Source organism: Hypanus sabinus, unplaced genomic scaffold (genome assembly GCF_030144855.1).
Source record: "Hypanus sabinus isolate sHypSab1 unplaced genomic scaffold, sHypSab1.hap1 scaffold_1227, whole genome shotgun sequence".
Lineage (NCBI taxonomy): Eukaryota > Metazoa > Chordata > Chondrichthyes > Myliobatiformes > Dasyatidae > Hypanus > Hypanus sabinus.
Genome location: NW_026779289.1, coordinates 37,021 through 108,921, shown reverse-complemented (window position 1 = coordinate 108,921; position 71,901 = coordinate 37,021).

Here is a 71,901-nt window from a genome sequence, read left to right as displayed (position 1 = left end):
GACCAGGATGCTGCCTGGATTAGAGAGGGTGCAGAGGAGATTGACCAGGACGCTGTCTGGATTAGAGAGGGTGCAGAGGAGATTGACCAGGATGCTGACTGGATTAGAGAGGGTGCAGAGGAGATTGACCAGGACGCTGCCTGGATTAGAGAGGGTGCAGAGGAGATTGACCAGGATGCTGACTGGATTAGAGAGGGTGCAGAGGAGATTGACCAGGATGCTGTCTGGATTAGAGAGGGTGCAGAGGAGATTGACCAGGATGCTGCCTGGATTAGAGAGGGTGCAGAGGAGATTGACCAGGATGCTGCCTGGATTAGCGATGGTGCAGAGGAGATTGACCAGGACGCTGTCTGGTTTAGAGAGGGTGCAGAGGAGATTCACCAGGATGCTGCCTGGATTAGAGAGGGTGCAGAGGAGATTGACCAGGATGCTGCCTGGATTAGCGATGGTGCAGAGGAGATTGACCAGGATGCTGCCTGGATTAGAGAGGGTGCAGAGGAGATTGACCAGGACGCTGTCTGGATTAGCGATGGTGCAGAGGAGATTGACCAGGACGCTGCCTGGATTAGAGAGGGTGCAGAGGAGATTGACCAGGACGCTGCCTGGATTAGAGAGGGTGCAGAGGAGATTGACCAGGATGCTGTCTGGATTAGAGAGGGTGCAGAGGGGATTGACCAGGACGCTGTCTGGATTAGAGAGGGTGCAGAGGAGATTGACCAGGATGCTGCCTGGATTAGAGAGGGTGCAGAGGAGATTCACCAGGATGCTGCCTGGATTAGAGAGGGTGCAGAGGAGATTGACAAGGACACTGCCTGGATTAGAGAGGGTGCAGAGGAGATTGACCAGGATGCTGCCTGGATTAGAGAGGGTGCAGAGGAGATTCACCAGGATGCTGCCTGGATTAGAGAGGGTGCAGAGGAGGTTGACCAGGATGCTGCCTGGATTAGCGATGGTGCAGAGGAGATTGACCAGGACGCTGCCTGGATTAGAGAGGGTGCAGAGGAGATTGACCAGGATGCTGCCTGGATTAGAGAGGGTGCAGAGGAGATTGACCAGGACGCTGCCTGGATTAGAGAGGGTGCAGAGGAGATTGACCAGGACGCTGCCTGGATTAGAGAGGGTGCAGAGGAGGTTGACCAGGATGCTGCCTGGATTAGAGAGGGTGCAGAGGAGATTCACCAGGATGCTGCCTGGATTAGAGAGGGTGCAGAGGAGATTGACCAGGATGCTGCCTGGATTAGAGAGGGTGCAGAGGAGATTGACCAGGATGCTGCCTGGATTAGAGAGGGTGCAGAGGAGATTGACCAGGATGCTGCCTGGATTAGAGAGGGTGCAGAGGAGATTGACCAGGATGCTGCCTGGATTAGAGAGGGTGCAGAGGAGATTGACCAGGATGCTGCCTGGATTAGAGAGGGTGCAGAGGAGATTGACCAGGATGCTGCCTGGATTAGAGAGGGTGCAGAGGAGATTGACCAGGATGCTGCCTGGATTAGAGAGGGTGCAGAGGAGATTGACCAGGATGCTGCCTGGATTAGAGAGGGTGCAGAGGAGATTGACCAGGATGCTGCCTGGATTAGAGAGGGTGCAGAGGAGATTGACCAGGATGCTGCCTGGATTAGAGAGGGTGCAGAGGAGATTGACCAGGATGCTGCCTGGATTAGAGAGGGTGCAGAGGAGATTGACCAGGATGCTGCCTGGATTAGAGAGGGTGCAGAGGAGATTGACCAGGATGCTGCCTGGATTAGAGAGGGTGCAGAGGAGATTCACCAGGATGCTGCCTGGATTAGAGAGGGTGCAGAGGAGGTTGACCAGGATGCTGCCTGGATTAGCGATGGTGCAGAGGAGATTGACCAGGACGCTGCCTGGATTAGAGAGGGTGCAGAGGAGATTGACCAGGATGCTGCCTGGATTAGAGAGGGTGCAGAGGAGATTGACCAGGACGCTGCCTGGATTAGAGAGGGTGCAGAGGAGATTGACCAGGACGCTGCCTGGATTAGAGAGGGTGCAGAGGAGATTGACCAGGACGCTGCCTGGATTAGAGAGGGTGCAGAGGAGATTGACCAGGATGCTGCCTGGATTAGCGATGGTGCAGAGGAGATTGACCAGGACGCTGCCTGGATTAGAGAGGGTGCAGAGGAGATTGACCAGGATGCTGCCTGGATTAGCGATGGTGCAGAGGAGATTGACCAGGACGCTGCCTGGATTAGAGAGGGTGCAGAGGAGATTGACCAGGATGCTGTCTGGATTAGAGAGGGTGCAGAGGAGATTGACCATGATGCTGCCTGGATTAGAGAGGGTGCAGAGGAGATTGACCGGGATGCTGCCTGGATTAGAGAGGGTGCAGAGGAGATTCACCAGGCTGCTGCCTGGATTAGAGAGGGTGCAGAGGAGATTGACCAGGATGCTGCCTGGATTAGCGATGGTGCAGAGGAGATTGACCAGGACGCTGCCTGGATTAGAGAGGGTGCAGAGGAGATTGACCAGGATGCTGCCTGGATTAGAGAGGGTGCAGAGGAGATTGACCAGGATGCTGCCTGGATTAGAGAGGGTGCAGAGGAGATTCACCAGGATGCTGCCTGGATTAGAGAGGGTGCAGAGGAGATTCACCAGGATGCTGCCTGGATTAGAGAGGGTGCAGAGGAGATTCACCAGGACGCTGCCTGGATTAGAGAGGGTGCAGAGGAGATTGACCAGGATGCTGCCTGGATTAGAGAGGGTGCAGAGGAGATTCACCAGGATGCTGCCTGGATTAGAGAGGGTGCAGAGGAGATTGACCAGGATGCTGCCTGGATTAGAGAGGGTGCAGAGGAGATTGACCAGGATGCTGCCTGGATTAGAGAGGGTGCAGAGGAGATTGACCAGGACGCTGCCTGGATTAGAGAGGGTGCAGAGGAGATTGACCAGGATGCTGCCTGGATTAGAGAGGGTGCAGAGGAGATTGACCAGGACGCTGCCTGGATTAGAGAGGGTGCAGAGGAGATTGTCCAGGATGCTGCCTGGATTAGCGATGGTGTAGAGGAGATTGACCAGGACGCTGTCTGGATTAGAGAGGGTGCAGAGGAGATTGACCAGGATGCTGCCTGGATTAGAGAGGGTGCAGAGGAGATTGACCAGGATGCTGCCTGGATTAGCGATGGTGCAGAGGAGATTGACCAGGACGCTGTCTGGATTAGAGAGGGTGCAGAGGAGATTGACCAGGATGCTGCCTGGATTAGAGAGGGTGCAGAGGAGATTCACCAGGATGCTGCCTGGATTAGAGAGGGTGCAGAGGAGATTGACCAGGATGCTGCCTGGATTAGAGAGGGTGCAGAGGAGATTGACCAGGATGCTGTCTGGTTTAGAGAGGGTGCAGAGGAGATTCACCAGGATGCTGCCTGGATTAGAGAGGGTGCAGAGGAGATTGACCAGGACGCTGCCTGGATTAGAGAGGGTGCAGAGGAGATTGACCAGGACGCTGCCTGGATTAGAGAGGGTGCAGAGGAGATTGACCAGGACGCTGCCTGGACTAGAGAGGGTGCAGAGGAGATTGACCAGGATGCTGCCTGGATTAGAGAGGGTGCAGTGGAGATTGACCAGGATGCTGTCTGGACTAGAGAGGGTGCAGAGGAGATTGACCAGGATGCTGCCTGGACTAGAGAGGGTGCAGAGGAGATTGACCAGGATGCTGCCTGGACTAGAGAGGGTGCAGAGGAGATTGACCAGGATGCTGCCTGGATTAGAGAGGGTGCAGAGGAGATTGACCAGGATGCTGTCTGGATTAGAGAGGGTGCAGTGGAGATTGACCAGGATGCTGTCTGGATTAGCGATGGTGCAGAGGAGATTGACCAGGACGCTGTCTGGATTAGAGAGGGTGCAGAGGAGATTCACCAGGATGCTGCCTGGATTAGAGAGGGTACAGAAGAGATTGACCAGGATGCTGCCTGGATTAGCGATGGTGCAGAGGAGATTGACCAGGACGCTGCCTGGATTAGAGAGGGTGCAGAGGAGATTGACCAGGATGCTGCCTGGATTAGCGATGGTGCAGAGGAGATTGACCAGGACGCTGCCTGGATTAGAGAGGGTGCAGAGGAGATTGACCAGGATGCTGCCTGGATTAGCGATGGTGCAGAGGAGATTGACCAGGATGCTGCCTGGATTAGAGAGGGTGCAGAGGAGATTCACCAGGATGCTGCCTGGATTAGAGAGGGTGCAGAGGAGATTCACCAGGACGCTGCCTGGATTAGAGAGGGTGCAGAGGAGATTGACCAGGACGCTGCCTGGATTAGAGAGGGTGCAGAGGAGATTGACCAGGATGCTGTCTGGATTAGAGAGGGTGCAGAGGAGATTGACCATGATGCTGCCTGGATTAGAGAGGGTGCAGAGGAGATTGACCAGGATGCTGTCTGGATTAGAGAGGGTGCAGAGGAGATTGACCGGGATGCTGCCTGGATTAGAGAGGGTGCAGAGGAGATTGACCAGGATGCTGCCTGGATTAGCGATGGTGCAGAGGAGATTGACCAGGACGCTGCCTGGATTAGAGAGGGTGCAGAGGAGATTGACCAGGATGCTGCCTGGATTAGCGATGGTGCAGAGGAGATTGACCAGGATGCTGCCTGGATTAGAGAGGGTGCAGAGGAGATTGACCAGGATGCTGCCTGGATTAGAGAGGGTGCAGAGGAGATTCACCAGGACGCTGCCTGGATTAGAGAGGGTGCAGAGGAGATTGACCAGGATGCTGCCTGGATTAGCGATGGTGCAGAGGAGATTGACCAGGACGCTGCCTGGATTAGAGAGGGTGCAGAGGAGATTGACCAGGACGCTGCCTGGATTAGAGAGGGTGCAGAGGAGATTGACCAGGATGCTGTCTGGATTAGAGAGGGTGCAGAGGAGATTGACCATGATGCTGCCTGGATTAGAGAGGGTGCAGAGGAGATTGACCGGGATGCTGCCTGCAGAGGAGATTGACCAGGATGCTGCCTGGATTAGAGAGGGTGCAGAGGAGATTGACCAGGACGCTGCCTGGATTAGAGAGGGTGCAGAGGAGATTGACCAGGATGCTGCCTGGATTAGAGAGGGTGCAGAGGAGATTGACCAGGACGCTGCCTGGATTAGAGAGGGTGCAGAGGAGATTGACCAGGATGCTGTCTGGATTAGAGAGGGTGCAGAGGAGATTGACCATGATGCTGCCTGGATTAGAGAGGGTGCAGAGGAGATTGACCGGGATGCTGCCTGGATTAGAGAGGGTGCAGAGGAGATTGACCAGGATGCTGCCTGGATTAGAGAGGGTGCAGAGGAGATTGACCAGGACGCTGCCTGGATTAGAGAGGGTGCAGAGGAGATTGACCAGGATGCTGCCTGGATTAGAGAGGGTGCAGAGGAGATTCTCCAGGATGCTGCCTGGATTAGAGAGGGTGCAGAGGAGATTGACCAGGACGCTGCCTGGATTAGAGAGGGTGCAGAGGAGATTGACCAGGACGCTGTCTGGATTAGAGAGGGTGCAGAGGAGATTGACCAGGACGCTGCCTGGATTAGAGAGGGTGCAGAGGAGATTGACCAGGATGCTGCCTGGATTAGCGATGGTGCAGAGGAGATTGACCAGGACGCTGCCTGGATTAGAGAGGGTGCAGAGGAGATTGACCAGGATGCTGTCTGGATTAGAGAGGGTGCAGAGGAGATTGACCATGATGCTGCCTGGATTAGAGAGGGTGCAGAGGAGATTGACCGGGATGCTGCCTGGATTAGAGAGGGTGCAGAGGAGATTGACCAGGATGCTGCCTGGATTAGAGAGGGTGCAGAGGAGATTGACCCGGACGCTGCCTGGATTAGAGAGGGTGCAGAGGAGATTGACCAGGTTGCTGCCTGGATTAGAGAGGGTGCAGAGGAGATTCTCCAGGATGCTGCCTGGATTAGAGAGGGTGCAGAGGAGATTGACCAGGACGCTGCCTGGATTAGAGAGGGTGCAGAGGAGATTGACCAGGACGCTGCCTGGATTAGAGAGGGTGCAGAGGAGATTGACCAGGACGCTGCCTGGATTAGAGAGGGTGCAGAGGAGATTGACCAGGATGCTGTCTGGATTAGAGAGGGTGCAGAGGAGATTGACCAGGATGCTGCCTGGATTAGAGAGGGTGCAGAGGAGATTGACCAGGATGCTGTCTGGATTAGAGAGGGTGCAGAGGAGATTGACCAGGACGCTGCCTGGATTAGAGAGGGTGCAGAGGAGATTGACCAGGATGCTGCCTGGATTAGCGATGGTGCAGAGGAGATTGACCAGGACGCTGCCTGGATTAGAGAGGGTGCAGAGGAGATTGACCAGGATGCTGCCTGGATTAGCGATGGTGCAGAGGAGATTGACCAGGACGCTGTCTGGATTAGAGAGGGTGCAGAGGAGATTGACCAGGATGCTGCCTGGATTAGAGAGGGTGCAGAGGAGATTGACCAGGATGCTGCCTGGATTAGCGATGGTGCAGAGGAGATTGACCAGGACGCTGCCTGGATTAGAGAGGGTGCAGAGGAGATTGACCAGGATGCTGCCTGGATTAGAGAGGGTGCAGAGGAGATTGACCAGGATGCTGCCTGGATTAGAGAGGGTGCAGAGGAGATTGACCAGGATGCTGCCTGGATGAGAGAGGGTGCAGAGGAGATTGACCAGGATGCTGCCTGGATTAGAGAGGGTGCAGAGGAGATTGACCAGGATGCTGCCTGGATTAGAGAGGGTGCAGAGGAGATTGACCAGGATGCTGTCTGGATTAGAGAGGGTGCAGAGGAGATTGACCAGGATGCTGCCTGGATGAGAGAGGGTGCAGAGGAGATTGACCAGGATGCTGCCTGGATTAGAGAGGGTGCAGAGGAGATTGACCAGGATGCTGCCTGGATTAGCGATGGTGCAGAGGAGATTGACCAGGACGCTGCCTGGATTAGAGAGGGTGCAGAGGAGATTGACCAGGACGCTGCCTGGATTAGAGAGGGTGCAGAGGAGATTGACCAGGATGCTGCCTGGATTAGCGATGGTGCAGAGGAGATTGACCAGGACGCTGCCTGGATTAGAGAGGGTGCAGAGGAGATTGACCAGGATGCTGCCTGGATTAGCGATGGTGCAGAGGAGATTGACCAGGACGCTGCCTGGATTAGAGAGGGTGCAGAGGAGATTGACCAGGATGCTGTCTGGATTAGAGAGGGTGCAGAGGAGATTGACCAGGACGCTGCCTGGATTAGAGAGGGTGCAGAGGAGATGGACCAGGACGCTGCCTGGATTAGAGAGGGTGCAGAGGAGATTGACCAGGACGCTGCCTGGATTAGAGAGGGTGCAGAGGAGATTGACCAGGATGCTGTCTGGATTAGAGAGGGTGCAGAGGAGATTGACCATGATGCTGCCTGGATTAGAGAGGGTGCAGAGGAGATTGACCGGGATGCTGCCTGGATTAGAGAGGGTGCAGAGGAGATTGACCAGGATGCTGCCTGGATTAGAGAGGGTGCAGAGGAGATTGACCAGGACGCTGCCTGGATTAGAGAGGGTGCAGAGGAGATTGACCAGGATGCTGCCTGGATTAGAGAGGGTGCAGAGGAGATTCTCCAGGATGCTGCCTGGATTAGAGAGGGTGCAGAGGAGATTGACCAGGACGCTGCCTGGATTAGAGAGGGTGCAGAGGAGATTGACCAGGACGCTGCCTGGATTAGAGAGGGTGCAGAGGAGATTGACCAGGACGCTGCCAGGATTAGAGAGGGTGCAGAGGAGATTGACCAGGATGCTGTCTGGATTAGAGAGGGTGCAGAGGAGATTGACCAGGACGCTGCCTGGATTAGAGAGGGTGCAGAGGAGATTGACCAGGATGCTGCCTGGATTAGCGATGGTGCAGAGGAGATTGACCAGGACGCTGCCTGGATTAGAGAGGGTGCAGAGGAGATTGACCAGGATGCTGCCTGGATTAGCGATGGTGCAGAGGAGATTGACCAGGACGCTGTCTGGATTAGAGAGGGTGCAGAGGAGATTGACCAGGATGCTGCCTGGATTAGAGAGGGTGCAGAGGAGATTGACCAGGATGCTGCCTGGATTAGAGAGGGTGCAGAGGAGATTGACCAGGATGCTGCCTGGATTAGAGAGGGTGCAGAGGAGATTGACCAGGATGCTGCCTGGATGAGAGAGGGTGCAGAGGAGATTGACCAGGATGCTGCCTGGATTAGAGAGGGTGCAGAGGAGATTGACCAGGATGCTGCCTGGATTAGAGAGGGTGCAGAGGAGATTGACCAGGATGCTGTCTGGATTAGAGAGGGTGCAGAGGAGATTGACCAGGATGCTGCCTGGATGAGAGAGGGTGCAGAGGAGATTGACCAGGATGCTGCCTGGATTAGAGAGGGTGCAGAGGAGATTGACCAGGATGCTGCCTGGATTAGCGATGGTGCAGAGGAGATTGACCAGGACGCTGCCTGGATTAGAGAGGGTGCAGAGGAGATTGACCAGGACGCTGCCTGGATTAGAGAGGGTGCAGAGGAGATTGACCAGGATGCTGCCTGGATTAGCGATGGTGCAGAGGAGATTGACCAGGACGCTGCCTGGATTAGAGAGGGTGCAGAGGAGATTGACCAGGATGCTGCCTGGATTAGCGATGGTGCAGAGGAGATTGACCAGGACGCTGCCTGGATTAGAGAGGGTGCAGAGGAGATTGACCAGGATGCTGTCTGGATTAGAGAGGGTGCAGAGGAGATTGACCAGGACGCTGCCTGGATTAGAGAGGGTGCAGAGGAGATGGACCAGGACGCTGCCTGGATTAGAGAGGGTGCAGAGGAGATTGACCAGGACGCTGCCTGGATTAGAGAGGGTGCAGAGGAGATTGACCAGGATGCTGTCTGGATTAGAGAGGGTGCAGAGGAGATTGACCATGATGCTGCCTGGATTAGAGAGGGTGCAGAGGAGATTGACCGGGATGCTGCCTGGATTAGAGAGGGTGCAGAGGAGATTGACCAGGATGCTGCCTGGATTAGAGAGGGTGCAGAGGAGATTGACCAGGACGCTGCCTGGATTAGAGAGGGTGCAGAGGAGATTGACCAGGATGCTGCCTGGATTAGAGAGGGTGCAGAGGAGATTCTCCAGGATGCTGCCTGGATTAGAGAGGGTGCAGAGGAGATTGACCAGGACGCTGCCTGGATTAGAGAGGGTGCAGAGGAGATTGACCAGGACGCTGCCTGGATTAGAGAGGGTGCAGAGGAGATTGACCAGGACGCTGCCAGGATTAGAGAGGGTGCAGAGGAGATTGACCAGGATGCTGTCTGGATTAGAGAGGGTGCAGAGGAGATTGACCATGATGCTGCCTGGATTAGAGAGGGTGCAGAGGAGATTGACCGGGATGCTGCCTGCAGAGGAGATTGACCAGGATGCTGCCTGGATTAGAGAGGGTGCAGAGGAGATTGACCAGGACGCTGCCTGGATTAGAGAGGGTGCAGAGGAGATTGACCAGGATGCTGCCTGGATTAGAGAGGGTGCAGAGGAGATTCTCCAGGATGCTGCCTGGATTAGAGAGGGTGCAGAGGAGATTGACCAGGACGCTGCCTGGATTAGAGAGGGTGCAGAGGAGATTGACCAGGACGCTGCCTGGATTAGAGAGGGTGCAGAGGAGATTGACCAGGACGCTGCCTGGATTAGAGAGGGTGCAGAGGAGATTGACCAGGATGCTGTCTGGATTAGAGAGGGTGCAGAGGAGATTGACCATGATGCTGCCTGGATTAGAGAGGGTGCAGAGGAGATTGACCAGGATGCTGCCTGGATTAGAGAGGGTGCAGAGGAGATTGACCAGGACGCTGCCTGGATTAGAGAGGGTGCAGAGGACATTGACCAGGATGCTGCCTGGATTAGAGAGGGTGCAGAGGAGATTCTCCAGGATGCTGCCTGGATTAGAGAGGGTGCAGAGGAGATTGACCAGGACGCTGCCTGGATTAGAGAGGGTGCAGAGGAGATTGACCAGGACGCTGCCTGGATTAGAGAGGGTGCAGAGGAGATTGACCAGGACGCTGCCTGGATTAGAGAGGGTGCAGAGGAGATTGACCAGGATGCTGTCTGGATTAGAGAGGGTGCAGAGGAGATTGACCATGATGCTGCCTGGATTAGAGAGGGTGCAGAGGAGATTGACCGGGATGCTGCCTGCAGAGGAGATTGACCAGGATGCTGCCTGGATTAGAGAGGGTGCAGAGGAGATTGACCAGGACGCTGCCTGGATTAGAGAGGGTGCAGAGGAGATTGACCAGGATGCTGCCTGGATTAGAGAGGGTGCAGAGGAGATTCTCCAGGACGCTGCCTGGATTAGAGAGGGTGCCGAGGAGATTGACCAGGACGCTGCCTGGATTAGACAGGGTGCAGAGGAGATTGACCAGGACGCTGCCTGGATTAGAGAGGGTGCAGAGGAGATTGACCAGGACGCTGCCTGGATTAGAGAGGGTGCAGAGGAGATTGACCAGGATGCTGTCTGGATTAGAGAGGGTGCAGAGGAGATTGACCATGATGCTGCCTGGATTAGAGAGGGTGCAGAGGAGATTGACCGGGATGCTGCCTGGATTAGAGAGGGTGCAGAGGAGATTGACCAGGATGCTGCCTGGATTAGAGAGGGTGCAGAGGAGATTGACCAGGACGCTGCCTGGATTAGAGAGGGTGCAGAGGAGATTGACCAGGATGCTGCCTGGATTAGAGAGGGTGCAGAGGAGATTCTCCAGGATGCTGCCTGGATTAGAGAGGGTGCAGAGGAGATTGACCAGGATGCTGCCTGGATTAGAGAGGGTGCAGAGGAGATTGACCAGGACGCTGTCTGGATTAGAGAGGGTGCAGAGGAGATTGACCAGGACGCTGCCTGGATTAGAGAGGGTGCAGAGGAGATTGACCAGGACGCTGCCTGGATTAGAGAGGGTGCAGAGGAGATTGACCAGGACGCTGTCTGGATTAGAGAGGGTGCAGAGGAGATTGACCAGGACGCTGTCTGGATTAGAGAGGGTGCAGAGGAGATTGACCAGGATGCTGTCTGGATTAGAGAGGGTGCAGAGGAGATTGACCATGATGCTGCCTGGATTAGAGAGGGTGCAGAGGAGATTGACCGGGATGCTGCCTGGATTAGAGAGGGTGCAGAGGAGATTGACCAGGACGCTGCCTGGATTAGAGAGGGTGCAGAGGAGATTGACCAGGACGCTGCCTGGATTAGAGAGGGTGCAGAGGAGATTGACCAGGATGCTGCCTGGATTAGAGAGGGTGCAGAGGAGATTCTCCAGGACGCTGCCTGGATTAGAGAGGGTGCAGAGGAGATTGACCAGGACGCTGTCTGGATTAGAGAGGGTGCAGAGGAGATTGACCAGGACGCTGCCTGGATTAGAGAGGGTGCAGAGGAGATTGACCATGACGCTGCCTGGATTAGAGAGGGTGCAGAGGAGATTGACCAGGACGCTGCCTGGATTAGAGAGGGTGCAGAGGAGATTGACCAGGACGCTGCCTGGATTAGAGAGGGTGCAGAGGAGATTGACCAGGATGCTCTCTGGATTAGAGAGGGTGCAGAGGAGATTGACCAGGACGCTGCCTGGATTAGAGAGGGTGCAGAGGAGATTGACCGGGATGCTGCCTGGATTAGAGAGGGTGCAGAGGAGATTGACCGGGATGCTGCCTGGATTAGAGAGGGTGCAGAGGAGATTGACCAGGACGCTGCCTGGATTAGAGAGGGTGCAGAGGAGATTGACCAGGATGCTGCCTGGATTAGAGAGGGTGCAGAGGAGATTGACCAGGACGCTGCCTGGATTAGAGAGGGTGCAGAGGAGATTGACCAGGACGCTGCCTGGATTAGAGAGGGTGCAGAGGAGATTGACCAGGATGCTCTCTGGATTAGAGAGGGTGCAGAGGAGATTGACCAGGACGCTGCCTGGATTAGAGAGGGTGCAGAGGAGATTGACCGGGATGCTGCCTGGATTAGAGAGGGTGCAGAGGAGATTGACCGGGATGCTGCTTGGATTAGAGAGGGTGCAGAGGAGATTGACCAGGACGCTGCCTGGATTAGAGAGGGTGCAGAGGAGATTGACCAGGATGCTGCCTGGATTAGAGAGGGTGCAGAGGAGATTCTCCAGGATGCTGCCTGGATTAGAGAGGGTGCAGAGGAGATTGACCAGGACGCTGCCTGGATTAGAGAGGGTGCAGAGGAGATTGACCAGGACGCTGTCTGGATTAGAGAGGGTGCAGAGGAGATTGACCAGTATGCTGCCTGGATTAGAGAGGGTGCAGAGGAGATTGACCAGGACGCTCCCTGGATTAGAGAGGGTGCAGAGGAGATTGACCAGGATGCTGCCTGGATTAGAGAGGGTGCAGAGGAGATTGACCAGGACGCTGCCTGGATTAGAGAGGGTGCAGAGGAGATTGACCAGGATGCTGCCTGGATTAGAGAGGGTGCAGAGGAGATTGACCAGGATGCTGCCTGGATTAGAGAGGGTGCAGAGGAGATTGACCAGGACGCTGCCTGGATTAGAGAGGGTGCAGAGGAGATTGACCAGGACGCTGCCTGGATTAAAGAGGGTGCAGAGGAGATTGACCAGGACGCTGTCTGGATTAGAGAGGGTGCAGAGGAGATTGACCAGGATGCTGCCTGGATTAGAGAGGGTGCAGAGGAGATTGACCAGGAGGCTGCCTGGATTAGAGAGGGTGCAGAGGAGATTGACCAGGACGCTGCCTGGATTAGAGAGGGTGCAGAGGAGATTGACCAGGACGCTGCCTGGATTAGAGAGGGTGCAGAGGAGATTGACCAGGACGCTGCCTGGATTAGAGAGGGTGCAGAGGAGATTGACCAGGATGCTGCCTTGATTAGAGAGGGTGCAGAGGAGATTGACCAGGATGTTGACTGGATTAGAGAGGGTGCAGAGGAGATTGACCAGGACGCTACCTGGATTAGAGAGGGTGCAGAAGAGATTCACCAGGATGCTGCCTGGATTAGAGAGGGTGCAGAGGAGATTGACCAGGATGCTGCCTGGATTAGAGAGGGTGCAGAGGAGATTGACCAGGATGCTGACTGGATTAGAGAGGGTGCAGAGGAGATTGACCAGGACGCTACCTGGATTAGAGAGGGTGCAGAAGAGATTGACCAGGATGCTGCCCGGATTAGAGAGGGTGCAGAGGAGATTGACCAGGATGCTGCCTGGATTAGAGAGGGTCCAGAGGAGATTTACCAGGACGCTACCTGGATTAGAGAGGGTGCAGAGGAGATTCACCAGGATGCTGCCTGGATTAGAGAGGGTGCAGAGGAGATTGACCAGGATGCTGCCTGGATTAGAGAGGGTGCAGAGGAGATTGACCAGGACGCTGCCTGGATTAGAGAGGGTGCAGAGGAGATTGACCAGGACGCTGCCTGGATTAGAGAGGGTGCAGAGGAGATTGACCAGGATGCTGCCTGGATTAGAGAGGGTGCAGAGGAGATTGACCAGGACGCTGCCTGGATTAGAGAGGGTGCAGAGGAGATTGACCAGGATGCTGCCTGGATTAGAGAGGGTGCAGAGGAGATTCTCCAGGATGCTGCCTGGATTAGAGAGGGTGCAGAGGAGATTGACCAGGACGCTGCCTGGATTAGAGAGGGTGCAGAGGAGATTGACCAGGACGCTGCCTGGATTAGAGAGGGTGCAGAGGAGATTGACCAGGATGCTGCCTGGATTAGCGATGGTGCAGAGGAGATTGACCAGGACGCTGCCTGGATTAGAGAGGGTGCAGAGGAGATTGACCAGGACGCTGCCTGGATTAGAGAGGGTGCAGAGGAGATTGACCAGGATGCTGCCTGGATTAGCGATGGTGCAGAGGAGATTGACCAGGACGCTGCCTGGATTAGAGAGGGTGCAGAGGAGATTGACCAGGATGCTGTCTGGATTAGAGAGGGTGCAGAGGAGATTGACCATGATGCTGCCTGGATTAGAGAGGGTGCAGAGGAGATTGACCGGGATGCTGCCTGGATTAGAGAGGGTGCAGAGGAGATTGACCAGGATGCTGCCTGGATTAGAGAGGGTGCAGAGGAGATTGACCAGGACGCTGCCTGGATTAGAGAGGGTGCAGAGGAGATTGACCAGGTTGCTGCCTGGATTAGAGAGGGTGCAGAGGAGATTCTCCAGGATGCTGCCTGGATTAGAGAGGGTGCAGAGGAGATTGACCAGGACGCTGCCTGGATTAGAGAGGGTGCAGAGGAGATTGACCAGGACGCTGCCTGGATTAGAGAGGGTGCAGAGGAGATTGACCAGGACGCTGCCTGGATTAGAGAGGGTGCAGAGGAGATTGACCAGGATGCTGTCTGGATTAGAGAGGGTGCAGAGGAGATTGACCATGATGCTGCCTGGATTAGAGAGGGTGCAGAGGAGATTGACCAGGATGCTGCCTGGATTAGCGATGGTGCAGAGGAGATTGACCAGGACGCTGCCTGGATTAGAGAGGGTGCAGAGGAGATTGACCAGGATGCTGCCTGGATTAGCGATGGTGCAGAGGAGATTGACCAGGACGCTGTCTGGATTAGAGAGGGTGCAGAGGAGATTCACCAGGATGCTGCCTGGATTAGAGAGGGTGCAGAGGAGATTGACCAGGATGCTGCCTGGATTAGCGATGGTGCAGAGGAGATTGACCAGGATGCTGCCTGGATTAGAGAGGGTGCAGAGGAGATTCACCAGAATGCTGTCTGGATTAGAGAGGGTGCAGAGGAGATTGACCAGGATGCTGCCTGGATTAGCGATGGTGCAGAGGAGATTGACCAGGACGCTGCCTGGATTAGAGAGGGTGCAGAGGAGATTGACCAGGATGCTGCCTGGATTAGAGAGGGTGCAGAGGAGATTGACCAGGACTCTGCCTGGATTAGAGAGGGTGCAGAGGAGATTGACCAGGATGCTGCCTGGATTAGAGAGGGTGCAGAGGAGATTGACCAGGATGCTGCCTGGATTAGCGATGGTGCAGAGGAGCTTGACCAGGACGCTGCCTGGATTAGAGAGGGTGCAGAGGAGATTCACCAGGACGCTGCCTGGATTAGCGATGGTGCAGAGGAGCTTGACCAGGACGCTGCCTGGATTAGAGAGGGTGCAGAGGAGATTGACCAGGATGCTGTCTGGATTAGAGAGGGTGCAGAGGAGATTGACCATGATGCTGCCTGGATTAGAGAGGGTGCAGAGGAGATTGACCGGGATGCTGCCTGGATTAGAGAGGGTGCAGAGGAGATTGACCAGGATGCTGCCTGGATTAGAGAGGGTGCAGAGGAGATTGACCAGGACGCTGCCTGGATTAGAGAGGGTGCAGAGGAGATTGACCAGGATGCTGCCTGGATTAGAGAGGGTGCAGAGGAGATTCTCCAGGATGCTGCCTGGATTAGAGAGGGTGCAGAGGAGATTGACCAGGACGCTGCCTGGATTAGAGAGGGTGCAGAGGAGATTGACCAGGACGCTGCCTGGATTAGAGAGGGTGCAGAGGAGATTGACCAGGACGCTGCCAGGATTAGAGAGGGTGCAGAGGAGATTGACCAGGATGCTGTCTGGATTAGAGAGGGTGCAGAGGAGATTGACCATGATGCTGCCTGGATTAGAGAGGGTGCAGAGGAGATTGACCGGGATGCTGCCTGCAGAGGAGATTGACCAGGATGCTGCCTGGATTAGAGAGGGTGCAGAGGAGATTGACCAGGACGCTGCCTGGATTAGAGAGGGTGCAGAGGAGATTGACCAGGATGCTGCCTGGATTAGAGAGGGTGCAGAGGAGATTCTCCAGGATGCTGCCTGGATTAGAGAGGGTGCAGAGGAGATTGACCAGGACGCTGCCTGGATTAGAGAGGGTGCAGAGGAGATTGACCAGGACGCTGCCTGGATTAGAGAGGGTGCAGAGGAGATTGACCAGGACGCTGCCTGGATTAGAGAGGGTGCAGAGGAGATTGACCAGGATGCTGTCTGGATTAGAGAGGGTGCAGAGGAGATTGACCATGATGCTGCCTGGATTAGAGAGGGTGCAGAGGAGATTGACCAGGATGCTGCCTGGATTAGAGAGGGTGCAGAGGAGATTGACCAGGACGCTGCCTGGATTAGAGAGGGTGCAGAGGACATTGACCAGGATGCTGCCTGGATTAGAGAGGGTGCAGAGGAGATTCTCCAGGATGCTGCCTGGATTAGAGAGGGTGCAGAGGAGATTGACCAGGACGCTGCCTGGATTAGAGAGGGTGCAGAGGAGATTGACCAGGACGCTGCCTGGATTAGAGAGGGTGCAGAGGAGATTGACCAGGACGCTGCCTGGATTAGAGAGGGTGCAGAGGAGATTGACCAGGATGCTGTCTGGATTAGAGAGGGTGCAGAGGAGATTGACCATGATGCTGCCTGGATTAGAGAGGGTGCAGAGGAGATTGACCGGGATGCTGCCTGCAGAGGAGATTGACCAGGATGCTGCCTGGATTAGAGAGGGTGCAGAGGAGATTGACCAGGACGCTGCCTGGATTAGAGAGGGTGCAGAGGAGATTGACCAGGATGCTGCCTGGATTAGAGAGGGTGCAGAGGAGATTCTCCAGGACGCTGCCTGGATTAGAGAGGGTGCCGAGGAGATTGACCAGGACGCTGCCTGGATTAGAGAGGGTGCAGAGGAGATTGACCAGGACGCTGCCTGGATTAGAGAGGGTGCAGAGGAGATTGACCAGGACGCTGCCTGGATTAGAGAGGGTGCAGAGGAGATTGACCAGGATGCTGTCTGGATTAGAGAGGGTGCAGAGGAGATTGACCATGATGCTGCCTGGATTAGAGAGGGTGCAGAGGAGATTGACCGGGATGCTGCCTGGATTAGAGAGGGTGCAGAGGAGATTGACCAGGATGCTGCCTGGATAAGAGAGGGTGCAGAGGAGATTGACCAGGACGCTGCATGGATTAGAGAGGGTGCAGAGGAGATTGACCAGGATGCTGCCTGGATTAGAGAGGGTGCAGAGGAGATTCTCCAGGATGCTGCCTGGATTAGAGAGGGTGCAGAGGAGATTGACCAGGACGCTGCCTGGATTAGAGAGGGTGCAGAGGAGATTGACCAGGACGCTGTCTGGATTAGAGAGGGTGCAGAGGAGATTGACCAGGACGCTGCCTGGATTAGAGAGGGTGCAGAGGAGATTGACCAGGACGCTGTCTGGATTAGAGAGGGTGCAGAGGAGATTGACCAGGACGCTGCCTGGATTAGAGAGGGTGCAGAGGAGATTGACCAGGACGCTGCCTGGATTAGAGAGGGTGCAGAGGAGATTGACCAGGACGCTGTCTGGATTAGAGAGGGTGCAGAGGAGATTGACCAGGACGCTGTCTGGATTAGAGAGGGTGCAGAGGAGATTGACCAGGATGCTGTCTGGATTAGAGAGGGTGCAGAGGAGATTGACCATGATGCTGCCTGGATTAGAGAGGGTGCAGAGGAGATTGACCGGGATGCTGCCTGGATTAGAGAGGGTGCAGAGGAGATTGACCAGGACGCTGCCTGGATTAGAGAGGGTGCAGAGGAGATTGACCAGGACGCTGCCTGGATTAGAGAGGGTGCAGAGGAGATTGACCAGGATGCTGCCTGGATTAGAGAGGGTGCAGAGGAGATTCTCCAGGACGCTGCCTGGATTAGAGAGGGTGCAGAGGAGATTGACCAGGACGCTGTCTGGATTAGAGAGGGTGCAGAGGAGATTGACCAGGACGCTGCCTGGATTAGAGAGGGTGCAGAGGAGATTGACCAGGACGCTGCCTGGATTAGAGAGGGTGCAGAGGAGATTGACCAGGACGCTGCCTGGATTAGAGAGGGTGCAGAGGAGATTGACCAGGACGCTGCCTGGATTAGAGAGGGTGCAGAGGAGATTGACCAGGATGCTCTCTGGATTAGAGAGGGTGCAGAGGAGATTGACCAGGACGCTGCCTGGATTAGAGAGGGTGCAGAGGAGATTGACCGGGATGCTGCCTGGATTAGAGAGGGTGCAGAGGAGATTGACCGGGATGCTGCCTGGATTAGAGAGGGTGCAGAGGAGATTGACCAGGACGCTGCCTGGATTAGAGAGGGTGCAGAGGAGATTGACCAGGATGCTGCCTGGATTAGAGAGGGTGCAGAGGAGATTCTCCAGGATGCTGCCTGGATTAGAGAGGGTGCAGAGGAGATTGACCAGGACGCTGCCTGGATTAGAGAGGGTGCAGAGGAGATTGACCAGGACGCTGCCTGGATTAGAGAGGGTGCAGAGGAGATTGACCAGGACGCTGCCTGGATTAGAGAGGGTGCAGAGGAGATTGACCAGGACGCTGCCTGGATTAGAGAGGGTGCAGAGGAGATTGACCAGGACGCTGCCTGGATTAGAGAGGGTGCAGAGGAGATTGACCAGGACGCTGCCTGGATTAGAGAGGGTGCAGAGGAGATTGACCAGGATGCTCTCTGGATTAGAGAGGGTGCAGAGGAGATTGACCAGGACGCTGCCTGGATTAGAGAGGGTGCAGAGGAGATTGACCGGGATGCTGCCTGGATTAGAGAGGGTGCAGAGGAGATTGACCGGGACGCTGCCTGGATTAGAGAGGGTGCAGAGGAGATTGACCAGGACGCTGCCTGGATTAGAGAGGGTGCAGAGGAGATTGACCAGGATGCTGCCTGGATTAGAGAGGGTGCAGAGGAGATTCTCCAGGACGCTGCCTGGATTAGAGAGGGTGCAGAGGAGATTGACCAGGACGCTGCCTGGATTAGAGAGGGTGCAGAGGAGATTGACCAGGACGCTGTCTGGATTAGAGAGGGTGCAGAGGAGATTGACCAGGACGCTGCCTGGATTAGAGAGGGTGCAGAGGAGATTGACCAGGACGCTCCCTGGATTAGAGAGGGTGCAGAGGAGATTGACCAGGATGCTGCCTGGATTAGAGAGGGTGCAGAGGAGATTGACCAGGACGCTGCCTGGATTAGAGAGGGTGCAGAGGAGATTGACCAGGATGCTGCCTGGATTAGAGAGGGTGCAGAGGAGATTGACCAGGATGCTGCCTGGATTAGAGAGGGTGCAGAGGAGATTGACCAGGACGCTGCCTGGATTAGAGAGGGTGCAGAGGAGATTGACCAGGACGCTGCCTGGATTAAAGAGGGTGCAGAGGAGATTGACCAGGACGCTGTCTGGATTAGAGAGGGTGCAGAGGAGATTGACCAGGATGCTGCCTGGATTAGAGAGGGTGCAGAGGAGATTGACCAGGATGCTGCCTGGATTAGAGAGGGTGCAGAGGAGATTGACCAGGACGCTGCCTGGATTAGAGAGGGTGCAGAGGAGATTGACCAGGACGCTGCCTGGATTAGAGAGGGTGCAGAGGAGATTGACCAGGACGCTGCCTGGATTAGAGAGGGTGCAGAGGAGATTGACCAGGATGCTGCCTTGATTAGAGAGGGTGCAGAGGAGATTGACCAGGATGTTGACTGGATTAGAGAGGGTGCAGAGGAGATTGACCAGGACGCTACCTGGATTAGAGAGGGTGCAGAAGAGATTCACCAGGATGCTGCCTGGATTAGAGAGGGTGCAGAGGAGATTGACCAGGATGCTGCCTGGATTAGAGAGGGTGCAGAGGAGATTGACCAGGATGCTGACTGGATTAGAGAGGGTGCAGAGGAGATTGACCAGGACGCTACCTGGATTAGAGAGGGTGCAGAAGAGATTGACCAGGATGCTGCCTGGATTAGAGAGGGTGCAGAGGAGATTGACCAGGATGCTGCCTGGATTAGAGAGGGTCCAGAGGAGATTTACCAGGACGCTACCTGGATTAGAGAGGGTGCAGAGGAGATTCACCAGGATGCTGCCTGGATTAGAGAGGGTGCAGAGGAGATTGACCAGGATGCTGCCTGGATTAGAGAGGGTGCAGAGGAGATTGACCAGGACGCTGCCTGGATTAGAGAGGGTGCAGAGGAGATTGACCAGGACGCTGCCTGGATTAGAGAGGGTGCAGAGGAGATTGACCAGGATGCTGCCTGGATTAGAGAGGGTGCAGAGGAGATTGACCAGGACGCTGCCTGGATTAGCGATGGTGCAGAGGAGATTGAACAGGACGCTGCCTGGATTAGAGAGGGTGCAGAGGAGATTGACCAGGATGCTGTCTGGATTAGAGAGGGTGCAGAGGAGATTGACCATGATGCTGCCTGGATTAGAGAGGGTGCAGAGGAGATTGACCGGGATGCTGCCTGGATTAGAGAGGGTGCAGAGGAGATTGACCAGGATGCTGCCTGGATTAGAGAGGGTGCAGAGGAGATTGACCAGGACGCTGCCTGGATTAGAGAGGGTGCAGAGGAGATTGACCAGGATGCTGCCTGGATTAGAGAGGGTGCAGAGGAGATTCTCCAGGATGCTGCCTGGATTAGAGAGGGTGCAGAGGAGATTGACCAGGACGCTGCCTGGATTAGAGAGGGTGCAGAGGAGATTGACCAGGACGCTGCCTGGATTAGAGAGGGTGCAGAGGAGATTGACCAGGACGCTGCCTGGATTAGAGAGGGTGCAGAGGAGATTGACCAGGATGCTGTCTGGATTAGAGAGGGTGCAGAGGAGATTGACCATGATGCTGCCTGGATTAGAGAGGGTGCAGAGGAGATTGACCGGGATGCTGCCTGCAGAGGAGATTGACCAGGATGCTGCCTGGATTAGAGAGGGTGCAGAGGAGATTGACCAGGACGCTGCCTGGATTAGAGAGGGTGCAGAGGAGATTGACCAGGATGCTGCCTGGATTAGAGAGGGTGCAGAGGAGATTCTCCAGGATGCTGCCTGGATTAGAGAGGGTGCAGAGGAGATTGACCAGGACGCTGCCTGGATTAGAGAGGGTGCAGAGGAGATTGACCAGGACGCTGCCTGGATTAGAGAGGGTGCAGAGGAGATTGACCAGGACGCTGCCTGGATTAGAGAGGGTGCAGAGGAGATTGACCAGGATGCTGTCTGGATTAGAGAGGGTGCAGAGGAGATTGACCATGATGCTGCCTGGATTAGAGAGGGTGCAGAGGAGATTGACCGGGATGCTGCCTGGATTAGAGAGGGTGCAGAGGAGATTGACCAGGATGCTGCCTGGATTAGAGAGGGTGCAGAGGAGATTGACCAGGACGCTGCCTGGATTAGAGAGGGTGCAGAGGAGATTGACCAGGATGCTGCCTGGATTAGAGAGGGTGCAGAGGAGATTCTCCAGGATGCTGCCTGGATTAGAGAGGGTGCAGAGGAGATTGACCAGGACGCTGCCTGGATTAGAGAGGGTGCAGAGGAGATTGACCAGGACGCTGTCTGGATTAGAGAGGGTGCAGAGGAGATTGACCAGGACGCTGCCTGGATTAGAGAGGGTGCAGAGGAGATTGACCAGGATGCTGCCTGGATTAGCGATGGTGCAGAGGAGATTGACCAGGACGCTGCCTGGATTAGAGAGGGTGCAGAGGAGATTGACCAGGATGCTGTCTGGATTAGTGAGGGTGCAGAGGAGATTGACCATGATGCTGCCTGGATTAGAGAGGGTGCAGAGGAGATTGACCGGGATGCTGCCTGGATTAGAGAGGGTGCAGAGGAGATTGACCGGGATGCTGCCTGGATTAGAGAGGGTGCAGAGGAGATTGACCAGGACGCTGCCTGGATTAGAGAGGGTGCAGAGGAGATTGACCAGGATGCTGCCTGGATTAGAGAGGGTGCAGAGGAGATTCTCCAGGATGCTGCCTGGATTAGAGAGGGTGCAGAAGAGATTGACCAGGACGCTGCCTGGATTAGAGAGGGTGCAGAGGAGATTGACCAGGACGCTGCCTGGATTAGAGAGGGTGCAGAGGAGATTGACCAGGACGCTGCCTGGATTAGAGAGGGTGCAGAGGAGATTGACCAGGATGCTGTCTGGATTAGAGAGGGTGCAGAGGAGATTGACCATGATGCTGCCTGGATTAGAGAGGGTGCAGAGGAGACTGACCGGGATGCTGCCTGCAGAGGAGATTGACCAGGATGCTGCCTGGATTAGAGAGGGTGCAGAGGAGATTGACCAGGACGCTGCCTGGATTAGAGAGGGTGCAGAGGAGATTGACCAGGACGCTGTCTGGATTAGAGAGGGTGCAGAGGAGATTCTCCAGGATGCTGCCTGGATTAGAGAGGGTGCAGAGGAGATTGACCAGGACGCTGCCTGGATTAGAGAGGGTGCAGAGGAGATTGACCAGGACGCTGCCTGGATTAGAGAGGGTGCAGAGGAGATTGACCAGGACGCTGCCTGGATTAGAGAGGGTGCAGAGGAGATTGACCAGGATGCTGTCTGGATTAGAGAGGGTGCAGAGGAGATTGACCATGATGCTGCCTCGATTAGAGAGGGTGCAGAGGAGATTGACCGGGATGCTGCCTGGATTAGAGAGGGTGCAGAGGAGATTGACCAGGATGCTGCCTGGATTAGAGAGGGTGCAGAGGAGATTGACCAGGACGCTGCCTGGATTAGAGAGGGTGCAGAGGAGATTGACCAGGATGCTGCCTGGATTAGAGAGGGTGCAGAGGAGATTCTCCAGGATGCTGCCTGGATTAGAGAGGGTGCAGAGGAGATTGACCAGGACGCTGCCTGGATTAGAGAGGGTGCAGAGGAGATTGACCAGGACGCTGTCTGGATTAGAGAGGGTGCAGAGGAGATTGACCAGGACGCTGCCTGGATTAGAGAGGGTGCAGAGGAGATTGACCAGGACGCTGTCTGGATTAGATAGGGTGCAGAGGAGATTGACCAGGACGCTGTCTGGATTAGAGAGGGTGCAGAGGAGATTGACCAGGACGCTGCCTGAATTAGAGAGGGTGCAGAGGAGATTGACCAGGACGCTGCCTGGATTAGAGAGGGTGCAGAGGAGATTGACCAGGATGCTGTCTGGATTAGAGCGGGTGCAGAGGAGATTGACCATGATGCTGCCTGGATTAGAGAGGGTGCAGAGGAGATTGACCGGGATGCTGCCTGGATTAGAGAGGGTGCAGAGGAGATTGACCGGGATGCTGCCTGGATTAGAGAGGGTGCAGAGGAGATTGACCGGGACGCTGCCTGGATTAGAGAGGGTGCAGAGGAGATTGACCGGGACGCTGCCTGGATTAGAGAGGGTGCAGAGGAGATTCTCCAGGATGCTGCCTGGATTAGAGAGGGTGCAGAGGAGATTCTCCAGGACGCTGCCTGGATTAGAGAGGGTGCAGAGGAGATTGACCAGGACGCTGTCTGGATTAGAGAGGGTGCAGAGGAGATTGACCAGGACGCTGTCTGGATTAGAGAGGGTGCAGAGGAGATTGACCAGGACGCTGCCTGGATTAGAGAGGGTGCAGAGGAGATTGACCAGGACGCTGCCTGGATTAGAGAGGGTGCAGAGGAGATTGACCAGGATGCTCTCTGGATTAGAGAGGGTGCAGAGGAGATTGACCAGGACGCTGCCTGGATTAGAGAGGGTGCAGAGGAGATTGACCGGGATGCTGCCTGGATTAGAGAGGGTGCAGAGGAGATTGACCAGGACGCTGCCTGGATTAGAGAGGGTGCAGAGGAGATTGACCAGGATGCTGCCTGGATTAGAGAGGGTGCAGAGGAGATTGACCAGGACGCTGCCTGGATTAGAGAGGGTGCAGAGGAGATTGACCAGGACGCTGCCTGGATTAGAGAGGGTGCAGAGGAGATTGACCAGGACGCTGTCTGGATTAGAGAGGGTGCAGAGGAGATTGACCAGGACGCTCCCTGGATTAGAGAGGGTGCAGAGGAGATTGACCAGGATGCTGCCTGGATTAGAGAGGGTGCAGAGGAGATTGACCAGGACGCTGCCTGGATTAGAGAGGGTGTAGAGGAGATTGACCAGGATGCTGCCTGGATTAGAGAGGGTGCAGAGGAGATTGACCAGGATGCTGCCTGGATTAGAGAGGGTGCAGAGGAGATTGACCAGGACGCTGCCTGGATTAGAGAGGGTGCAGAGGAGATTGACCAGGACGCTGCCTGGATTAAAGAGGGTGCAGAGGAGATTGACCAGGACGCTGTCTGGATTAGAGAGGGTGCAGAGGAGATTGACCAGGATGCTGCCTGGATTAGAGAGGGTGCAGAGGAGATTGACCAGGATGCTGCCTGGATTAGAGAGGGTGCAGAGGAGATTGACCAGGACGCTGCCTGGATTAGAGAGGGTGCAGAGGAGATTGACCAGGACGCTGCCTGGATTAGAGAGGGTGCAGAGGAGATTGACCAGGACGCTGCCTGGATTAGAGAGGGTGCAGAGGAGATTGACCAGGATGCTGCCTGGATTAGAGAGGGTGCAGAGGAGATTGACCAGGATGTTGACTGGATTAGAGAGGGTGCAGAGGAGATTGACCAGGACGCTACCTGGATTAGATAGGGTGCAGAAGAGATTGACCAGGATGCTGCCTGGATTAGAGAGGGTGCAGAGGAGATTGACCAGGATGCTGCCTGGATTAGAGAGGGTGCAGAGGAGATTGACCAGGATGCTGACTGGATTAGAGAGGGTGCAGAGGAGATTGACCAGGATGCTGCCTGGATTAGAGAGGGTGCAGAGGAGATTCTCCAGGATGCTGCCTGGATTAGAGAGGGTGCAGAGGAGATTGACCAGGACGCTGCCTGGATTAGAGAGGGTGCAGAGGAGATTGACCAGGACGCTGTCTGGATTAGAGAGGGTGCAGAGGAGATTCTCCAGGATGCTGCCTGGATTAGAGAGGGTGCAGAGGAGATTCTCCAGGACGCTGCCTGGATTAGAGAGGGTGCAGAGGAGATTGACCAGGACGCTGTCTGGATTAGAGAGGGTGCAGAGGAGATTGACCAGGACGCTGTCTGGATTAGAGAGGGTGCAGAGGAGATTGACCAGGACGCTGCCTGGATTAGAGAGGGTGCAGAGGAGATTGACCAGGACGCTGCCTGGATTAGAGAGGGTGCAGAGGAGATTGACCAGGATGCTCTCTGGATTAGAGAGGGTGCAGAGGAGATTGACCAGGACGCTGCCTGGATTAGAGAGGGTGCAGAGGAGATTGACCGGGATGCTGCCTGGATTAGAGAGGGTGCAGAGGAGATTGACCAGGACGCTGCCTGGATTAGAGAGGGTGCAGAGGAGATTGACCAGGATGCTGCCTGGATTAGAGAGGGTGCAGAGGAGATTGACCAGGACGCTGCCTGGATTAGAGAGGGTGCAGAGGAGATTGACCAGGACGCTGTCTGGATTAGAGAGGGTGCAGAGGAGATTGACCAGGACGCTGTCTGGATTAGAGAGGGTGCAGAGGAGATTGACCAGGACGCTCCCTGGATTAGAGAGGGTGCAGAGGAGATTGACCAGGATGCTGCCTGGATTAGAGAGGGTGCAGAGGAGATTGACCAGGACGCTGCCTGGATTAGAGAGGGTGTAGAGGAGATTGACCAGGATGCTGCCTGGATTAGAGAGGGTGCAGAGGAGATTGACCAGGATGCTGCCTGGATTAGAGAGGGTGCAGAGGAGATTGACCAGGACGCTGCCTGGATTAGAGAGGGTGCAGAGGAGATTGACCAGGACGCTGCCTGGATTAGAGAGGGTGCAGAGGAGATTGACCAGGACGCTGCCTGGATTAAAGAGGGTGCAGAGGAGATTGACCAGGACGCTGTCTGGATTAGAGAGGGTGCAGAGGAGATTGACCAGGATGCTGCCTGGATTAGAGAGGGTGCAGAGGAGATTGACCAGGATGCTGCCTGGATTAGAGAGGGTGCAGAGGAGATTGACCAGGACGCTGCCTGGATTAGAGAGGGTGCAGAGGAGATTGACCAGGACGCTGCCTGGATTAGAGAGGGTGCAGAGGAGATTGACCAGGACGCTGCCTGGATTAGAGAGGGTGCAGAGGAGATTGACCAGGATGCTGCCTGGATTAGAGAGGGTGCAGAGGAGATTGACCAGGATGTTGACTGGATTAGAGAGGGTGCAGAGGAGATTGACCAGGACGCTACCTGGATTAGATAGGGTGCAGAAGAGATTGACCAGGATGCTGCCTGGATTAGAGAGGGTGCAGAGGAGATTGACCAGGATGCTGCCTGGATTAGAGAGGGTGCAGAGGAGATTGACCAGGATGCTGACTGGATTAGAGAGGGTGCAGAGGAGATTGACCAGGATGCTGCCTGGATTAGAGAGGGTGCAGAGGAGATTCTCCAGGATGCTGCCTGGATTAGAGAGGGTGCAGAGGAGATTGACCAGGACGCTGCCTGGATTAGAGAGGGTGCAGAGGAGATTGACCAGGACGCTGTCTGGATTAGAGAGGGTGCAGAGGAGATTGACCAGGACGCTGCCTGGATTAGAGAGGGTGCAGAGGAGATTGACCAGGACGCTGCCTGGATTAGAGAGGGTGCAGAGGAGATTGACCAGGATGCTCTCTGGATTAGAGAGGGTGCAGAGGAGATTGACCAGGACGCTGCCTGGATTAGAGAGGGTGCAGAGGAGATTGACCGGGATGCTGCCTGGATTAGAGAGGGTGCAGAGGAGATTGACCGGGATGCTGCCTGGATTAGAGAGGGTGCAGAGGAGATTGACCAGGACGCTGCCTGGATTAGAGAGGGTGCAGAGGAGATTGACCAGGATGCTGCCTGGATTAGAGAGGGTGCAGAGGAGATTCTCCAGGATGCTGCCTGGATTAGAGAGGGTGCAGAGGAGATTGACCAGGACGCTGCCTGGATTAAAGAGGGTGCAGAGGAGATTGACCAGGACGCTGTCTGGATTAGAGAGGGTGCAGAGGAGATTGACCAGGATGCTGCCTGGATTAGAGAGGGTGCAGAGGAGATTGACCAGGACGCTCCCTGGATTAGAGAGGGTGCAGAGGAGATTGACCAGGATGCTGCCTGGATTAGAGAGGGTGCAGAGGAGATTGACCAGGATGCTGCCTGGATTAGAGAGGGTGCAGAGGAGATTGACCAGGACGCTGCCTGGATTAGAGAGGGTGCAGAGGAGATTGACCAGGATGCTGCCTGGATTAGAGAGGGTGCAGAGGAGATTGACCAGGATGCTGCCTGGATTAGAGAGGGTGCAGAGGAGATTGACCAGGACGCTGCCTGGATTAGAGAGGGTGCAGAGGAGATTGACCAGGACGCTGCCTGGATTAAAGAGGGTGCAGAGGAGATTGACCAGGACGCTGTCTGGATTAGAGAGGGTGCAGAGGAGATTGACCAGGATGCTGCCTGGATTAGAGAGGGTGCAGAGGAGATTGACCAGGATGCTGCCTGGATTAGAGAGGGTGCAGAGGAGATTGACCAGGACGCTGCCTGGATTAGAGAGGGTGCAGAGGAGATTGACCAGGACGCTGCCTGGATTAGAGAGGGTGCAGAGGAGATTGACCAGGACGCTGCCTGGATTAGAGAGGGTGCAGAGGAGATTGACCAGGATGCTGCCTGGATTAGAGAGGGTGCAGAGGAGATTGACCAGGATGTTGACTGGATTAGAGAGGGTGCAGAGGAGATTGACCAGGACGCTACCTGGATTAGATAGGGTGCAGAAGAGATTGACCAGGATGCTGCCTGGATTAGAGAGGGTGCAGAGGAGATTGACCAGGATGCTGCCTGGATTAGAGAGGGTGCAGAGGAGATTGACCAGGATGCTGACTGGATTAGAGAGGGTGCAGAGGAGATTGACCAGGACGCTACCTGGATTAGAGAGGGTGCAGAAGAGATTGACCAGGATGCTGCCTGGATTAGAGAGGGTGCAGAGGAGATTGACCAGGATGCTGCCTGGATTAGAGAGGGTCCAGAGGAGATTTACCAGGACGCTACCTGGATTAGAGAGGGTGCAGAGGAGATTCACCAGGATGCTGCCTGGATTAGAGAGGGTGCAGAGGAGATTGACCAGGATGCTGCCTGGATTAGAGAGGGTGCAGAGGAGATTGACCAGGACGCTGCCTGGATTAGAGAGGGTGCAGAGGAGATTGACCAGGACGCTGCCTGGATTAGAGAGGGTGCAGAGGAGATTGACCAGGATGCTGCCTGGATTAGAGAGGGTGCAGAGGAGATTGACCAGGACGCTGCCTGGATTAGAGAGGGTGCAGAGGAGATTCACCAGGATGCTGCCTGGATTAGAGAGGGTGCAGAGGAGATTCACCAGGATGCTGCCTGGATTAGAGAGGGTGCAGAGGAGATTGACCAGGATGCTGCCTGGATTAGAGAGGGTGCAGAGGAGATTGACCAGGATGCTGCCTGGATTAGAGAGGGTGCAGAGGAGATTGACCAGGATGCTGCCTGGATTAGAGAGGGTGCAGAGGAGATTGACCAGGACGCTGCCTGGATTAGAGAGGGTGCAGAGGAGATTGACCAGGATGCTGCCTGGATTAGAGAGGGTGCAGAGGAGATTGACCAGGATGCTGCCTGGATTAGAGAGGTGCAGAGGAGATTCACCAGGATGCTGCCTGGATTAGAGAGGGTGCAGAGGAGATTGACCAGGATGCTGACTGGATTAGAGAGGGTGCAGAGGAGATTCACCAGGACGCTGCCTGGATTGGAGAGGGTGCAGAGGAGATTCACCAGGACGCTGCCTGGATTGGAGAGGGTGCAGAGGAGATTCACCAGGACGCTGCCTGGATTGGAGAGGGTGCAGAGGAGATTCACCAGGATGCAGCCTGGATTAGAGAGGGTGCAGAGGAGATTCACCAGGACGCTGCCTGGATTAGAGAGGGTGCAGAGGAGATTCACCAGGACGCTGCCTGGATTAGAGAGGGTGCAGAGGAGATTGACCAGGATGCTGCCTGGATTAGAGAGGGTGCAGAGGAGATTGACCAGGACGCTGCCTGGATTAGAGAAGGTGCACAGGAGATTCACCAGGATTCTGCCTGGATTAGAGAGGGTGCAGAGGAGATTGACCAGGATGCTGTCTGGATTAGAGAGGGTGCAGAGGAGATTCACCAGGATGCTGCCTGGATTAGAGAGGGTGCAGAGGAGATTGACCAGGATGCTGCCTGGATTAGAGAGGGTGCAGAGGAGATTGACCAGGATGCTGCCTGGATTAGAGAGGGTGCAGAGGAGATTGACCAGGATGCTGCCTGGATTAGAGAGGGTGCAGAGGAGATTGACCAGGACGCTGCCTGGATTAGAGAGGGTGCAGAGGAGATTGACCAGGATGCTGCCTGGATTAGAGAGGGTGCAGAGGAGATTGACCAGGATGCTGCCTGGATTAGAGAGGTGCAGAGGAGATTGACCAGGATGCTGCCTGGATTAGAGAGGGTGCAGAGGAGATTGACCAGGATGCTGCCTAGATTAGAGAAGGTGCAGAGGAGATTGACCAGGATGCTGCCTGGATTAGAGAGGGTGCAGAGGAGATTGACCAGGATGCTGCCTGGATGAGAGAGGGTGCAGAGGAGATTCACCAGGACGCTGCCTGGATTAGAGAGGGTGCAGAGGAGATTCACCAGGACGCTGCCTGGATTAGAGAGGGTGCAGAGGAGATTCAGCTGGATGTTGCATGGTTTGGAAATCAAGTTTTATGAGGCAAGGTTAGCAGAACTGGGACTTTTCTCTTTGGAGTATAGAAGGACGAGAGGGGACGATAGAGGTCTACAAGATTATGAGATGCACAGATAGGGTGGATAGTCAGTACCTGTTTCCCAGGGCATGAATAGACAGTAGGTGCAGGAGTAGTCCATTCGGCCCTTTGAGCCAGCACTGCCACTCACCGTGATCGTTGCTGACCATCCACAATCAGTACCCCGTTCCTGCCCTCTCCCCATATCCCTTGACCCCGCTATCTATAAGAGCTCTACCTAACTCTCTATTGAATGCATCCAGAGACTTGGCCTCCACTGCCTTCTGAGGCAGAGCATTCCACAGATCCACCACTCTCTGGGTGAAAAAGATTTTCCCCATCTCCGTTCTAAATGGCCTACCCCTTATTCTTAAACTGTGGCCTCTGGTTCTGGACTCACCCATCAGTTGGAACATGCTTCCTGCCTCCAGTGTGTCCAATCCCTTAATAATCTTATATGTTTCAAGCAGATCCCCTCTCATCCTTCTAAATTCCAGTGTGTACAAGCCCAGTCGCTCCAATCTTTCAACCTATGACAGTCCCGCCATTCCGGGAATTATCAAACACCAGAGGGCATATGTACAAAGTTCAGGGGATCGGGGGTAAGTTTTTTACACAGAGGGTTGTGAGTGACGGGAATGACTTGCCAGGGATGGTGGTGGAGGCTAAAACATTAGGGGTATTTAAGAGCCTCTTGGACAGGCACAGGGATGAAAGAAAATTGAAGGTTACGGGGCAGTGTGGATTATGGTGCAGTGTGGGTTTAGTACTTTTTTTAAGGATTATATGGGTCGGCACAACATGGAGGGCCGAAGGGCCAGTAGTGTGCTGTAGAGTCTAGTTTCCTAGAATAAGGCCAGGAGTGAAAGGGTTACTGTACGGGGAGCAGAGGGACCCAGAGGCTCAGTGTTCAATGTAAATTTATTATCAAAATTACTACAGCCCAAAACGTCACCATATACAACCCTGAGATTCATTCTTCTGTGGGCATACTCGATAAATGTATTGAATAATAACCATTACAGGATCAATGAGGCTCCTGTACCTGCTTCCTGATGGTTGAGGGGTGATCACTGTCCCTGAACCTGGTGGTGTGGGTCCTGCGGCTCCTGTATCTCCTTCCTGATGGTTGAGGGGTGATAACCATCCCTGAACCTGGTGGTGTGGGTCCTGAGGCTCCTGTACCTCCTTCCTGATGGTTGAGGGGTGATCACTGTCCCTGAACCTGGTGGTGTGGGTCCTGAGGCTCCTGTACCTCCTTCCTGATGGTTGAGGGGTGATAACTGTCCCTGAACCTGGTGGTGTGGGTTCTGAGGCTCCTGTACCTCCTTCCTGAAAGTTGAGGGGTGATCACTGTCCCTGAACCTGGTGGTGTGGGTCCTGGGGCTCCTGTACCTCCTTCCTGATGGTTGAGGGGTGATAACTGTCCCTGAACCTGGTGGTGTGGGTCCTGAGGCTCGTGTACCTCCTTCCTGATGGTTGTGGGGTGATAACTGTCCCTGGACCTGGTGGTGTGGGTCCTGAGGCTCCTGTACCTCCTTCCTGATGGTTGTGGGGTGATAACTGTCCCTGGACCTGGTGGTGTGGGTCCTGAGGCTCCTGTACCTCCTCCTGATGGTTGAGGGGTGATAACTGTCCCTGAACCTGGTGGTGTGGGTCCTGAGGCTCCTGTACCTCCTTCCTGATGGTTGAGGGGTGATAACTGTCCCTGAACCTGGTGGTGTGGGTCCTGAGGCTCCTGTACCTCCTTCCTGATGGTTGTGGGGTGATAACTGTCCCTGAACCTGGTCGTGTGGGTCCTGAGGCTCCTGTACCTCCTTCCTGATGGTTGTGGGGTGTTAACTGTCCCTGAACCTGGTCGTGTGGGTCCTGAGGCTCCTGTACCTCCTTCCTGATGGTTGAGGGGTACTAACTGTCCCTGAACCTGGTGTTGTGGTTCCTGAGGCTCCTGTACCTCCTTCCTGATGGTTGAGTGGTGATAACTGACCCTGAACCTGGTGGTGTGGGTCCTGAGGCTCCTGTTCCTCCTTCCTGATGGTTGAGGGGTGATAACTGTCTCTGAACCTGGTGGTGTGGGTCCTGAGGCTCCTGTACCTCCTTCCTGATGGTTGAGGGGTGATAACTGACCCTGAACCTGATGGTGTGGGTCTCTGAGGCTCCTGTACCTCCTTCCTGATGGTTGAGGGGTAATAACTGTCTCTGAACCTGGTGGTGTGGGTCCTGAGGCTCCTGTATCTCCTTCCTGATGGTTGAGGGGTAATAACTGCCTCTGAACCTGGTGGTGTGGGTCCTGAGGCTCCTGTATCTCCTTCCTGATGGTTGATGGGTAATAACTGTCTCTGAACCTGGTGGTGTGGGTCCTGAGGCTCCTGTATCTCCTTCCTGATGGTTGAGGGGTAATAACTGTCTCTGAACCTGGTGGTGTGGGTCCTGAGGCTCCTGTACCTCCTTCCTGATGGTTGAGGGGTAATAACTGTCTCTGAACCTGGTGGTGTGGGTCCTGAGGCTCCTGTACCTCCTTCCTGATGGTTGAGGGGTGATAACTGTCCCTGAACCTGGTGGTGTGGGTCCTGAGGCTCCTGTACCTCCTTCCTGATGGTTGAGGGGTGATAACTGTCCCTGAACCTGGTGGTGTGGGTCCTGAGGCTCCTGTACCTCCTTCCTGATGGTTGAGGGGTAATAACTGTCTCTGAACCTGGTGGTGTGGGTCCTGAGGCTCCTGTACCTCCTTCCTGATGGTTGAGGGGTGATAACTGTCTCTGAACCTGGTGGTGTGGGTCCTGAGGCTCCTGTACCTCCTTCCTGATGGTTGAGGGGTGATAACTGTCCCTGAACCTGGTGGTGTGGGTCCTGAGGCTCCTGTACCTCCTTCCTGATGGTTGAGGGGTGATAACTGTCCCTGAACCTGGTGGTGTGGGTCCTGAGGCTCCTGTACCTCCTTCCTGATGGTTGAGGGGTGATCACTGTCCCTGAACCTGGTGGTGTGGGTCCTGAGGCTCCTGTACCTCCTTCCTGATGGTTGAGGGGTGATAACTGTCCCTGAACCTGGTGGTGTGGGTCCTGAGGCTCCTGTACCTCCTTCCTGATGGTTGAGGGGTGATCACTGTCCCTGAACCTGGTGGTGTGGGTCCTGAGGCTCCTGTACCTCCTTCCTGATGGTTGAGGGGTACTAACTGTCCCTGAACCTGGTGTTGTGGTTCCTGAGGCTCCTGTACCTCCTTCCTGATGGTTGAGTGGTGATAACTGACCCTGAACCTGGTGGTGTGGGTCCTGAGGCTCCTGTTCCTCCTTCCTGATGGTTGAGGGGTGATAACTGTCTCTGAACCTGGTGGTGTGGGTCCTGAGGCTCCTGTACCTCCTTCCTGATGGTTGAGGGGTGATAACTGACCCTGAACCTGGTGGTGTGGGTCCTGAGGCTCCTGTTCCTCCTTCCTGATGGTTGAGGGGTGATAACTGTCTCTGAACCTGGTGGTGTGGGTCCTGAGGCTCCTGTACCTCCTTCCTGATGGTTGAGGGGTGATAACTGACCCTGAACCTGATGGTGTGGGTCTCTGAGGCTCCTGTACCTCCTTCCTGATGGTTGAGGGGTAATAACTGTCTCTGAACCTGGTGGTGTGGGTCCTGAGGCTCCTGTATCTCCTTCCTGATGGTTGAGGGGTAATAACTGCCTCTGAACCTGGTGGTGTGGGTCCTGAGGCTCCTGTATCTCCTTCCTGATGGTTGATGGGTAATAACTGTCTCTGAACCTGGTGGTGTGGGTCCTGAGGCTCCTGTATCTCCTTCCTGATGGTTGAGGGGTAATAACTGTCTCTGAACCTGGTGGTGTGGGTCCTGAGGCTCCTGTACCTCCTTCCTGATGGTTGAGGGGTAATAACTGTCTCTGAACCTGGTGGTGTGGGTCCTGAGGCTCCTGTACCTCCTTCCTGATGGTTGAGGGGTGATAACTGTCCCTGAACCTGGTGGTGTGGGTCCTGAGGCTCCTGTACCTCCTTCCTGATGGTTGAGGGGTGATAACTGTCCCTGAACCTGGTGGTGTGGGTCCTGAGGCTCCTGTACCTCCTTCCTGATGGTTGAGGGGTGATAACTGTCCCTGAACCTGGTGGTGTGGGTCCTGAGGCTCCTGTACCTCCTTCCTGATGGTTGAGGGGTGATCACTGTCCCTGAACCTGGTGGTGTGGTTCCTGAGGCTCCTGTACCTCCTTCCTGATGGTTGAGGGGTGATAACTGTCCCTGAACCTGGTTGTGTGGCTCCTGACGCTCCTGTACCTCCTTCCTGATGGTTGAGGGGTGATAACTGTCCCTGAACCTGGTGGTGTGGTTCCTGAGGCTCCTGTATCTCCTTCCTGATGGTTGAGGGGTTATAACTGTTCCTGAACCTGGTGGTGTGGGTCCTGAGGCTCCTGTTCCTCCTTCTCGATGGTTGAGGGGTGATAACTGTCCCTGAACCTGGTGGTGTGGTTCCTGAGGCTCCTGTATCTCCTTCCTGATGGTTGAGGGGTTATAACTGTTCCTGAACCTGGTGGTGTGGGTCCTGAGGCTCCTGTTCCTCCTTCCTGATGGTTGAGGGGTGATAACTGTTCCTGAACCTGGTGGTGTGGGTCCTGAGGCTCCTGTACCTCCTTCCTGATGGTTGAGGGGTTATAACTGTCCCTGAACCTGGTGGTGTGGGTCCTGAGGCTCCTATACCTCCTTCCTGATGGTTGAGGGGTGATAACTGTTCCTGAACCTGGTGGTGTGGGTCCTGAGGCTCCTGTACCTCCTTCCTGATGGTTGAGGGGTGATAACTGTCCATGAACCTGGTGGTGTGGGTCCTGAGGCTCCTGTACCTCCTTCCTGATGGTTGAGGGGTGATAACTGTCCCTGAACCTGGTGGTGTGGGTCCTGAGGCTCCTGTACCTCCTTCCTGATGGTTGAGGGGTGATAACTGTCCCTGAACCTGGTGGTGTGGGTCCTGAGGCTCCTGTACCTCCTTCCTGATGGTTGAGGGGTGATAACTGTCCCTGAACCTGGTGGTGTGGGTCCTGAGGCTCCTGTTCCTCCTTCCTGATGGTTGAGGGGTGATAACTGTCCCTGAACCTGGTGGTGTGGGTCCTGAGGCTCCTGTACCTCCTTCCTGATGGTTGAGGGGTGATCACTGTCCCTGAACCTGGTGGTGTGGTTCCTGAGGCTCCTGTACCTCCTTCCTGATGGTTGAGGGGTGATAACTGTCCCTGAACCTGGTGGTGTGGGTCCTGAGGCTCCTGTACCTCCTTCCTGATGGTTGAGGGGTGATCACTGTCCCTGAACCTGGTGGTGTGGGTCCTGAGGCTCCTGTACCTCTTTCCTGATGGTTGAGGGGTGATCACTGTTTTGCAGGCCTCTTGCGCCCCCCAGTGTCCGACCTGCGGAACGACAGTCCGGGGACTCGGCCATCCATTTTAGAATCAGGTTTATTGTCACCCGGAAGTGATTTGAAATTTGTTAACCCAGTAGCAACAGTGCAATACATCATCTAATAACAACAATTATTATCGTAAACAAGTAAATCAATTAGGTATAGAAACATAGATAATATTGAATAGAAGTAAGGAAAATCGTGCCAAATACGAGGGGTGATTGATAAGTTCATGGCCTAAGGTAGGAGGAGTCTATTTTAGAAAACCGAGCACATTTATTTTTCAACATGGTCCCCTCCTGCATTCACACACTTAGTCCAGCAGTCGTGGAGCAGACGGATCTTGGCCCTCCAGAAAGTGTCCACATCAGGGGTGATTGATAAGTCCGTGGCCTGAGGTGGAAGGAGATGAGTTATTAACTTCAAATTTTCTGCAGCAACTGGAAGAGTTGAAGTGGATGTGCATGTGACAGGAGCTGGAGAATTCATCTCCTGCTACTTTAGGCCACAAACTTACCACTTTCTGGAGGTCCAAGATCCAGATGCTCTCCGACTGCTGGAATAAGTAACCGAGATGTAACACCGAGCGTCGTAGGAAGTCATTCCTCCCTGTGGCCATCAAACTTTACAACTCCTCCCTCAGAGTGTCAGACACCCTGAGCCAATAGGCTGGTCCTGGACTTATTTCCACTTGGCGTGATTAACTAATTAACTGGTTAGGCACAGGAGTACATTCAGCCAGAGACTCATTCCACCGAGATGTAACACTGAGCGTCACAGGAAGTCATTCCTCCCTGTGGCCATCAAACTTTACAACTCCTCCCTCAGAGTGTCAGACACCCTGAGCCAATAGGCTGGTCCTGGACTTATTTCCACTTGGCGTGATTAACTAATTAACTGGTTAGGCACAGGAGTACATTCAGCCAGAGACTCATTCCACCGAGATGTAACACTGAGCGTCGTAGGAAGTCATTCCTGCCTGTGGCCATCAAACTTTACAACTCCTCCCTCAGAGTGTCAGACACCCTGAGCCAATAGGCTGGTCCTGGACTTATTTCCACTTGGCGTGATTAACTAATTATTATTTAATTACTTATGGTTGGACAATGTCTCCTATCCACTCCATAATGTACTGGTTAGGCACAGGAGTACATTCAGCCAGAGACTCATTCCACCGAGATGTAACACTGAGCGTCATAGGAAGTCATTCCTGCCTGTGGCCATCAAACTTTACAACTCCTCCCTCAGACACCCTGAGCCAATAGGCTGGTCCTGGACTTATTCAGTGTCCAAAGGTTCAATGTCCATTTCGGAATCGGACGACAGAGGGGAAGAAGCTGTTCCTGAATCTCTGAATGTGTGCCTTCAGGCTCCTGTACCCCCTCCCTGATGGTAACAGTGAGAAAAGGGCATGCCCTGGGTGCTGGGGGGTCCTTAATAATGGACGCTGCCTCTCTGAGACACCGGTCCCTGAAGATGTCCTGGGTACTTTGCAGGCTAGTACCCAAGATGGAGCTGGGAAGATTATCGGGGTCTCTCTTCCCGCCATCACGGACATTTACACTACACGCTGCATCCGCAAAGGAAACAGCATTATGAAGGACCCCACACACCCCTCATACAATCTCTTCTCCCTCCTGCCGTCTGGGAAATGGCTCCGAAGCATTCGGGCTCTCACGACCAGACCGTGTAATAGTTTCTTCCCCCAAGCTATCAGACTCCTCAATACCCAGAGCCTGGACTGACACCTTACTGCCCTATTGTCCTGTTTATTATTTATTGTAATGCCTGCACTGTTTTTGTGCACTTTATGCAGTCCTGGGTAGGTCTGCAGTCTAGTGTAGCTTTCTCTGTGTTGTTTTTAGTTCAGTCTAGTTTTTGTACTGTGCAATAGCCCCTCCATACCAGACAGTGATGCAGCCTGTCAGAATGCTCTCCACGGTACAACTATAGAAGTTTTCGAGTGCGTTTGTTGACGTGCCAAATCTCTTCAAACTCCTAATGAAGTATAGTCGCTGTCTTGCCTTCTTTATAACTACATCGATATGTTGGGACCAGGTTAGATCCTCAGAGATCTTGACACCCAGGAACTTGAAGCTGTTCACTCTCTCCACTTCTGATCCCTCTATGAGGATTGGTATGTGTTCCTTCGTCTTACCCTTCCTGAAGTCCACAGTCAGCTCTTTCGTCATGGAACACTCGGCCCTTCAGCCCTCCATGGTGTGCCGACCCATATAATCCTTAAAAAAAGTACTAGACCCACACTGCCCCATAACCCCCCATTTTTCTTTCATCCCTGTGCCTGTCCACGAGCATACTGTGCCGGTGAGTGAGGGGGTCCTGCTTAGAGAGTTCAGGGAGTTAGGAGTGAAGCTGAAAGGCAGGACCTCCAGGGTGACAATCTCAGGATTGCTACCTGTGCCACGTGCGAGTGAGGCGAAGAATAGATTGATTATGCACATTAATACGAGGCTGAGAGCATGGTGCAGGAAGGAAGGGTTCAGGTTTTTGGATAATTGGTCTTTGTTCCAGGGACATTGGGATCTGCTTCGAAGGGACGGTCTACATCTGAACTGGAGGGGTACTAACATTCTTGCAGGAGTGTTTGCCAGTGCTGTTCGGGGGGGTTTAAACTAGATGTGCAGGGGGCAGGGATCCAGATCCAGAGGGTTGGTCAGAAGGAGCATGGGGTTAAATGTGTACAAGGTTTGGGTGATCTTGAGAAGGTCATCAAACTTCAGGGTGCAATTAGCCCGATGGAAGTTCAAGGAGCTGGGTTAGGTACAGTAGACAGTGTTTTAAGCAAAGAGAGCAGGAATGGGCTAAGAGTTCTATACTTGAATGCGCGTAGTGTCAGAAATAAGACAGATGAGCTTGAAGCTCAGATGAAAATGGGGAACTACGATATTGTTGGGATAACGGAGGCATGGCTGCAAGGGGATCAGGCCTGGGAATTAAGTGTACCAGGGTATACGTGCTATCGTAGAGACAGAAATATGGGAAGAGGGGGTGGGGTGGCCCCGTTGGTGAGGAATGAGATTCAGTCCTTAGCAAGAGGTGACTTGGGAACAGGGGAAGTAGAGTCTGTGTGGATTGAGCTGAGGAACAGTAAGGGTAAAAAGACCCTAATGGGTGTTGTGTACAGGCCCCCAAACAGTAGCGTGGATATTGGGTACAAGTTGATTAGGGAGTTAACATTGGCATGTGCTAAAGGTAATGCAGTCGTTATGGGAGATTTCAACATGCAGGTGGACTGGGAGAATCAGGTAGGTGCTGGACCCCAGGATAGGGAGTTTGTGGAGTGTCTAAGGGATGTATTTTTGGAACAGCTTGTGCTTGAGCCAACCAGGAACGAGGCTATTTTGGACTTGGTGATGTGTAATGAACAGGAATTGATAAGTGATCTTGAAGTAAAGGAGCCATTAGGAAGTAGTGATCATAACATGGTAAGTTTTTATCTACAATTTGAGAGGGATAAGGGCAGATCAGAGGTGTCAGTGTTGCAATTAAATAAAGGAGACTACGGAGCCATGAGGGAAGAGCTGGCCAAAGTTAAATGGGCGGATGCCCTGGCAGGAAAGACAGTGGATCAGCAGTGGCAGATATTCTTGGGGATAATACAAAAGATGCAAAAGCAGTTCATTCCAATGAGAAGGAAGGATTCAAAGAGGGGGAAGGGGCCACAGTGGTTGACAAAGGAAGTCAGAGATTGTATAGCATTAAAGAAAAAGAAGTATGACAGGGCTAAGATGAGTGGGAATACAGATGATTGGGAAAGTTTTAAGGAGCAGCAGATCTTAACTAAAAAAGCAATACGGAGAGAAAAAATCAGGTATGAGCTCAGTCTAGCCAGGAATATAAAAAGGGATAGCAAAAGCTTTTTTAGCTATGTGAAGAGAAAGAAGATAGTTCAGAACAATGTTGGCCCCTTGAAGAATGAATTGGGAGAAATTGTTATGGGAAACAGGGAAATGGCAACAGAATTTAATGCATACTTTAGATCTGTCTTCACCAGGGAGGACACAAGCAATCTCCCAGATGTATGGATGGGCCAGGGTCATAAGATATCAGAGGAATTGAGACAGATTGACATTAGGAAAGAAACTGTGATGAGTAGACTGATAGGACTGAAGGCTAATAAATCCCCGGGTCCAGATGGTCTGCATCTGAGGGTTCTAAAAGAGGTGGCTCAGGAAATTGCGGATGCATTGGTAATCATTTTCCAATGTTCCTTAGATTCAGGATCAGTTCCTGAAGATTGGAGCGTGGCTAATGTTATCCCACTTTTCAAGAAGGGAGGGAAGGAGAAAACGGAGAACTATCGCCCTGTTAGCCTAACGTCAGTCGTGGGGAAGATGCTTGAGTCCATTATTAAGGACGAAATAGTGGCACATCTAGATGGCAGAAATAGGATTAGGCCGAGCCAGCATGGATTTACCAAGGGCAAATCATGCTTGACTAATCTGTTGGAGCTTTTTGAGGGTCTAACAAGGATGTTAGACGAGGGTAAGCCAGTGGATGTAGTGTACCTAGATTTTCAGAAGGCATTCAATAAGGTGCCACATAGGAGATTGGTGAGTAAAATCAGAGCTCATGGCATTGGGGGCAGGGTTTCAACATGGAAAGAAAACTGGTTGGCAGATAGAAAGCAAAGGGTAGCAGTGAATGGGTGTTTCTTGGACTGGCTGGAGGTGACTAGTGGGGTACCACAGGGCTCTGTATTGGGACCACAGCTCTTTACGATTTATGTCAATGATTTAGATGAGGGCATTGAAAACTATATCAGCAAGTTTGCTGACGATACTAAACTGGGTGGCAGTGTGACATGCGAAGAGGACGTTAGGAGAATACAGGGAGACTTGGATAGGCTGAGTGAGTGGGCAGATACTTGGCAGATGTCATTCAATGTGAATAAATGTGAAGTTATCCACTTTGGAAGCTGGAACAAGAGGGCAGAGTATTGTCTGAACGGTGTAGAGTTAGGTAAGGGAGAAATGCAAAGAGACCTAGGAGTCCTAGTTCACCAGTCAATGAAGGTGAATGAGCAAGTACAACAGGCAGTGAAGAGGGCAAATGGAATGTTGGCCTTTGTTACAAGGGGAATTGAATACAAGAGCAAGGATGTCCTTTTGCATTTGTACAGGGCCCTGGTGAGACCACACCTGGAATATTGTGTACAGTTTTGGACTCCAGGTTTAAGGAAAGACATTCTGGCAGTTGAGGAAGTTCAGCGTAGATTCACTAGGTTGATTCCTGGGATGGCAGGGCTGTCTTACGCAGAGAGATTGGAGAGATTGGGCTTGTATACGCTGGAATTGAGGAGATTGAGAGGGGATCTGATTGAAACGTTTAAGATAATTAAAGGATTTGATAGGATTGAGGCAGGAAATATGTTCCAGATGTTGGGAGAGTCCAGTACCAGAGGGCATGGATTGAGAATAAGAGGTCGGTTATTTAAAACAGAGTTGAGGAAGAGCTTCTTCTCCCAGAGAGTTGTGGAGGTGTGGAATGCACTGCCTCGGAAGACGGTGGAGGCCAATTCTCTGGATGCTTTCAAGAAGGAGCTGGATAGATATCTGATGGATAGGGGAATCAAGGGATATGGGGACAAGGCAGGGACTGGGTATTGATAGTGAATGATCAGCCATGATCTCAGAATGGCGGTGCAGACTCGAGGGGCCGAATGGTCTACTTCTGCACCTATTGTCTATTGTCCAAGAGGCTCATAAATACCCCTAATGTTTTAGCCTCCACCGCCATCCCTGGCAAGTCATTCCAGGCACTCACAACCCTCTGTGTAAAAAAAAACTTACCCCTGATGTCTCCCCTAAACTTCCCTCCTTTAATTTTGTACACATGCCCTCTGGAGTTTGCTATTGTTTCCCTGGGAAACAGGTACTGACTGTCCACCCTATCAATGCCTCTCATAATCTTGTAGACCTCAATAGAGTCCCCTCTCATTCTCTACACTCCAAAGAGAAAAGTCCCAGCTCTGCTAACCTTGCTTCACATGACTTGTTCTCCAAACCAGGCAACATCCTGGTAAATCTCCTCTGCACCCTTTCCATAGCTTCCACATCCTTCCTATAATGAGATGACCGAAATTGAACACAATACTCCCAAGTGCGGTCTCACCAGAGATTTGTAGAGTTGCAACATGACCTCTCTCCTCTTGAACTCAATCCCCCTGTTAATGAAGCCTAGCATCCCATAGGCCTTCTTAACTACCCTATCAACCTGTGCAGCGACCTTGAGGGATGTATGGATTTGAACCCCAAGGTCCCTTTGTTCATCCACACTCTTAAGTAACCGACCATTAATCCTGTACTCAGTCTTCTGGTTTGTCCTTCCAAAATGCATCACCTCACACTTATCCGGATTGAACCCCATCTGCCACTTTTCTGCCCAAATCTGCACCCTGTCTATATCCTCTTGTAACCTTCGACAACCTACAGCTCCATCCACAACTCCTCCAATCTTCGTGTCATCCGTAACTAACTAACTCACCCATCCTCGTTTGCGGGACGTGCTTGAACAATATGTAGGTGTCGTTTATCCCCACCCTCGCTATTCTGAATGTGCGGTCTGCGTTTCACTCCTCGGCCGCAGAGGAACGCGGTTTTGTCTGGCCGTTCCCATCTGTGGGGGATCGGTAGCTGAATTTGATCTTGGGACCGACCGACTGCCACGTTGACTCAGCCTCGGCCGTTCTCCTGTGACCCCTCTCCTTAACAAGGCGGTTCCCGCCCACAGAAGTGCCCGTCTCTGGATTCTCCAACGCGCCATCGCCTGTAAACGCTGAGCGTGAAGATCACAGGAGATCGGCAGTCTCCGAAATACGCAAAGCGCCCCATCTGGCACCAGCCATCAATCCCAGGGTCAGGGTTGCTCAGGTGACATTTCCTCCCCCTCGTTCTGATCTTGGGTCTGACCGACAACTGAGCCTTCTGACCGGCTCAACATGCATTCAGGCTGCCCCGGGATCGGCTGGGCGGGCATTTTGCCCGAGAGAGGGGCCACTGGGTGTGCATTTAACAGGAGCTCCCCCCATTGCCCCCAGGGCCAGAGGATTTGGCAGATTTACTACTCTCTGCTGAAAGCAGGATCACCTCCTCTCCGGGCATCAGATCAGAGTTGAGGGGGAATGTCTTTAGTCACAGGGGATGGGGATTGGCTGGAGAGCCGTGTTTGATGGCTCTGGGCCTGGACTCGCTGAAGTTTAGAAGAATGAGGGGGCGACGGTTCTCAATGATACCAAAGCAAAAGGCATTGATAGAGTGGATGTGGAGAGGATGTTTCCTATAGTGGGGGTGTCTAGGACCAGAGGACACAGAGTGGATGTGGAGAGGATGTTTCCTGTAGTGGGGGAGTCTCGGACCAGAGGACACAGTCAGAGTGGATGCGGAGAGGATGTTTCCTATAGTGGGGGTGTCTAGGACCAGAGGACACAGATAGAGTGGATGTGGAGAGGATGTTTCCTATAGTGGGGGTGTCTAGGACCAGAGGACACAGTCAGAGTGGATGTGGAGAGGATGTTTCCTATAGTGGGGGAGTCTAGGACCAGAGGACACAGATAGAGTGGCTGTGGAGAGGATGTTTCCTATAGTGGGGGTGTCTAGGACCAGAGGACACAGATAGAGTGGATGTGGAGAGGATGTTTCCTATAGTGGGGGTGTCTAGGACCAGACGACACAGATAGAGTGGATGTGGAGAGGATGTTTCCTATAGTGGGGGAGTCTAGGACCAGAGGACACAGATAGAGTGGCTGTGGAGAGGATGTTTCCTGTAGTGGGGGAGTCTAGGACCAGAGGACACAGATAGAGTGGATGTGGAGAGGATGTTTCCTATAGTGGGGGAGTCTAGGACCAGAGGACACAGATAGAGTGGATGTGGAGAGGATGTTTCCTATAGTGGGGTGTCTAGGACCAGAGGACACAGATAGAGTGGATGTGGAGAGGATGTTTCCTATAGTGGGAGTGTCTAGGACCAGAGGACACAGATAGAGTGGATGTGGAGAGGATGTTTCCTATAGTGGGGGAGTCTAGGACCAGAGGACACAGATAGAGTGGCTGTGGAGAGGATGTTTCATGTAGTGGGGGAGTCTGGGACCAGAGGACACAGATAGAGTGGCTGTGGAGAGGATGTTTCCTGTAGTGGGGGAGTCTAGGACCAGAGGACACAGATAGAGTGGATGTGGAGTGGATGTTTCCTATAGTGGGGGAGTCTAGGACCAGAGGACACAGATAGAGTGGATGTGGAGAGGATGTTTCCTGTAATGGGGGAGTCTAGGACCAGAGGACACAGATAGAGTTGATGTGGAGAAGATGTTTCCTATAGTGGGGAGTCTAGGACCAGAGGACACAGATAGAGTGGATGTGGAGAGGATGTTTCCTGTAGTGGGGGAGTCTAGGACCAGAGGACACAGATAGAGTGGATGTGGAGAGGATGTTTCCTGTAGTGGGGGAGTCTAGGACCAGAGGACACAGATAGAGTGGATGTGGAGAGGATGTTTCCTGTAGTGGGGGAGTCTAGGACCAGAGGACACAGATAGAGTGGATGTGGAGAGGATGTTTCCTATAGTGGGGGAGTCCAGGACCAGAGGGCACAGATAGAGTGGATGTGGAGAGGATGATTCCTGTAATGGGGGAGTCTAGGACCAGAGGACACAGATAGAGTGGATGTGGAGAGGATGTTTCCTGTAGTAGGGGAGTCTAGGACAAGAGGACACAGATAGAGTGGATGTGGAGAGGATGTTTCCTGTAGTGGGGGAGTCTAGGACCAGAGGACACAGATGGAGTGGATGTGGAGAGGATGTTTCCTGTAGTGGGGGAGTCTAGGACCAGAGGACACAGATAGAGTGGATGTGGAGAGGATGTTTCCTATAGTGGGGGAGTCTAGGACCAGAGGACACAGAGTGGATGTGGAGAGGATGTTTCCTGTAGTGGGGGAGTCTAGGACCAGAGGACACAGATAGAGTGGATGTGGAGAGGATGTTTCCTGTAGTGGGGGAGTCTAGGACCAGAGGACACAGATAGACTGGATGTGGAGAGGATGTTTCCTGTAGTGGGGGAGTCTAGGACCAGAGGATACAGATAGAGTGGATGTGGAGAGGATGTTTCCTGTAGTGGGGGAGTCTAGAACCAGAGGACACAGATAGAGTGGATGTGGAGAGGATGTTTCCTATAGTGGGGGAGTCTAGGACCAGAGGACACAGATAGAGTGGATGTGGAGAGGATGTTTCCTATAGTGGGGGAGTCTAGGACCAGAGGACACAGATAGAGTGGATGTGGAGAGGATGTTTCCTGTAGTGGGGGAGTCTAGGACCAGAGGACACAGATAGAGTGGATGTGGAGAGGATGTTTCCTATAGTGGGGGAGTCTAGGACCAGAGGACACAGATAGAGTGGATGTGGAGAGGATGTTTCCTGTAGTGGGGGAGTCTAGGACCAGAGGACACAGATAGAGTGGATGTGGAGAGGATGTTTCCTATAGTGGGGGAGTCTAGGACCAGAGGACACAGATAGAGTGGATGTGGAGAGGATGTTTCCTATAGTGGGGGAGTCTAGGACCAGAGGACACAGATAGAGTGGATGTGGAGAGGATGTTTCCTGTAGTGGGGGAGTCTAGGACCAGAGGACACAGATAGAGTGGATGTGGAGAGGATGTTTCCTATAGTGGGGGAGTCTAGGACCAGAGGACACAGATAGAGTGGATGTGGAGAGGATGTTTCCTATAGTGGGGGAGTCTAGGACCAGAGGACACAGATAGAGTGGATGTGGAGAGGATGTTTCCTATAGTGGGGGAGTCTATGACCAGGGGACACAGATAGAGTGGATGTGGAGAGGATGTTTCCTGTAGTGGGGGAGTCTAGGACCAGAGGACACAGATAGAGTGGATGTGGAGAGGATGTTTCCGCTCGTGGGGAAGTCTAGGACCAGACGACACAGATAGAGTGGATGTGGAGAGGATGTTTCCTATAGTGGGGGAGTCTAGGACCAGAGGACACAGATAGAGTGGATGTGGAGAGGATGTTTCCTGTAGTGGGGGAGTCTAGGACCAGAGGACACAGATAGAGTGGATGTGGAGAGGATGTTTCCGCTCGTGGGGAAGTCTAGGACCAGACGACACAGATAGAGTGGATGTGGAGAGGATGTTTCCTATAGTGGGGGAGTCTAGGACCAGAGGACACAGATAGAGTGGATGTGGAGAGGATGTTTCCTGTAGTGGGGGAGTCTATGACCAGAGGACACAGATAGAGTGGATGTGGAGAGGATGTTTCCTGTAGTGGGGGAGTCTAGGACCAGAGGACACAGATAGAGTGGATGTGGAGAGGATGTTTCCTATAGTGGGGGTGTATAGGACCAGAGGACACAGATAGAGTGGATGTGGAGAGGATGTTTCCTATAGTGGGGGAGTCTAGGACCAGAGGACACAGATAGAGTGGCTGTGGAGAGGATGTTTCCTGTAGTGGGGGAGTCTAGGACCAGAGGACACAGATAGAGTGGATGTGGAGTGGATGTTTCCTATAGTGGGGGCGTCTAGGACCAGAGGACACAGATAGAGTGGATGTGGAGAGGATGTTTCCTGTAATGGGGGAGTCTAGGACCAGAGGACACAGATAGAGTTGATGTGGAGAAGATGTTTCCTATAGTGGGGAGTCTAGGACCAGAGGACACAGATAGAGTGGATGTGGAGAGGATGTTTCCTGTAGTGGGGGAGTCTAGGACCAGAGGACACAGATAGTGGATGTGGAGAGGATGTTTCCTATAGTGCGGGAGTCCAGGACCAGAGGGCACAGATAGAGTGGATGTGCAGAGGATGTTTCCTGTAATGGGGGAGTCTAGGACCAGAGGACACAGATAGAGTGGATGTGGAGAGGATGTTTCCTGTAGTAGGGGAGTCTAGGACCAGAGGACACAGATAGAGTGGATGTGGAGAGGATGTTTCCTGTAGTGGGGGAGTCTAGGACCAGAGGACACAGATAGAGTGGATGTGCAGAAGATGTTTCCTATAGTGGGGGAGTCTAGGACCAGAGGACACAGATAGACTGGATGTGGAGAGGATGTTTCCTGTAGTGGGGGAGTCTAGGACCAGAGGACACAGATAGAGTGGATGTGGAGAGGATGTTTCCTATAGTGGGGGAGTCTAGGACCAGAGGACACAGAGTGGATGTGGAGAGGATGTTTCCTGTAGTGGGGGAGTCTAGGACCAGAGGACACAGATAGAGTGGATGTGGAGAGGTTGTTTCCTGTAGTGGGGGAGTCTAGGACCAGAGGACACAGATAGACTGGATCTGGAGAGGATGTTTCCTGTAGTGGGGGAGTCTAGGACCAGAGGATACAGATAGAGTGGATGTGGAGAGGATGTTTCCTGTAGTGGGGGAGTCTAGAACCAGAGGACACAGATAGACTGGATGTGGAGAGGATGTTTCCTGTAGTGGGGGAGTCTAGGACTAGAGGACACAGATAGAGTGGATGTGGAGAGGATGTTTCCTGTAGTGGGGGAGTCTAGGACCAGAGGACACAGATAGAGTGGATGTGGAGAGGATGTTTCCTATAGTGGGGGAGTCTAGGACCAGAGGACACAGATAGAGTGGATGTGGAGAGGATGTTTCCTATAGTGGGGGAGTCTAGGACCAGAGGACACAGATAGAGTGGATGTGGAGAGGATGTTTTCTGTAGTGGGGGAGTCTAGGACCAAAGGACACAGATAGAGTGGATGTGGAGAGGATGTTTCCTATAGTGGGGGAGTCTAGGACCAGAGGACACAGATAGAGTGGATGTGGAGAGGATGTTTCCTGTAGTAGGGGAGTCTAGGACCAGAGGACACAGATAGAGTGGATGTGGAGAGGATGTTTCCTGTAGTGGGGGAGTCTAGGACCAGAGGACACAGATAGAGTGGATGTGGAGAGGATGTTTCCTGTAGTGGGGGAGTCTAGGACCAGAGGACACAGATAGAGTGGATGTGGAGAGGATGTTTCCTATAGTGGGGGAGTCTAGGACCAGAGGACACAGATAGAGTGGATGTGGAGAGGATGTTTCCTATAGTGGGGGAGTCTAGGACCAGAGGACACAGATAGAGTGGATGTGGAGAGGATGTTTCCTATAGTGGGGGAGTCTAGGACCAGAGGACACAGATAGAGTGGATGTGGAGAGGATGTTTCCTGTAGTGGGGGAGTCTAGGACCAGAGGACACAGATAGAGTGGATGTGGAGAGGATGTTTCCTATAGTGGGGGAGTCTAGGACCAGAGGACACAGATAGAGTGGATGTGGAGAGGATGTTTCCTGTAGTGGGGGAGTCTAGGACCAGAGGACACAGATAGAGTGGATGTGGAGAGGATGTTTCCTATAGTGGGGGAGTCTAGGACCAGAGGACACAGATAGAGTGGATGTGGAGAGGATGTTTCCTATAGTGGGGGAGTCTAGGACCAGAGGACACAGATAGAGTGGATGTGGAGAGGATGTTTCCTGTAGTGGGGGAGTCTAGGACCAGAGGACACAGATAGAGTGGATGTGGAGAGGATGTTTCCTATAGTGGGGGAGTCTAGGACCAGAGGACACAGATAGAGTGGATGTGGAGAGGATGTTTCCTATAGTGGGGGAGTCTAGGACCAGAGGACACAGATAGAGTGGATGTGGAGAGGATGTTTCCTATAGTGGGGGAGTCTAGGACCAGAGGACACAGATAGATTGGATGTGGAGAGGATGTTTCCTGTAGTGGGGGAGTCTATGACCAGGGGACACAGATAGAGTGGATGTGGAGAGGATGTTTCCTGTAGTGGGGGAGTCTAGGACCAGAGGACACAGATAGAGTGGATGTGGAGAGGATGTTTCCGCTCGTGGGGAAGTCTAGGACCAGACGACACAGATAGAGTGGATGTGGAGAGGATGTTTCCTGTAGTGGGGGAGTCTATGACCAGAGGACACAGATAGAGTGGATGTGGAGAGGATGTTTCCTGTAGTGGGGGAGTCTAGGACCAGAGGACACAGATAGAGTGGATGTGGAGAGGATGTTTCCTATAGTGGGGGTGTATAGGACCAGAGGACACAGATAGAGTGGATGTGGAGAGGATGTTTCCTATAGTGGGGGAGTCTAGGACCAGAGGACACAGATAGAGTGGCTGTGGAGAGGATGTTTCCTGTAGTGGGGGAGTCTAGGACCAGAGGACACAGATAGAGTGGCTGTGGAGAGGATGTTTCCTGTAGTGGGGGAGTCTAGGACCAGAGGACACAGATAGAGTGGATGTGGAGTGGATGTTTCCTATAGTGGGGGCGTCTAGGATCAGAGGACACAGATAGAGTGGATGTGGAGAGGATGTTTCCTATAGTGGGGGAGTCTAGGACCAGAGGACACAGATAGAGTGGATGTGGAGAGGATGTTTCCTGTAGTGGGGGAGTCTAGGACCAGAGGACACAGATAGTGGATGTGGAGAGGATGTTTCCTATAGTGCGGGAGTCCAGGACCAGAGGGCACAGATAGAGTGGATGTGGAGAGGATGTTTCCTGTAATGGGGGAGTCTAGGACCAGAGGACACAGATAGAGTGGATGTGGAGAGGATGTTTCCTGTAGTAGGGGAGTCTAGGACCAGAGGACACAGATAGAGTGGATGTGGAGAGGATGTTTCCTGTAGTGGGGGAGTCTAGGACCAGAGGACACAGATAGAGTGGATGTGCAGAAGATGTTTCCTATAGTGGGGGAGTCTAGGACCAGAGGACACAGATAGACTGGATGTGGAGAGGATGTTTCCTGTAGTGGGGGAGTCTAGGACCAGAGGACACAGATGGAGTGGATGTGGAGAGGATGTTTCCTGTAGTGGGGGAGTCTAGGACCAGAGGACACAGATAGAGTGGATGTGGAGAGGATGTTTCCTATAGTGGGGGAGTCTAGGACCAGAGGACACAGAGTGGATGTGGAGAGGATGTTTCCTGTAGTGGGGGAGTCTAGGACCAGAGGACACAGATAGAGTGGATGTGGAGAGGTTGTTTCCTGTAGTGGGGGAGTCTAGGACCAGAGGACACAGATAGACTGGATGTGGAGAGGATGTTTCCTGTAGTGGGGGAGTCTAGGACCAGAGGATACAGATAGAGTGGATGTGGAGAGGATGTTTCCTGTAGTGGGGGAGTCTAGAACCAGAGGACACAGATAGACTGGATGTGGAGAGGATGTTTCCTGTAGTGGGGGAGTCTAGGACCAGAGGACACAGATAGAGTGGATGTGGAGAGGATGTTTCCTGTAGTGGGGGAGTCTAGGACCAGAGGACACAGATAGAGTGGATGTGGAGAGGATGTTTCCTATAGTGGGGGAGTCTAGGACCAGAGGACACAGATAGAGTGGATGTGGAGAGGATGTTTCCTATAGTGGGGGAGTCTAGGACCAGAGGACACAGATAGAGTGGATGTGGAGAGGATGTTTTCTGTAGTGGGGGAGTCTAGTACCAAAGGACACAGATAGAGTGGATGTGGAGAGGATGTTTCCTATAGTGGGGGAGTCTAGGACCAGAGGACACAGATAGAGTGGATGTGGAGAGGATGTTTCCTATAGTGGGGGAGTCTAGGACCAGAGGACACAGATAGAGTGGATGTGGAGAGGATGTTTCCTATAGTGGGGGAGTCTAGGACCAGAGGACACAGATAGAGTGGATGTGGAGAGGATGTTTCCTGTAGTGGGGGAGTCTATGACCAGGGGACACAGATAGAGTGGATGTGGAGAGGATGTTTCCTGTAGTGGGGGAGTCTAGGACCAGAGGACACAGATAGAGTGGATGTGGAGAGGATGTTTCCTGTAGTGGGGGAGTCTATGACCAGGGGACACAGATAGAGTGGATGTGGAGAGGATGTTTCCGCTCGTGGGGAAGTCTAGGACCAGACGACACAGATAGAGTGGATGTGGAGAGAATGTTTCCTGTAGTGGGGGAGTCTAGGACCAGAGGACACAGATAGAGTGGATGTGGAGAGGATGTTTCCTGTAGTGGGGGAGTCTAGGACCAGAGGACACAGATAGAGTGGATGTGGAGGGGATGTTTCCTATAGTGGGGGAGTCTAGGATCAGAGGACACAGATAGAGTGGATGTGGAGAGGATGTTTCCTATAGTGGGGAAGTCTAGGACAAGAGGACACAGATAGAGTGGATGTGGAGAGGATGTTTCCTATAGTGGGGGAGTCTAGGACCAGAGGACACAGATAGAGTGGATGTGGAGGGGATGATTCCTATAGTGGGGGAGTCTAGGATCACAGATAGAGTGGATGTGGAGAGAATGTTTCCTGTAGTGGGGGAGTCTAGGACTAGAGGACACTGATAGCGTGGATGTGGAGAGGATGTTTCCTGTAGTGGGGGAGTCTAGGACCAGAGGACACAGATAGAGTGGATGTGGAGGGGATGTTTCCTATAGTGGGGGAGTCTAGGATCAGAGGACACAGATAGAGTGGATGTGGAGAGGATGTTTCCTATAGTGGGGAAGTCTAGGACAAGAGGACACAGATAGAGTGGATGTGGAGAGGATGTTTCCTAAAGTAGGGGAGTCTAGGACCAGAGGACACAGATAGAGTGGATGTGGAGAGGATGTTCCCTGTAGTGGGGGAATATAGGACCAGAGGACACAGATAGACTGGATGTGGAGAGGATGTTTCCTGTAGTGGGGGAGTCTAGGACCAGAGGATACAGATAGAGTGGATGTGGAGAGGATGTTTCCTGTAGTGGGGGAGTCTAGAACCAGAGGACACAGATAGACTGGATGTGGAGAGGATGTTTCCTATAGTGGGGGAGTCTAGGACCAGAGGACACAGATAGAGTGGATGTGGAGAGGATGTTTCCTGTAGTGGGGGAGTCTATGACCAGGGGACACAGATAGAGTGGATGTGGAGAGGATGTTTCCTGTAGTGGGGGAGTCTAGGACCAGAGGACACAGATAGAGTGGATGTGGAGAGGATGTTCCCTGTAGTGGGGGAATATAGGACCAGAGGACACAGACAGATTGGATGTGGGGAGGATGTTTCCGCTCGTGGGGAAGTCTAGGACCAGACGACACAGATAGAGTGGATGTGGAGAGGATGTTTCCTATAGTGGGGGAGTCTAGGACCAGAGGACACAGATAGAGTGGATGTGGAGAGGATGTTTCCTGTAGTGGGGGAGTCTATGACCAGAGGACACAGATAGAGTGGATGTGGAGAGGATGTTTCCTATAGTGGGGGTGTCTAGGACCAGAGGACACAGATAGAGTTGATGTGGAGAAGATGTTTCCTATAGTGGGGAGTCTAGGACCAGAGGACACAGATAGAGTGGATGTGGAGAGGATGTTTCCTGTAGTGGGGGAGTCTAGGACCAGAGGACACAGATAGAGTGGATGTGGAGAGGATGTTTCCTATAGTGCGGGAGTCCAGGACCAGAGGGCACAGATAGAGTGGATGTGGAGAGAATGTTTCCTGTAATGGGGGAGTCTAGGACCAGAGGACACAGATAGAGTGGATGTGGAGAGGATGTTTCCTGTAGTAGGGGAGTCTAGGACCAGAGGACACAGATAGAGTGGATGTGGAGAGGATGTTCCTGTAGTGGGGGAGTCTAGGACCAGAGGACACAGATAGAGTGGATGTGCAGAAGATGTTTCCTATAGTGGGGGAGTCTAGGACCAGAGGACACAGAGTGGATGTGGAGAGGATGTTTCCTGTAGTGGGGGAGTCTAGGACCAGAGGACACAGATAGAGTGGATGTGGAGAGGATGTTTCCTATAGTGGGGGAGTCTAGGACCAGAGGACACAGAGTGGATGTGGAGAGGATGTTTCCTGTAGTGGGGGAGTCTAGGACCAGAGGACACAGATAGAGTGGATGTGGAGAGGATGATTCCTGTAGTGGGGGAGTCTAGGACCAGAGGACACAGATAGACTGGATGTGGAGAGGATGTTTCCTGTAGTGGGGGAGTCTAGGACCAGAGGATACAGATAGAGTGGATGTGGAGAGGATGTTTCCTGTAGTGGGGGAGTCTAGAACCAGAGGACACAGATAGACTGGATGTGGAGAGGATGTTTCCTGTAGTGGGGGAGTCTAGGACCAGAGGACACAGATAGAGTGGATGTGGAGAGGATGTTTCCTGTAGTGGGGGTCTAGGACCATAGGACACAGATAGAGTGGATGTGGAGAGGATGTCTCCTATAGTGGGGGAGTCTAGGACCAGAGGACACAGATAGAGTGGATGTGGAGAGGATGTTTCCTATATTGGGGGAGTCTAGGACCAGAGGACACAGATAGAGTGGATGTGGAGAGGATGTTTCCTGTAGTGGGAGGAGTCTAGGACCAGAGGACACAGATAGAGTGGATGTGGAGAGGATGTTTCCTGTAGTGGGGGACTCTAGGACCAGAGGACACAGATAGAGTGGATGTGGAGAGGATGTTTCCTGTAGTGGGGGAGTCTATGACCAGGGGACACAGATAGAGTGGATGTGGAGAGGATGTTTCCTGTAGTGGGGGAGTCTAGGACCAGAGGACACAGATAGAGTGGATGTGCAGAAGATGTTTCCTATAGTGGGGGAGTCTAGGACCAGAGGACACAGATAGACTGGATGTGGAGAGGATGTTTCCTGTAGTGGGGGATTCTAGGACCAGAGGACACAGATGGAGTGGATGTGGAGAGGATGTTTCCTGTAGTGGGGGAGTCTAGGACCAGAGGACACAGATAGAGTGGATGTGGAGAGGATGTTTCCTATAGTGGGGGAGTCTAGGACCAGAGGACACAGAGTGGATGTGGAGAGGATGTTTCCTGTAGTGGGGGAGTCTAGGACCAGAGGACACAGATAGAGTGGATGTGGAGAGGATGTTTCCTGTAGTGGGGGAGTCTAGGACCAGAGGACACAGATAGACTGGATGTGGAGAGGATGTTTCCTGTAGTGGGGGAGTCTAGGACCAGAGGATACAGATAGAGTGGATGTGGAGAGGATGTTTCCTGTAGTGGGGGAGTCTAGAACCAGAGGACACAGATAGACTGGATGTGGAGAGGATGTTTCCTGTAGTGGGGGAGTCTAGGACCAGAGGACACAGATAGAGTGGATGTGGAGAGGATGTTTCCTGTAGTGGGGGAGTCTAGGACCAGAGGACACAGATAGAGTGGATGTGGAGAGGATGTTTCCTATAGTGGGGGAGTCTAGGACCAGAGGACACAGATAGAGTGGATGTGGAGAGGATGTTTCCTATAGTGGGGGAGTCTAGGACCAGAGGACACAGATAGAGTGGATGTGGAGAGGATGTTTTCTGTAGTGGGGTAGTCTAGGACCAAAGGACACAGATAGAATGGATGTGGAGAGGATGTGTACTATAGTGGGGGAGTCTAGGACCAGAGGACACAGATAGAGTGGATGTGGAGAGGATGTTTCCTATAGTGGGGGAGTCTAGGACCAGAGGACACAGATAGAGTGGATGTGGAGAGGATGTTTCCTATAGTGGGGGAGTCTAGGACCAGAGGACACAGATAGAGTGGATGTGGAGAGGATGTTTCCTGTAGTGGGGGAGTCTATGACCAGGGGACACAGATAGAGTGGATGTGGAGAGGATGTTTCCTGTAGTGGGGGAGTCTAGGACCAGAGGACACAGATAGAGTGGATGTGGAGAGGATGTTTCCTGTAGTGGGGGAGTCTATGACCAGGGGACACAGATAGAGTGGATGTGGAGAGGATGTTTCCGCTCGTGGGGAAGTCTAGGACCAGACGACACAGATAGAGTGGATGTGGAGAGAATGTTTCCTGTAGTGGGGGAGTCTAGGACCAGAGGACACAGATAGAGTGGATGTGGAGAGGATGTTTCCTGTAGTGGTGGAGTCTAGGACCAGAGGACACAGATAGAGTGGATGTGGAGGGGATGTTTCCTATAGTGGGGGAGTCTAGGATCAGAGGACACAGATAGAGTGGATGTGGAGAGGATGTTTCCTATAGTGGGGAAGTCTAGGACAAGAGGACACAGATAGAGTGGATGTGGAGAGGATGTTTCCTATAGTAGGGGAGTCTAGGACCAGAGGACACAGATAGAGTGGATGTGGAGAGGATGTTTCCTGTAGTGGGGGAGTCTAGGACCAGAGGACACAGATAGAGTGGATGTGGAGGGGATGATTCCTATAGTGGGGGAGTCTAGGATCACAGATAGAGTGGATGTGGAGAGAATGTTTCCTGTAGTGGGGGAGTCTAGGACCAGAGGACACAGATAGCGTGGATGTGGAGAGGATGTTTCCTGTAGTGGGGGAGTCTAGGACCAGAGGACACAGATAGAGTGGATGTGGAGGGGATGTTTCCTATAGTGGGGGAGTCTAGGATCAGAGGACACAGATAGAGTGGATGTGGAGAGGATGTTTCCTATAGTGGGGAAGTCTAGGACAAGAGGACACAGATAGAGTGGATGTGGAGAGGATGTTTCCTGTAGTGGGGGAGTCTAGGACCAGAGGACACAGATAGAGTGGATGTGGAGAGGATGTTCCCTGTAGTGGGGGAATATAGGACCAGAGGACACAGATAGACTGGATGTGGAGAGGATGTTTCCTGTAGTGGGGGAGTCTAGAACCAGAGGACACAGATAGACTGGATGTGGAGAGGATGTTTCCTATAGTGGGGGAGTCTAGGACCAGAGGACACAGATAGAGTGGATGTGGAGTGGATGTTTCCTGTAGTGGGGGAGTCTATGACCAGGGGACACAGATAGAGTGGATGTGGAGAGGATGTTTCCTGTAGTGGGGGAGTCTAGGACCAGAGGACACAGATAGAGCGGATGTGGAGAGGATGTTCCCTGTAGTGGGGGAATATAGGACCAGAGGACACAGACAGATTGGATGTGGGGAGGATGTTTCCGCTCGTGGGGAAGTCTAGGACCAGACGACACAGATAGAGTGGATGTGGAGAGGATGTTTCCTATAGTGGGGGAGTCTAGGACCAGAGGACACAGATAGAGTGGATGTGGAGAGGATGTTTCCTGTAGTGGGGGAGTCTATGACCAGAGGACACAGATAGAGTGGATGTGGAGAGGATGTTTCCTATAGTGGGGGTGTCTAGGACCAGAGGACACAGATAGTGTCGATGTGGAGAGGATGTTTCCTATAGTGGGGGAGTCTAGGACCAGAGGACACAGATAGAGTGGCTGTGGAGAGGATGTTTCCTGTAGTGGGGGAGTCTAGGACCAGAGGACACAGATAGAGTGGCTGTGGAGAGGATGTTTCCTGTAGTGGGGGAGTCTAGGACCAGAGGACACAGATAGAGTGGATGTGGAGTGGATGTTTTCTAAAGTGGGGGAGTCTAGGACCAGAGGACACAGATAGAGTGGATGTGGAGAGGATGTTTCCTGTAATGGGGGAGTCTAGGACCAGAGGACACAGATAGAGTTGATGTGGAGAAGATGTTTCCTATAGTGGGGAGTCTAGGACCAGAGGACACAGATAGAGTGGATGTGGAGAGGATGTTTCCTGTAGTGGGGGAGTCTAGGACCAGAGGACACAGATAGAGTGGATGTGGAGAGGATGTTTCCTATAGTGCGGGAGTCCAGGACCAGAGGGCACAGATAGAGTGGATGTGGAGTGGATGTTTCCTGTAATGGGGGAGTCTAGGACCAGAGGACACAGATAGAGTGGATGTGGAGAGGATGTTTCCTGTAGTGGGGGAGTCTAGGACCAGAGGACACAGATAGAGTGGATGTGGAGAGGATGTTTCCTATAGTGCGGGAGTCCAGGACCAGAGGGCACAGATAGAGTGGATGTGGAGAGAATGTTTCCTGTAATGGGGGAGTCTAGGACCAGAGGACACAGATAGAGTGGATGTGGAGAGGATGTTTCCTGTAGTAGGGGAGTCTAGGACCAGAGGACACAGATAGAGTGGATGTGGAGAGGATGTTCCTGTAGTGGGGGAGTCTAGGACCAGAGGACACAGATAGAGTGGATGTGCAGAAGATGTTTCCTATAGTGGGGGAGTCTAGGACCAGAGGACACAGAGTGGATGTGGAGAGGATGTTTCCTGTAGTGGGGGAGTCTAGGACCAGAGGACACAGATAGAGTGGATGTGGAGAGGATGTTTCCTATAGTGGGGGAGTCTAGGACCAGAGGACACAGAGTGGATGTGGAGAGGATGTTTCCTGTAGTGGGGGAGTCTAGGACCAGAGGACACAGATAGAGTGGATGTGGAGAGGATGATTCCTGTAGTGGGGGAGTCTAGGACCAGAGGACACAGATAGACTGGATGTGGAGAGGATGTTTCCTGTAGTGGGGGAGTCTAGGACCAGAGGATACAGATAGAGTGGATGTGGAGAGGATGTTTCCTGTAGTGGGGGAGTCTAGAACCAGAGGACACAGATAGACTGGATGTGGAGAGGATGTTTCCTGTAGTGGGGGAGTCTAGGACCAGAGGACACAGATAGAGTGGATGTGGAGAGGATGTTTCCTGTAGTGGGGGTCTAGGACCATAGGACACAGATAGAGTGGATGTGGAGAGGATGTTTCCTATAGTGGGGGAGTCTAGGACCAGAGGACACAGATAGAGTGGATGTGGAGAGGATGTTTCCTATATTGGGGGAGTCTAGGACCAGAGGACACAGATAGAGTGGATGTGGAGAGGATGTTTCCTGTAGTGGGAGGAATCTAGGACCAGAGGACACAGATAGAGTGGATGTGGAGAGGATGTTTCCTGTAGTGGGGGACTCTAGGACCAGAGGACACAGATAGAGTGGATGTGGAGAGGATGTTTCCTGTAGTGGGGGAGTCTATGACCAGGGGACACAGATAGAGTGGATGTGGAGAGGATGTTTCCTGTAGTGGGGGAGTCTAGGACCAGAGGACACAGATAGAGTGGATGTGCAGAAGATGTTTCCTATAGTGGGGGAGTCTAGGACCAGAGGACACAGATAGACTGGATGTGGAGAGGATGTTTCCTGTAGTGGGGGATTCTAGGACCAGAGGACACAGATGGAGTGGATGTGGAGAGGATGTTTCCTGTAGTGGGGGAGTCTAGGACCAGAGGACACAGATAGAGTGGATGTGGAGAGGATGTTTCCTATAGTGGGGGAGTCTAGGACCAGAGGACACAGAGTGGATGTGGAGAGGATGTTTCCTGTAGTGGGGGAGTCTAGGACCAGAGGACACAGATAGAGTGGATGTGGAGAGGATGTTTCCTGTAGTGGGGGAGTCTAGGACCAGAGGACACAGATAGACTGGATGTGGAGAGGATGTTTCCTGTAGTGGGGGAGTCTAGGACCAGAGGATACAGATAGAGTGGATGTGGAGAGGATGTTTCCTGTAGTGGGGGAGTCTAGAACCAGAGGACACAGATAGACTGGATGTGGAGAGGATGTTTCCTGTAGTGGGGGAGTCTAGGACCAGAGGACACAGATAGAGTGGATGTGGAGAGGATGTTTCCTGTAGTGGGGGAGTCTAGGACCAGAGGACACAGATAGAGTGGATGTGGAGAGGATGTTTCCTATAGTGGGGGAGTCTAGGACCAGAGGACACAGATAGAGTGGATGTGGAGAGGATGTTTCCTATAGTGGGGGAGTCTAGGACCAGAGGACACAGATAGAGTGGATGTGGAGAGGATGTTTTCTGTAGTGGGGTAGTCTAGGACCAAAGGACACAGATAGAGTGGATGTGGAGAGGATGTGTCCTATAGTGGGGGAGTCTAGGACCAGAGGACACAGATAGAGTGGATGTGGAGAGGATGTTTCCTATAGTGGGGGAGTCTAGGACCAGAGGACACAGATAGAGTGGATGTGGAGAGGATGTTTCCTATAGTGGGGGAGTCTAGGACCAGAGGACACAGATAGAGTGGATGTGGAGAGGATGTTTCCTGTAGTGGGGGAGTCTATGACCAGGGGACACAGATAGAGTGGATGTGGAGAGGATGTTTCCTGTAGTGGGGGAGTCTAGGACCAGAGGACACAGATAGAGTGGATGTGGAGAGGATGTTTCCTGTAGTGGGGGAGTCTATGACCAGGGGACACAGATAGAGTGGATGTGGAGAGGATGTTTCCGCTCGTGGGGAAGTCTAGGACCAGACGACACAGATAGAGTGGATGTGGAGAGAATGTTTCCTGTAGTGGGGGAGTCTAGGACCAGAGGACACAGATAGAGTGGATGTGGAGAGGATGTTTCCTGTAGTGGTGGAGTCTAGGACCAGAGGACACAGATAGAGTGGATGTGGAGGGGATGTTTCCTATAGTGGGGGAGTCTAGGATCAGAGGACACAGATAGAGTGGATGTGGAGAGGATGTTTCCTATAGTGGGGAAGTCTAGGACAAGAGGACACAGATAGAGTGGATGTGGAGAGGATGTTTCCTATAGTAGGGGAGTCTAGGACCAGAGGACACAGATAGAGTGGATGTGGAGAGGATGTTTCCTGTAGTGGGGGAGTCTAGGACCAGAGGACACAGATAGAGTGGATGTGGAGGGGATGATTCCTATAGTGGGGGAGTCTAGGATCACAGATAGAGTGGATGTGGAGAGAATGTTTCCTGTAGTGGGGGAGTCTAGGACCAGAGGACACAGATAGCGTGGATGTGGAGAGGATGTTTCCTGTAGTGGGGGAGTCTAGGACCAGAGGACACAGATAGAGTGGATGTGGAGGGGATGTTTCCTATAGTGGGGGAGTCTAGGATCAGAGGACACAGATAGAGTGGATGTGGAGAGGATGTTTCCTATAGTGGGGAAGTCTAGGACAAGAGGACACAGATAGAGTGGATGTGGAGAGGATGTTTCCTGTAGTGGGGGAGTCTAGGACCAGAGGACACAGATAGAGTGGATGTGGAGAGGATGTTCCCTGTAGTGGGGGAATATAGGACCAGAGGACACAGATAGACTGGATGTGGAGAGGATGTTTCCTGTAGTGGGGGAGTCTAGAACCAGAGGACACAGATAGACTGGATGTGGAGAGGATGTTTCCTATAGTGGGGGAGTCTAGGACCAGAGGACACAGATAGAGTGGATGTGGAGTGGATGTTTCCTGTAGTGGGGGAGTCTATGACCAGGGGACACAGATAGAGTGGATGTGGAGAGGATGTTTCCTGTAGTGGGGGAGTCTAGGACCAGAGGACACAGATAGAGCGGATGTGGAGAGGATGTTCCCTGTAGTGGGGGAATATAGGACCAGAGGACACAGACAGATTGGATGTGGGGAGGATGTTTCCGCTCGTGGGGAAGTCTAGGACCAGACGACACAGATAGAGTGGATGTGGAGAGGATGTTTCCTATAGTGGGGGAGTCTAGGACCAGAGGACACAGATAGAGTGGATGTGGAGAGGATGTTTCCTGTAGTGGGGGAGTCTATGACCAGAGGACACAGATAGAGTGGATGTGGAGAGGATGTTTCCTATAGTGGGGGTGTCTAGGACCAGAGGACACAGATAGTGTCGATGTGGAGAGGATGTTTCCTATAGTGGGGGAGTCTAGGACCAGAGGACACAGATAGAGTGGCTGTGGAGAGGATGTTTCCTGTAGTGGGGGAGTCTAGGACCAGAGGACACAGATAGAGTGGCTGTGGAGAGGATGTTTCCTGTAGTGGGGGAGTCTAGGACCAGAGGACACAGATAGAGTGGATGTGGAGTGGATGTTTTCTAAAGTGGGGGAGTCTAGGACCAGAGGACACAGATAGAGTGGATGTGGAGAGGATGTTTCCTGTAATGGGGGAGTCTAGGACCAGAGGACACAGATAGAGTTGATGTGGAGAAGATGTTTCCTATAGTGGGGAGTCTAGGACCAGAGGACACAGATAGAGTGGATGTGGAGAGGATGTTTCCTGTAGTGGGGGAGTCTAGGACCAGAGGACACAGATAGAGTGGATGTGGAGAGGATGTTTCCTATAGTGCGGGAGTCCAGGACCAGAGGGCACAGATAGAGTGGATGTGGAGTGGATGTTTCCTGTAATGGGGGAGTCTAGGACCAGAGGACACAGATAGAGTGGATGTGGAGAGGATGTTTCCTGTAGTAGGGGAGTCTAGGACCAGAGGACACAGATAGAGTGGATGTGGAGAGGAAGTTTCCTGTAGTGGGGGAATCTAGGACCAGAGGACACAGATAGAGTGGATGTGGAGAGGATGTTTCCTGTAGTGGGGGAGTCTAGGACCATAGGACACAGATAGAGTGGATGTGGAGAGGATGTTTCCTATAGTGGGGGAGTCTAGGACCAGAGGACACACATAGAGTGGATGTGGAGAGGATGTTTCCTATATTGGGGGAGTCTAGGACCAGAGGACACAGATAGAGTGGATGTGGAGAGGATGTTTCCTGTAGTGGGAGGAGTCTAGGACCAGAGGACACAGATAGAGTGGATGTGGAGAGGATGTTTCCTGTAGTGGGGGAGTCTAGGACCAGAGGACACAGATAGAGTGGATGTGGAGAGGATGTTTCCTGTAGTGGGGGAGTCTATGACCAGGGGACACAGATAGAGTGGATGTGGAGAGGATGTTTCCTGTAGTGGGGGAGTCTAGGACCAGAGGACACAGATAGAGTGGATGTGGAGAGGATGTTTCCTGTAGTGGGGGAGTCTAGGACCAGAGGACACAGATAGAGTGGATGTGGAGAGGATGTTTCCTGTAGTGGGGGAGTCTACGACCAGGGGACACAGATAGAGTGGATGTGGAGAGGATGTTTCCTGTAGTGGGGGAGTCTAGGACCAGAGGACACAGATAGAGTGGATGTGGAGAGGATGTTTCCTGTAGTGGGGGAGTCTAGGACCAGAGGACACAGATAGAGTGGATGTGGAGAGGATGTTTCCTGTAGTGGGGGAGTCTAGGACCAGAGGACACAGATAGAGTGGATGTGGAGGGGATGTTTCCTATAGTGGGGGAGTCTAGGATCAGAGGACACAGATAGAGTGGATGTGGAGAGGATGTTTCCTATAGTGGGGAAGTCTAGGACAAGAGGACACAGATAGAGTGGATGTGGAGAGGATGTTTCCTATAGTGGGGGAGTCTAGGACCAGAGGACACAGATAGAGTGGATGTGGAGAGGATGTTTCCTGCAGTGGGGGAGTCTATGACCAGAGGACACAGATAGAGTGGATGTGGAGAGGATGTTTCCTGTAGTGGGGGTCTAGGACCAGAGGACACAGATAGAGTGGATGTGGAGAGGATGTTTCCTATAGTGTGGGAGTCTAGGACAAGAGGACACAGATAGAGTGGATGTGGAGAGGATGTTCCCTGTAGTGGGGGAATATAGGACCAGAGGACACAGATAGAGTGGATGTGGAGAGGATGTTTCCTGTAGTGTGGGAGTCTAGGACCAGAGGACACAGATAGAGTGGATGTGTAGAGGATGTTTCCTATAGTGGGGGAGTCTAGGACCAGAGGACACAGATAGAGTGGATGTGGAGAGGATGTTTCCTATAGTGGGGGGAGTATGGGACCAGAGGACACAGATAGAGTGGATGTGGAGAGGATGTTTCCTGTAGTGGGAGGAGTCTAGGACCAGAGGACACAGATAGAGTGGATGTGGAGAGGATGTTTCCTGTAGTGGGGGAGTCTAGGACCAGAGGACACAGATAGAGTGGATGTGGAGAGGATGTTTCCTGTAGTGGGGGAGTCTATGACCAGGGGACACAGATAGAGTGGATGTGGAGAGGATGTTTCCTGTAGTGGGGAAGTCTAGGACCAGAGGACACAGATAGAGTGGATGTGGAGAGAATGTTTCCTGTAGTGGGGGAGTCTAGGACCAGAGGACAGAGATAGAGTGGATGTGGAGAGGATGTTTCCTGTAGTGGGGGAGTCTAGGACCAGAGGACACAGATAGAGTGGATGTGGAGGGGATGTTTCCTATAGTGGGGTAGTCTAGGATCAGAGGACACAGATAGAGTGGATGTGGAGAGGATGTTTCCTATAGTGGGGAAGTCTAGGACAAGAGGACACAGATAGAGTGGATGTGGAGAGGATGTTTCCTATAGTAGGGGAGTCTAGGACCAGAGGACACAGATAGAGTGGATGTGGAGAGGATGTTTCCTGTAGTGGGGGAGTCTAGGACCAGAGGACACAGATAGAGTGGATGTGGAGGGGATGATTCCTATAGTGGGGGAGTCTAGGATCACAGATAGAGTGGATGTGGAGAGAATGTTTCCTGTAGTGGGGGAGTCTAGGACCAGAGGACACAGATAGAGTGGATGTGGAGAGGATGTTTCCTGTAGTGGGGGAGTCTAGGACCAGAGGACACAGATAGAGTGGATGTGGAGGGGATGTTTCCTATAGTGGGGGAGTCTAGGATCAGAGGACACAGATAGAGTGGATGTGGAGAGGATGTTTCCTATAGTGGGGAAGTCTAGGACAAGAGGACACAGATAGAGTGGATGTGGAGAGGATGTTTCCTATAGTAGGGGAGTCTAGGACCAGAGGACACAGATAGAGTGGATGTGGAGAGGATGTTCCCTGTAGTGGGGGAATATAGGACCAGAGGACACAGACAGATTGGATGTGGGGAGGATGTTTCCGCTCGTGGGGAAGTCTAGGACCAGAGGACAGAGATAGAGTGGATGTGGAGAGGATGTTTCCTGTAGTGGGGGAGTCTAGGACCAGAGGACACAGATAGAGTGGATGTGGAGAGGATGTTTCCTGTAGTGGGGGAGTCTATGACCAGGGGACACAGATAGAGTGGATGTGGAGAGGATGTTTCCTGTAGTGGGGGAGTCTAGGACCAGAGGACACAGATAGAGTGGATGTGGAGAGGATGTTTCCTGTAGTGGGGGAGTTTAGGACCAGAGGACACAGATAGAGTGGATGTGGAGGGGATGATTCCTATAGTGGGGGAGTCTAGGATCACAGATAGAGTGGATGTGGAGGGAATGTTTCCTGTAGTGGGGGAGTCTAGGACCAGAGGACACAGATAGCGTGGATGTGGAGAGGATGTTTCCTGTAGTGGGGGAGTCTAGGACCAGAGGACACAGATAGAGTGGATGTGGAGGGGATGTTTCCTATAGTGGGGGAGTCTAGGATCAGAGGACACAGATAGAGTGGATGTGGAGAGGATGTTTCCTATAGTGGGGAAGTCTAGGACAAGAGGACACAGATAGAGTGGATGTGGAGAGGATGTTTCCTATAGTGGGGGAGTCTAGGACCAGAGGACACAGATAGAGTGGATGTGGAGAGGATGTTTCCTGTAGTGGGGGAGTCTATGACCAGAGGACACAGATAGAGTGGATGTGGAGAGGATGTTTCCTGTAGTGGGGGTCTAGGACCAGAGGACACAGATAGAGTGGATGTGGAGAGGATGTTTCCTATAGTGTGGGAGTCTAGGACAAGAGGACACAGATAGAGTGGATGTGGAGAGGATGTTCCCTGTAGTGGGGGAATATAGGACCAGAGGACACAGATAGAGTGGATGTGGAGAGGATGTTTCCTGTAGTGTGGGAGTCTAGGACCAGAGGACACAGATAGAGTGGATGTGTAGAGGATGTTTCCTATAGTGGGGGAGTCTATGACCAGAGGACACAGATAGAGTGGATGTGGAGAGGATGTTTCCTATAGTGGGGGGAGTATGGGACCAGAGGACACAGATAGAGTGGATGTGGAGAGGATGTTTCCTGTAGTGGGAGGAGTCTAGGACCAGAGGACACAGATAGAGTGGATGTGGAGAGGATGTTTCTTGTAGTGGGGGAGTCTAGGACCAGAGGACACAGATAGAGTGGATGTGGAGAGGATGTTTCCTGTAGTGGGGGAGTCTATGACCAGGGGACACAGATAGAGTGGATGTGGAGAGGATGTTTCCTGTAGTGGGGAAGTCTAGGACCAGAGGACACAGATAGAGTGGATGTGGAGAGAATGTTTCCTGTAGTGGGGGAGTCTAGGACCAGAGGACAGAGATAGAGTGGATGTGGAGAGGATGTTTCCTGTAGTGGGGGAGTCTAGGACCAGAGGACACAGATAGAGTGGATGTGGAGGGGATATTTCCTATAGTGGGGGAGTCTAGGATCAGAGGACACAGATAGAGTGGATGTGGAGAGGATGTTTCCTATAGTGGGGAAGTCTAGGACAAGAGGACACAGATAGAGTGGATGTGGAGAGGATGTTTCCTATAGTAGGGGAGTCTAGGACCAGAGGACACAGATAGAGTGGATGTGGAGAGGATGTTTCCTGTAGTGGGGGAGTCTAGGACCAGAGGACACAGATAGAGTGGATGTGGAGGGGATGATTCCTATAGTGGGGGAGTCTAGGATCACAGATAGAGTGGATGTGGAGAGAATGTTTCCTGTAGTGGGGGAGTCTAGGACCAGAGGACACAGATAGAGTGGATGTGGAGAGGATGTTTCCTGTAGTGGGGGAGTCTAGGACAAGAGGACACAGATAGAGTGGATGTGGAGGGGATGTTTCCTATAGTGGGGGAGTCTAGGATCAGAGGACACAGATAGAGTGGATGTGGAGAGGATGTTTCCTATAGTGGGGAAGTCTAGGACAAGAGGACACAGATAGAGTGGATGTGGAGAGGATGTTTCCTATAGTAGGGGAGTCTAGGACCAGAGGACACAGATAGAGTGGATGTGGAGAGGATGTTCCCTGTAGTGGGGGAATATAGGACCAGAGGACACAGACAGATTGGATGTGGGGAGGATGTTTCCGCTCGTGGGGAAGTCTAGGACCAGAGGACAGAGATAGAGTGGATGTGGAGAGGATGTTTCCTGTAGTGGGGGAGTCTATGACCAGGGGACACAGATAGAGTGGATGTGGAGAGGATGTTTCCTGTAGTGGGGGAGTCTATGACCAGAGGACACAGATAGAGTGGATGTGGAGAGGTTGTTTCCTATAGTGGGGGTGTCTAGGACCAGAGGACACAGATAGAGTGGATGTGGAGAGGATGTTTCCTGTAGTGGGGGAGTCTAGGACCAGAGGACACAGATAGAGTGGATGTGGAGGGGATGATTCCTGTAGTGGGGGAGTCTAGGACCAGAGGACACAGATAGAGTGGATGTGGAGAGGATGTTTCCTGTAGTGGGGGAGTCTATGACCAGGGGACACAGATAGAGTGGATGTGGAGAGGATGTTTCCTGTAGTGGGGGAGTCTAGGACCAGAGGACACAGATAGAGTGGATGTGGAGAGGATGTTTCCTGTAGTGGGGGAGTCTAGGACCAGAGGACACAGATAGAGTGGATGTGGAGAGGATGTTTCCTATAGTGGGGGAGTCTAGGACCAGAGGACACAGATAGAGTGGATGTGGAGAGGATGTTTCCTATAGTGGGGGAGTCTAGGACCAGAGGACACAGATAGAGTGGATGTGGAGAGGATGTTTTCTGTAGTGGGGTAGTCTAGGACCAAAGGACACAGATAGAGTGGATGTGGAGAGGATGTGTCCTATAGTGGGGGAGTCTAGGACCAGAGGACACAGATAGAGTGGATGTGGAGAGGATGTTTCCTATAGTGGGGGAGTCTAGGACCAGAGGACACAGATGGAGTGGATGTGGAGAGGATGTTTCCTGTAGTGGGGGAGTCTAGGACCAGAGGACACAGATAGAGTGGATGTGGAGAGGATGTTTCCTATAGTGGGGGAGTCTAGGACCAGAGGACACAGAGTGGATGTGGAGAGGATGTTTCCTGTAGTGGGGGAGTCTAGGACCAGAGGACACAGATAGAGTGGATGTGGAGAGGTTGTTTCCTGTAGTGGGGGAGTCTAGGACCAGAGGACACAGATAGACTGGATGTGGAGAGGATGTTTCCTGTAGTGGGGGAGTCTAGGACCAGAGGATACAGATAGAGTGGATGTGGAGAGGATGTTTCCTGTAGTGGGGGAGTCTAGAACCAGAGGACACAGATAGACTGGATGTGGAGAGGATGTTTCCTGTAGTGGGGGAGTCTAGGACCAGAGGACACAGATAGAGTGGATGTGGAGAGGATGTTTCCTGTAGTGGGGGAGTCTAGGACCAGAGGACACAGATAGAGTGGATGTGGAGAGGATGTTTCCTATAGTGGGGGAGTCTAGGACCAGAGGACACAGATAGAGTGGATGTGGAGAGGATGTTTCCTATAGTGGGGGAGTTAGGACCAGAGGACACAGATAGAGTGGATGTGGAGAGGATGTTTCCTGTAGTGGGGGAGTCTATGACCAGGGGACACAGATAGAGTGGATGTGGAGAGGATGTTTCCTGTAGTGGGGGAGTCTAGGACCAGAGGACACAGATAGAGTGGATGTGGAGAGGATGTTTCCTGTAGTGGGGGAGTCTATGACCAGGGGACACAGATAGAGTGGATGTGGAGAGGATGTTTCCGCTCGTGGGGAAGTCTAGGACCAGACGACACAGATAGAGTGGATGTGGAGAGAATGTTTCCTGTAGTGGGGGAGTCTAGGACCAGAGGACACAGATAGAGTGGATGTGGAGAGGATGTTTCCTGTAGTGGGGGAGTCTAGGACCAGAGGACACAGATAGAGTGGATGTGGAGGGGATGTTTCCTATAGTGGGGGAGTCTAGGATCAGAGGACACAGATAGAGTGGATGTGGAGAGGATGTTTCCTATAGTGGGGAAGTCTAGGACAAGAGGACACAGATAGAGTGGATGTGGAGAGGATGTTTCCTATAGTGGGGGAGTCTAGGACCAGAGGACACAGATAGAGTGGATGTGGAGGGGATGATTCCTATAGTGGGGGAGTCTAGGATCACAGATAGAGTGGATGTGGAGAGAATGTTTCCTGTAGTGGGGGAGTCTAGGACCAGAGGACAATGATAGCGTGGATGTGGAGAGGATGTTTCCTGTAGTGGGGGAGTCTAGGACCAGAGGACACAGATAGAGTGGATGTGGAGGGGATGTTTCCTATAGTGGGGGAGTCTAGGATCAGAGGACACAGATAGAGTGGATGTGGAGAGGATGTTTCCTATAGTGGGGAAGTCTAGGACAAGAGGACACAGATAGAGTGGATGTGGAGAGGATGTTTCCTAAAGTAGGGGAGTCTAGGACCAGAGGACACAGATAGAGTGGATGTGGAGAGGATGTTCCCTGTAGTGGGGGAATATAGGACCAGAGGACACAGATAGACTGGATGTGGAGAGGATGTTTCCTGTAGTGGGGGAGTCTAGGACCAGAGGATACAGATAGAGTGGATGTGGAGAGGATGTTTCCTGTAGTGGGGGAGTCTAGAACCAGAGGACACAGATAGACTGGATGTGGAGAGGATGTTTCCTATAGTGGGGGAGTCTAGGACCAGAGGACACAGATAGAGTGGATGTGGAGAGGATGTTTCCTGTAGTGGGGGAGTCTATGACCAGGGGACACAGATAGAGTGGATGTGGAGAGGATGTTTCCTGTAGTGGGGGAGTCTAGGACCAGAGGACACAGATAGAGTGGATGTGGAGAGGATGTTCCCTGTAGTGGGGGAATATAGGACCAGAGGACACAGACAGATTGGATGTGGGGAGGATGTTTCCGCTCGTGGGGAAGTCTAGGACAAGAGGACACAGATAGAGTGGATGTGGAGAGGATGTTTCCTATAGTGGGGGAGTCTAGGACCAGAGGACACAGATAGAGTGGATGTGGAGGGGATGATTCCTATAGTGGGGGAGTCTAGGATCACAGATAGAGTGGATGTGGAGAGAATGTTTCCTGTAGTGGGGGAGTCTAGGACCAGAGGACAATGATAGCGTGGATGTGGAGAGGATGTTTCCTGTAGTAGGGGAGTCTAGGACCAGAGGACACAGATAGAGTGGATGTGGAGAGGATGTTCCTGTAGTGGGGGAGTCTAGGACCAGAGGACACAGATAGAGTGGATGTGCAGAAGATGTTTCCTATAGTGGGGGAGTCTAGGACCAGAGGACACAGAGTGGATGTGGAGAGGATGTTTCCTGTAGTGGGGGAGTCTAGGACCAGAGGACACAGATAGAGTGGATGTGGAGAGGATGTTTCCTATAGTGGGGGAGTCTAGGACCAGAGGACACAGAGTGGATGTGGAGAGGATGTTTCCTGTAGTGGGGGAGTCTAGGACCAGAGGACACAGATAGAGTGGATGTGGAGAGGATGATTCCTGTAGTGGGGGAGTCTAGGACCAGAGGACACAGATAGACTGGATGTGGAGAGGATGTTTCCTGTAGTGGGGGAGTCTAGGACCAGAGGATACAGATAGAGTGGATGTGGAGAGGATGTTTCCTGTAGTGGGGGAGTCTAGAACCAGAGGACACAGATAGACTGGATGTGGAGAGGATGTTTCCTGTAGTGGGGGAGTCTAGGACCAGAGGACACAGATAGAGTGGATGTGGAGAGGATGTTTCCTATATTGGGGGAGTCTAGGACCATAGGACACAGATAGAGTGGATGTGGAGAGGATGTTTCCTATAGTGGGGGAGTCTAGGACCAGAGGACACAGATAGAGTGGATGTGGAGAGGATGTTTCCTATATTGGGGGAGTCTAGGACCAGAGGACACAGATAGAGTGGATGTGGAGAGGATGTTTCCTGTAGTGGGAGGAGTCTAGGACCAGAGGACACAGATAGAGTGGATGTGGAGAGGATGTTTCCTGTAGTGGGGGACTCTAGGACCAGAGGACACAGATAGAGTGGATGTGGAGGGGATGATTCCTGTAGTGGGGGAGTCTAGGACCAGAGGACACAGATAGAGTGGATGTGGAGAGGATGTTTCCTGTAGTGGGGGAGTCTATGACCAGGGGACACAGATAGAGTGGATGTGGAGAGGATGTTTCCTGTAGTGGGGGAGTCTAGGACCAGAGGACACAGATAGAGTGGATGTGGAGAGGATGTTTCCTGTAGTGGGGGAGTCTAGGACCAGAGGACACAGATAGAGTGGATGTGGAGAGGATGTTTCCTATAGTGGGGGAGTCTAGGACCAGAGGACACAGATAGAGTGGATGTGGAGAGGATGTTTCCTATAGTGGGGGAGTCTAGGACCAGAGGACACAGATAGAGTGGATGTGGAGAGGATGTTTTCTGTAGTGGGGTAGTCTAGGACCAAAGGACACAGATAGAGTGGATGTGGAGAGGATGTGTCCTATAGTGGGGGAGTCTAGGACCAGAGGACACAGATAGAGTGGATGTGGAGAGGATGTTTCCTATAGTGGGGGAGTCTAGGACCAGAGGACACAGATGGAGTGGATGTGGAGAGGATGTTTCCTGTAGTGGGGGAGTCTAGGACCAGAGGACACAGATAGAGTGGATGTGGAGAGGATGTTTCCTATAGTGGGGGAGTCTAGGACCAGAGGACACAGAGTGGATGTGGAGAGGATGTTTCCTGTAGTGGGGGAGTCTAGGACCAGAGGACACAGATAGAGTGGATGTGGAGAGGTTGTTTCCTGTAGTGGGGGAGTCTAGGACCAGAGGACACAGATAGACTGGATGTGGAGAGGATGTTTCCTGTAGTGGGGGAGTCTAGGACCAGAGGATACAGATAGAGTGGATGTGGAGAGGATGTTTCCTGTAGTGGGGGAGTCTAGAACCAGAGGACACAGATAGACTGGATGTGGAGAGGATGTTTCCTGTAGTGGGGGAGTCTAGGACCAGAGGACACAGATAGAGTGGATGTGGAGAGGATGTTTCCTGTAGTGGGGGAGTCTAGGACCAGAGGACACAGATAGAGTGGATGTGGAGAGGATGTTTCCTATAGTGGGGGAGTCTAGGACCAGAGGACACAGATAGAGTGGATGTGGAGAGGATGTTTCCTATAGTGGGGGAGTTAGGACCAGAGGACACAGATAGAGTGGATGTGGAGAGGATGTTTCCTGTAGTGGGGGAGTCTATGACCAGGGGACACAGATAGAGTGGATGTGGAGAGGATGTTTCCTGTAGTGGGGGAGTCTAGGACCAGAGGACACAGATAGAGTGGATGTGGAGAGGATGTTTCCTGTAGTGGGGGAGTCTATGACCAGGGGACACAGATAGAGTGGATGTGGAGAGGATGTTTCCGCTCGTGGGGAAGTCTAGGACCAGACGACACAGATAGAGTGGATGTGGAGAGAATGTTTCCTGTAGTGGGGGAGTCTAGGACCAGAGGACACAGATAGAGTGGATGTGGAGAGGATGTTTCCTGTAGTGGGGGAGTCTAGGACCAGAGGACACAGATAGAGTGGATGTGGAGGGGATGTTTCCTATAGTGGGGGAGTCTAGGATCAGAGGACACAGATAGAGTGGATGTGGAGAGGATGTTTCCTATAGTGGGGAAGTCTAGGACAAGAGGACACAGATAGAGTGGATGTGGAGAGGATGTTTCCTATAGTGGGGGAGTCTAGGACCAGAGGACACAGATAGAGTGGATGTGGAGGGGATGATTCCTATAGTGGGGGAGTCTAGGATCACAGATAGAGTGGATGTGGAGAGAATGTTTCCTGTAGTGGGGGAGTCTAGGACCAGAGGACAATGATAGCGTGGATGTGGAGAGGATGTTTCCTGTAGTGGGGGAGTCTAGGACCAGAGGACACAGATAGAGTGGATGTGGAGGGGATGTTTCCTATAGTGGGGGAGTCTAGGATCAGAGGACACAGATAGAGTGGATGTGGAGAGGATGTTTCCTATAGTGGGGAAGTCTAGGACAAGAGGACACAGATAGAGTGGATGTGGAGAGGATGTTTCCTAAAGTAGGGGAGTCTAGGACCAGAGGACACAGATAGAGTGGATGTGGAGAGGATGTTCCCTGTAGTGGGGGAATATAGGACCAGAGGACACAGATAGACTGGATGTGGAGAGGATGTTTCCTGTAGTGGGGGAGTCTAGGACCAGAGGATACAGATAGAGTGGATGTGGAGAGGATGTTTCCTGTAGTGGGGGAGTCTAGAACCAGAGGACACAGATAGACTGGATGTGGAGAGGATGTTTCCTATAGTGGGGGAGTCTAGGACCAGAGGACACAGATAGAGTGGATGTGGAGAGGATGTTTCCTGTAGTGGGGGAGTCTATGACCAGGGGACACAGATAGAGTGGATGTGGAGAGGATGTTTCCTGTAGTGGGGGAGTCTAGGACCAGAGGACACAGATAGAGTGGATGTGGAGAGGATGTTCCCTGTAGTGGGGGAATATAGGACCAGAGGACACAGACAGATTGGATGTGGGGAGGATGTTTCCGCTCGTGGGGAAGTCTAGGACAAGAGGACACAGATAGAGTGGATGTGGAGAGGATGTTTCCTATAGTGGGGGAGTCTAGGACCAGAGGACACAGATAGAGTGGATGTGGAGGGGATGATTCCTATAGTGGGGGAGTCTAGGATCACAGATAGAGTGGATGTGGAGAGAATGTTTCCTGTAGTGGGGGAGTCTAGGACCAGAGGACAATGATAGCGTGGATGTGGAGAGGATGTTTCCTGTAGTAGGGGAGTCTAGGACCAGAGGACACAGATAGAGTGGATGTGGAGAGGATGTTCCTGTAGTGGGGGAGTCTAGGACCAGAGGACACAGATAGAGTGGATGTGCAGAAGATGTTTCCTATAGTGGGGGAGTCTAGGACCAGAGGACACAGAGTGGATGTGGAGAGGATGTTTCCTGTAGTGGGGGAGTCTAGGACCAGAGGACACAGATAGAGTGGATGTGGAGAGGATGTTTCCTATAGTGGGGGAGTCTAGGACCAGAGGACACAGAGTGGATGTGGAGAGGATGTTTCCTGTAGTGGGGGAGTCTAGGACCAGAGGACACAGATAGAGTGGATGTGGAGAGGATGATTCCTGTAGTGGGGGAGTCTAGGACCAGAGGACACAGATAGACTGGATGTGGAGAGGATGTTTCCTGTAGTGGGGGAGTCTAGGACCAGAGGATACAGATAGAGTGGATGTGGAGAGGATGTTTCCTGTAGTGGGGGAGTCTAGAACCAGAGGACACAGATAGACTGGATGTGGAGAGGATGTTTCCTGTAGTGGGGGAGTCTAGGACCAGAGGACACAGATAGAGTGGATGTGGAGAGGATGTTTCCTGTAGTGGGGGTCTAGGACCATAGGACACAGATAGAGTGGATGTGGAGAGGATGTTTCCTATAGTGGGGGAGTCTAGGACCAGAGGACACAGATAGAGTGGATGTGGAGAGGATGTTTCCTATATTGGGGGAGTCTAGGACCAGAGGACACAGATAGAGTGGATGTGGAGAGGATGTTTCCTGTAGTGGGAGGAGTCTAGGACCAGAGGACACAGATAGAGTGGATGTGGAGAGGATGTTTCCTGTAGTGGGGGACTCTAGGACCAGAGGACACAGATAGAGTGGATGTGGAGAGGATGTTTCCTGTAGTGGGGGAGTCTATGACCAGGGGACACAGATAGAGTGGATGTGGAGAGG